The sequence below is a fragment of the Sander vitreus genome, chromosome 18, assembly GCF_031162955.1.
Source record: "Sander vitreus isolate 19-12246 chromosome 18, sanVit1, whole genome shotgun sequence".
NCBI classification, from domain to species: Eukaryota; Metazoa; Chordata; class Actinopteri; order Perciformes; family Percidae; genus Sander; species Sander vitreus.
The window spans coordinates 26,890,075-26,962,163 of record NC_135872.1 but is presented as its reverse complement, the minus strand read 5'-3'; the positions used below and the strand labels follow the sequence as shown (position 1 = coordinate 26,962,163).

Sequence of the window (72,089 nt, the reverse complement as noted above, 5' to 3'; positions counted from 1 at the left end):
AGTCACAGACAAACATTGCATGTCCCCATTGGAAGTTCTCCACAGACCTTTAAGGCAGGGTTGGTAACCATTTCCAATACATAACTTATGGGATCTGACAAAGGAGCGAAAAAGTTCCGTCATCTGTAGCTGCTGTAATCCTGTAAAAACTTCCACCAATCATTGCCTCGCGGTCCACTTGGAAAGAACCAATGAAAGCCTGGAAATCCAGACCCAAATCCGAAAGATTAAGGTCTGGCAATGAGTAATGAAAATGGCCCAACTCGAGGGGCGGCACCAAGCATGCATTTGAAAATCTCACTGCACGCAATTGGATAACTCTACGACCAATCACAACAATACACGGGGTGACGTATCCAGAGACCCATACACTTAGCTACCAGAGGAGCTAACTGGTAGATTAAACTCTTAGCTACCAGCGGAGCTAACTGGTAGATTAAACTCTTGCCGTATCTGGTCGGCAAAACAGCAAAAACTTCTTTCTTGCAAAGGAATGATTTGAGCGCCGTCTTCTATTCCTCTTTTAGATTAAAAAGCCAAATCTAACTCGTTCACTGTAGCGGCCCGAAGCTGTTTCAAACAACTGGTGTTCATCCGTAGCCATCCTGCAATGTTTACTAATGACTTCGATATCGCAGCACTGTTGTCATTTGTTTAGCTCGCCTCTGGCCCGCCTATATCAGATACACTGACGTGATTGGTGCAGCTCAGCTACAACGGCATAGTTAATGAGCATCATTACTCAATGCCAGAGTGACTCGCTGAGCAAATTCCAATTGTGCTCTTGCGAGAACTCAAAGCGCTGTTTGTTTCAAATATTCGGTATAACAATATTAAGTGTTTGCTTACTGGTAAATGAGACATGAAGTAGTTTTGATGAGTGGAATTGCGGTCCTTTCTACGCTCTGCTCTGAAGCAAAGAACAGAGGGGCTCGCAAATGTCTGTGTGTGGGATAAGCCCTGAGGGCAGGGGATGGGTTAGACGGAGCCCCGTGGTATGCTATTTAAATCTTGCTAGTTTTCCAACATTACCAACCCTGCCGTCAACTTTAGCCCAGCTCAGGTCTGACACCTAAGAAAAGGTCTGTCGAGATTCTGAAGCTGGGAACAGACTATAACTGAAACCTGTATACGTGGCTGTAAACTCGTCACCATTTGCCGAAGTTCGTAGTTTTGAATTAAAAGTATGGTACCATCGGGATTTGAGTAGATCGGCAGTTTTTTATACGTTGGGGGCGGGCGTACCGGTGCTCCACCTGGGCAGGTACATAGCACCTAATGCAGTACTCTGCTTGACCTCATGTTTGTAATGAAACTGTTTTCAGTTGCGTGTGTGACACTTAGGGTCAGGGTACACCAGGGAACTCCCCGCTCATTGCACGGACAGCAACATAGACCTGGTATTTAGAGCTAACTAGCCATGAGAAGTTACTGTCACACTCTCTGTGTTTCTGCTGGAAGATAGGGAGTCCACTGGAGCTAGAAGCTCTAACCCTTGAAGAGTCACTGTGTTGGTGCTTGTGTTGTAGCTTGGCTAGTTTCTCTACTACGAGAGGCTGTGTCAGCCCTTAGCTGGGCCATGCTGTTAATCGCAGTGTTCATAGGCGTTCGTATCTTGTTTAGCTCTGAATACAGCATAGTTATTGTACATATTGTGTAATTGTTTTTAATGTCAACAGTCTTCCCTTGGGTCCTTCATTTAGTTAGCTATGCAACTAAAACTAAAACTAAAACTTGACTAACAAAAAAAGATATGTGAATGACTAAATATGACTAAAACTACTCGTTCGCTAGTGAGGGGACAATGGAGCGGGAGATTGGTCAGAGAATCGGCGCAGCGGGGGAGGTATTGCATTCAATTAATCGCACCGTTGTGACGAAGAGAGAGCCGAGTCAGAATCGGGCCACGTTACTGAATTTAGTGTGTCCGAGGGACAAGACCTACAAAGTTGTAGCGTTGATAAAAGTTGATAACGTCATATCAATCATTTTATTATTTACACAATTACTATTGAAAGAACTGCTATTACCTGTACATTCCAATATAAAAATCACTATGTTTTGGACGAAAAAGTGTGCGAGGCTGTTGTCGGATTGGAAGTTGTTCAAGAGGCTCTTTCGCAGTTGTGTCTTCGCCTATATTATTCAGTGTTGCGCGGTGGTTCATGGGATGAGTAGTTCCTTCGCTCTGAAATGAAAATATGTACACAGTCTTGTACCTTTGACTTTTTGGGGATTTTCTGTTAGTTTTTTCACTCAAAATGATATGTTGTATGCTTATGAGTCACGTCGTAGCTGGTTAGCATAAGGCATGGTCTAAAACTCTTTATATACAGATTTTTTCCAGACGTCAATGGGAGAAATGAATGGGAAATTTACTTCCGGAATCTAAGGTCTCTTGGAGGAGGGGCGAGACTGTTGAGGTCTATGGCTCTGGCTCAATGGCTCTGGGTGTGCTGTCATCAATTTGAGCACACTGATTGGAGCACATTCTACATGTCTACTTCACCAATCAGATATCCTGGTCGAATCTACTTGTTGTATATATATATATATATATATATATATATTTTTTTTTAAGGATGCACAAGGACTATAAAGGACATTAAGCTATAACGTTTGTAAATAATATCTTATTAAAAATATCTTAAACTATATTTGTGGTGGTCTTAACAAAGTCTTTAAAAAGCATTACTTTTGTCTTTAAAAATGGTGCAAGGACCCTGGTTAAGCACTTTGCGATTTTTTATCTTAAGGGTGCTATATAAATAAACCTTACTTACTTACTTACTTAAACCTTAGTTATCTGCAGGCCCATGGGTTTACTGCCACAGCAGACAAATAAATCTCTTTCATGTGCGACATGTTTTTCTGCTGGCGCTAAGCTGCTAACACAACCAGCATCTATGTTAGGTTGGCTACAGTTAGGGTCAAAATAATTTGGCTGAATCAAACTTTCAAATCCAAGTAGACACATACAAGTTAATGCATTTCAGTGCAATGGAAAACTTGTGTGTCAAAACTCCCCTCTAACGATCTTGGGATATTCTATGAATAGTGATGGAGATGTTCTTTTTAGATAGTGTTTGGAGTCGCTCCGGGCCTTATAACTTATCCAAAAACATACTGTTTGGTCATGCCTACAAATATTCCAGGAAAACTGAGAATAGTATACTTTAAATATACGATTCTTAATGTCCCACAAAACAACCAGAATATACCTTAATTTCATAACCTCCCATTGACCTGGAATTAACAGGTCAATTTTAGTAACTTTTCCAGGTTGTCAGCCTTGACAGCAGTTCAACTTGCAATCTACCAGCAAGTTTATGAATGCCACTGTATCGTGCAGCAGTGGCAAAAACACACTCAAGAGTTCATGCAGGACCAATCCAAAACTAACACATCACGCAGCAAAGGTTGAATGCTTGCAAGGAGCAATTTTAGTAGCAGGAAATTAATTGATTGAGTGCACATGCAGGGCCAATGCAAAAGTCAGACTAAATGCAGCTCTAACTGCAGAGCCAACTGAAACAACAAGCGTCATGGACCCAGTGTAGTGGCCATCTACGGGCAGCAGAAAAAGAACATCTGACATCACTTTATAAATTTGTTATGATGAACATGTTAGCAAATTGTTGCCTATTTTACACATCCAGCAGACATGGAGCAACATGATCATTCATTTGTGAGCGGTGTTTAAGTCCTCTGTCCAATATTCACTCTTCACTTCAGCTGTTTTTGGTCTCTACCAACTCCTGAGTGAAATGTCTGTCTCTTTAGCTGCTAAATGTTCACCAGCTAGTCTCTAACTGTGGATGCTGTTTGCTGCTGAGCAGGTGTACAGTTGGTTTATCAGAGCTTTTTTATGCCTCTGCGCCTGCGACAGAAAGTGTGAGTTTGGAAAAGGGCAAGTAACCTACCTTTGGCATCAGATCAGACAGGGAAAGTTGATGTTTGTTTGCGCAAAAGTGGAAGCTATCCTCAATCTTCCCCCACCAAAGAGCAGAGGGAAAATTATGACAGGGTTGGGCATGTCGGGACCCGGAGGACAACAGAAGGGTTAAGAAAGGTGCTGCGTTGTGTGGACAGAAGCCTGCATAGTACAGGCACCATTCACCATTCACAAACACATTCATACACTGGTGGCCAAGGTGCCACCTGCTCATCACATAAACACTTGCACACCGATCTTGCCCAAGAACACTTCGAGAAGGGATCGATCCACCCACCTTTCGATTGGTAGACGACCACCTGAGTCACAGCTGCCCATCTCCGAATGCCTGCAACATTGGAGTGGGGCCGGAATTTTTGCAAGCAGATGCAGCCAGACTAGATAGACCAGTAGCTTTCTCTTAGAAGCTAAACAATCATCAGAAGGCTTATTCTACGATAAAGAAGAAAGCTTTGGGTCTTGATTTGGCAGTCAAGCTTTTTGAAGTGTCTCACACAAGTCGAGAGGTTCTGGTATACGCTGACCACAAACCGCTGGCTTCCACATCCAACCTGATCCAGATGATGTGCTTTCTTTCCCACAGTGACTTATGTATCTAGTGCATTAGCCACGACAGTTCTTGGAGCAATGGGCCCCGGGTAGTGGCAGTGACATTAACTGCCCGATTTCCTACAGGATGCTGAGTGAAAGTCTGTGCAGTTCTGTGACAAAAGGTAGTAAGCACACACACACACTGATCAATGAACACATGGCACCTTATTCTAAACATGTTCTTATTGCATCATAACCTGTACTTGGGTAACGTTTATTTTCCTTCAGCCATGCTTCCCTCATGTTCTCTGCACATTGTCTGCTTCCTAGTCCTATCCTTGTTTGCTAAGTCTGCACATTCTTTTCACTACTCATTTGTCGCCTATTTTTTTCTTTCTTATGCAATCGTTATCTCTTTATCTGTTTATATTTCTAATCTTGCTTCATCACTTATCTGATGGCACAGTGAGGCTTTTATCTCTTCCCATTTTCTGCAGCTTTTCTCTTTTTATCCAGACTCTTGGCACTCCGCAATGCTGCTATACTTCTTTTCTCATTTTCAGCAACTGCTCCAGACTCTTTGCACTGTTTTCCTTAACCTTTTCCTTCATTTTCTGCAATTTTGTCTCTTAGTTTCTCTTTCATTTGTTTCTGTCTGTCTCTTTCCTTTCCTAAATCCTCCAGATAAGGCATCTACACGTTGTTGTCTTTGCCCTGCACAGTTTTGTCCGCCTTGCTTGATCACTGAATTACATCCGTAGTGCACTGCCTTCAGTGGTGCATGCCTGTTGCCAGTTGTGTAGCTTGGTGCTCTCATCCCAACTGTCACAAACATGAAAGGCTACAACACGGAGGCTGGACACATGGCATCTGACAAGGGGTGGCGTCCTGCACTCGCATCTGTCATATCCATTCCTGCAGCTAAGCCATCAACAAAGTGTCCCCTTCCAAGTCAATGTAATTAGGGTGTTCTGTGATGGTTAGATATTCTACTGTTGTGCTAGAAAACCTTTCTGCAGAAATGTTTTAACCACGCCGTTTGGCACTCTTCTTCTTGACCCTCATTATGTTTTGTAAATGTTCCCTACACAACCAAAAATGACAAATAACTGTCACAAATCAGTTAGGTAACTACAGCAATATTGACATAACATCCCATCATTTTGAACTTAGTGCCTAAATTTGGCTGCACAAAGTCAGTGTCTTGTACATTTTACAAAAGTCAGAATTCTGTGCTTCTCTACAATTAGAGGTGCAACAACACTTCTGACATAGAATATTTTTACTAATGGGAAAAACTTGCATATTTAATTTCAGATTTCACGCTAAATAAAGCAACCTAAGCATACAGCACATTATTTAATTCGACCCCATTAGAAATGAATGTTTCCTTTCTGTGCTTTGGCCTCTGTTTTTATATTATTTATTGCACTTTTTCACAATATAGACATCATACAAATCTCCATGCGTTGTTATAGATTTGTTGTACTGGCCTGTGATAGTGTATCTGAGATTTTCTTTTACATCTTTGTTATATTGATCATCCTGCAACAAGTTTAGTTGAGTTAATGTCTTTGATAGCAAGTCATCTTATCCTCCGTCACTAAACCAGCCTCTTTCTCAGCAGTAATTCATTTATACTTTATTAATTCCACAAGGAAAATTACAATGTTTTCACTCTGTTGTTATTACACACATACAGATGTAATTGGGTAGTTGGGTTTAGGAAAGGGTCGTGGGTGGGCGTATGGTTCTGTGACACACGGGAGGAAAGAAAAAAACGACTATAGCTAGCGTGACAAGCAATAGTCCCGACCAAGCTGGACGAGAACCCCTCTCTCTTGGGTGAAAGTCCTGTGTCTGGACGAGAACCCCTCTCTCCTGGGTGAAAGTCCTGTGTTTGACCCATCCACCCCCCCAACCAACCTCCTTACGTGGAAATTCGCCCTTACATACTACTCGCTAAATCCTCTCTAACTGCTGCTCTCCCCGATGCGTTACACAAACACGCTGAAAGGCGCCTTTTTCGCTGACAGCCACTGTCCAAACGTCCTTATTTTACGAGTTCGGAATGAGAACGGGTTGGGTCAGAAAGTTACCAACATACAAGACACGTGTATGCAGGGCAACACATTTAACATTTAAAAGATGATCATTCACAGAGGTGGAAAGTAACGAAATATATGTACTCACGTTACTGTTTTGAGTAGTTTTGTTGCATATTTTGTATTTTTCAAGTAGTTTTTAAAATCGGTAATTTAAAATGTACTTGATTACGTTTTGAGTGAAGTATTGTATTTCGCTACATTACAAATCCCATCCATTACTAGGTAAAAAAAACTTTGGCTAATAAAAACCGAAAGGAAGAAAAAGAAATCACTCCTGGAACCACTACAGTGACGAATGATCAGCATCTAGGCTGCCTACCAGGCACCAAGTCTTTCTGTAGGAGATTGATGCTACATTCGGCTATTTTCATAAACGGACATTTCAACCTCTCCATTTTCAAAAATAACATCGTGCACAGCTGTCAGTTTTTAGAAAAGTGTTCGTTTACACGTACCCGTGTATATATTCCATCAAGAGCATTGGAAGTCTTCTGGTAGCTGTGCCAAGAGAAATCTCAATCATTCCCAATCTTGCAGAGACGGAGAGCGTAGGTATATGTAAGGAGATAACATGGACACAGGCTAATTATTGCTAACTAAAATGCTAGTTAACATTAGTAATTAAACTTAAACAGTAAGTCCAAACTGCCTGCCTGCTCTCCCCTACTGCCGCGGCTCTTTTTGTTTTGTTGTGATGTTGAGAAGCAAAGACACAGAAACTTTCTTTCGGGAATATTTATTCAAAGACAAACGGAAACCTACACTGTACAATTACTACCACTTAACAAATAAACTGCTGATGTATTCTCAGCTCTGATAGCCGACAGCTGTCTGCTCTGAGCACATTCACCGTCACACACTCTCTCATGTAGCCTACACACTAAGCACCGAGCTATTCCTTAAAGGAGCTTCCCCGGTAAGGTAACACAAGGAGAGTCTGCGAGAGTTTCTTGTATTTGGTCCGAAAGTCCGAACAATCCAAAAAATGCTTTCACACTTATAAACGAACCGGACCGAGACCACCTCTTTTTATCAGACCAAAAATTGGTCTTTTGATCCGGACCGTGGTCCGGGGGAGGTTTCACCCCCGTAATTTTGGTTCGGATCAAACAAAAAAGTCCGAAAGTCCGGACCAAATGAGGTATGTGTGAGAACGCCCTTAAATTCAAGAGGGCCAACAGTATCATCGTGCAATGCCAGATGTGCCTGCCAAAGGTGACTGAACTGGCAGCCTTCAATAACTCCACATCTAAATCTGCGGAAGCATGTTTTGGTAAGTATTTGTGAATGAGTAATAGCAAATTGCCAGTTAGCAAAACAACATGTTTCGTGGCATTGCTAATTTTTGTCTAGCACTAGCAACGTATGTAGGAAACTGGCTAAATCCTCCCACCCTTTTTACAGTTTTTTAAATGTAACTAAGTAACTTTTACTTAAAGTACATTCTAAATGAACTACTTATTAGTTTACTTTTTCAGATAGATAATTTCAGTTGTAATATTTCATCACAGTATTGGTATTTTTACTTGAATACAATATTTTAGTACTTTTTCCACCTCTGATCATTAAGTAATTAAAGCTAATATAGGTCTACTGAAAGCTCATATTTCCGTACTGTAAAAACAGAGAAAGGAGAATCCTTAACCTCTTCAGCTATATATTCAACTATACAAGAGCAATTCAAGTTACAAAAAAATGTAAAAGGCAAAGTTGGTGGTGAATCTGTTCCATTCAATTCTGCTAAAACTCTGAAAAAAGCAGTTTGAATTGGTACCATACACTTGTATCATAAAAAGTTAGTTTTCCTTCCTGAAGATGTATCTGCGTAAACCTACCTTGAACCAATCCTCCTTTCCTCTGGTCGATTCTTTCTTAACTAGCTATTCTTCAAGTGAATGAAGCGATTGTCAGAAAATATATTCTTGTCTCATTAAACTTTTAGAAAATGGTGAACTGACCCCTGCTTCGTGCCATACTGTTCTCCGAGCTCCTAACTGCTTTCAGAATCAACTCACAGAGGTCAAGCCAGTAGATGTTAGGATGTGAACCACAAAACAATCATGATCGGATTGTTTCATAACGTGGTATACAATGTAATAACACAGTATATGATATTAGCATGAAGTATAATACACTAAAATATAAGGGTTTAGATGGTAGTTTAAGTTTAGGTATGAGAGTGTGAAGCGTCTTTGCAGCCATGCTTCAGCCTGCTTATGTTCTGCCCTGTGTACAGTATGTGCTGTGGAGGGTTTTTAAGAGTTTCGAGTTGCTGCTTTCCAGGCTCTGTTCCCAGAGGAGCAGTTTAACATAGTCACTGTTTCCTCTGTGCACACTTGTTTCCTGTGGGCAACCACTCAGTCAGCCTGCAGCTGACCTTTTAAAATGAAATAAAAATTGGAAAACTTATTTCTAAATGCTGATAAATGAGTGCAGGTGTTGCCATACTGTTTCACGAGGTGCATTTAACCCTCCTGTTGTCCTCGGGTCTAATTTGACCCATTTTCATAAAGTTTCTATATCAGTAATTTGGGTTTCTTTCAACCAAATTGTCAAAAAATAAGTAACGTGGATGGTTCCATACGACGCTCTTCGCATGTAAAATAAATGATCAGTTCACTACTTTCATTGAATTTGGGGGTTTAATTAAATGTTATAGCATTTGAAAAAAAGAATTGCTAAAAAAAAAAAAAGCTTTAAAAGCGTCGTGGGAAAAAACTCACAACGTCAAAAAGCACAGAAATCAATCAGTCAAAAACATTGGGAAAAGTGCTGAAAAAGGCAACCAAAACGTTGAGATTTTGCATTTTTCGGCCTTTATTTGACAGGACTGCTCATGACTGTTTTCTAAGATGGCGCCTGAATGTAAACACATTTCTTTTTAATAAACTGTCTGCACACTTACACTTACTTTCTCAATGCTTCGGTTTACATGTAGGCACCCTCATTATGCTACCGTTTAAGTGTGTTGCTATTTTGAGCTATGTTAGTGGTATAAAATAGAGATTTACCAAGTGCCCCGAAAGCTAGTGTTAGCAGGTAACCAGGTTTAAGCTAGAGAAACATTTGATTAGCATGAAAACATGTCCCAGAGAACGTTCGACTCGTACACATATGTTATTAACCCCTAGGTTCATTTTGCCCTGGAATTTTTATATAATAATAAAAATTCAAAAAAGAAGTTATTCAAGTTAGGGGCAGTGAAGAGGAAAAGAAAATTTTACCGAATAGAATCAGAAAGAAAATAACAGAGTGCAAAGCTGCTTATAAGCCTGGCAGGGACTACACATTATTACAGGTTATTAACCGAAAACGCACACAAGAATAGTTGCTAATGATTCTGTCTTTGCCAATCATTTCAACTGTTTTTATCGTAGATTTGATACAGTTGATTATGTGCCACAGCAGGCTGAGGAAGCTGGAAAAGTCACAAGGTTACCAGTTAGTGACATCAGGATTGGCCTGGATGAGGTTAAGAAACAGTTTTGCATGTTAACACGGGCAAATCTCAGGATCCGGATGGCATTGGCTGTAAGTGTAACAGGGTTTATATTAGTGGTGTAACAGACAAAACCGTACGGATCAACACTCACGATTCGGCTACTGCTCCGTCGTATCAGCGGCAGTTAGTATTACCTGGTAGTTGAATTACCTGAGAATAGGGGGCTTTGAGCCGGGTACAGGGCACGGCGGGCTGCCAGTCGTTTTGGATTAAAACACTCCAACATGCATTTCCGGAGTGGAAATCCTTTGTTTTATGTCCATATATTTATTGTATGAACATATGTGCACTGTGATTTATAGACATATTAATAATAAGAGTTACAAGTGGGTTGTTGTACTTTTTCAAGTGCTAAAATGTTAAAATAGCTAAATAACTTTCTAGCTAGCCTCTGTGCTAAAATAACGTTCTATTCTTTTGTAGTGTGCTGCATGCGAGCTACTGTGAGCCAACTGCATGACTGACCAGTACATACGTACACTGTTTCTATTCAGGTACATATTTTCATATTATTGTATTTGTTATAACTGATGTATGTCTGTTGTTATTTAGTAAGTATAGTTGTAAGAGACATGCCTGAGTGCGCTGCGTGTGAGCTACTGTGAGCCAACTGCATGACTGACCAGTACATACACTGTTTCTATTCAGAAAATAAATGGGCCGATGGCGGCATAAAAGATCAAGGAGCCTCCCGCTCGTCATTCTACACACCACACAGAGTCGAGGCGTTGCCTAAACCAACCAGTCATAGAAGTGCAACTGAGTGTGGTTACATAAGGTCTAGTCTCACATTGCCAGACCTTCCTCCACAGCGCTGCGGAGGAGGGTCTGGCTAGTCCACACAATATTCCGGGATGGGAGAAAAATGTGCTCTGGTTTATTGGCATTTCTTTAAACCAATCACAATCGTCTTGGGCGGTGTGCTAAGTGCCGGACAGAGCAACGGTGCCTCCTCAAAAGCCTCGGGAAGGAACTTGTTTTGGTGGAACATGTGGACGTTCAAAGGTTATTTTAGTCAAGCAAGAGAAAACTCAGATTGGACAGATAGTCTAGCTAGCTGTCTGGATTTACCCTGCAGAGATCTGAGGAGCAGTTAACCATAGTCCTCACAAATCCACCGGAGTTTAAACTGCCAATACAAAGAAAGCGGAAGGGGGACATCCGGTGGAACAATCCCGGAAGTCAAACGTCGTCGATATAGACTACTGCGGTCATGTGCTGAAGCAGTCTGTGATTGGACCTGTGCCCAAAAACAGCAGGCCCAAAGAGATGAATGACCTGCGGCCAGTTGCCCGAAGCTCAGCACCTAGGAAGAAGTTAGTGTTAAAACATCATCAGTTTGCATACCAGCCTGAGTGGGGGGTTGAAGACGCACTGCCGACAATGACCAACGGTGAACACCTTGAACAACCTCATAGTCTTGTGAAGATTTGTCGATTTTAGCAGTGCGTTAAACACCATCTACTGGCGGGCAAGCTGATGGATCTCGGGGTTAAATCCAAGGCTTATTCTATGGATCAATGATTTTCTCCTATAGCATACCCAGCAGGTTAGATTTACTGGGGGTGGGGTTTCTAAAGCCTGACAACTCATCCTTGGGTGGTTTTTAAGAAGAGGTCGGGAACTTCACTAAAATGGTGATCTGACAATTTCCTTGAGGTTAATGTGACTAAAACAAAAGGAAATGTAACAGATTTTAGACGTAGCAAATGAGATATCCCACTCACTAAGGTTAACAATGAACCCATTAAAAGACTTATTGATACTAGACACTTATAAATAGAGATGAATGACCAGCTGAAGTGAATGTGCCACTGTGAAGGTCAACAACAGTGCTTTATGTGTTTCCATGTAAGAAGCAGAAAACAAGGGGTTAAAAAAATTTGACCTTAAGAAAAGCCATGCCAAACCACAAAGAGGTTTAAGTCAGCAGAAGCCTCAGCGGACTATTGGTAGCTAATTTGCCATGTTGTCAAGCTTTTGACGTCAGCTGAAAGGAATAAGTCTAGACTCCATTGATCTGGTATTATTTCCCTGTGGCAGAATGGAATTTTCCAAACCAAATCATGGGTGATTGAAGCCAACAGCTTTTAGTCACGATGGCCAGAGGCTGTTTTACTAAAAAAAAAAAAGGGAGAATTACTTTTCAACCATGACTTGAATTGCAGAAAAGCTTTTTTATTAAAGCAGATTGCAGCCAGGTATTTATTCATTTATATGTGGAGGAGAGTTGGATGGTTAACAAAGGCGTGATATGAAATTTGGTGCATACTTGTTACACTTCATTTAGATCATATTAAAAACATTTCCTCTGTGCTGCATCTGACACATCATGGCACCATCAGTACTAGTCCATCTTATCTTTCATGACTTCAATTATCTGATAGGATTTGGAATCAGATATTTAAAAAAAACTAAAACGCAATTATAGCCGAAGGTTATAACAGGAAATATTATTTTGCTTGTTTTGGATAAATGTTTTCCCTTTTTTCCACGTCTAACCCAGGTCGTGGCAGTGAGTCAGAGGAATGTTGGAGCCGCGCTGAAACATTTGCTGGTCACCAGAACCACTGATGGGCTGCTGTGTCATTTAAAATGCGGCTGCCCACAACAGATCTACTAATAGAAAGAGTTTATAGACTCTGTTTAACCCAAAACTTGTTTCACTTCACTACATAATAACAACGCAAATATCTACACTTCATCCATTTACTTTCTTTTAATAACTACAATGGATGGTAATTGATTGTGGTCCAGCATGGTAACAAGGCAGCAGTACACATAGGCAGACATCAATGTAACATAACACACACTTTCAATTCATAGTATTCACAGTGAATAATTACTAATATTGCAGTTTCTATATGACGTGCTAACAACACTGAGATAAAACTGCTGCTCAGAGTAGTTTCCTGTATCTGTGTCACGTGGGCTCCGCCACTGCCACGTCTCTTTAGGAGACTAGAGACAGGTCCTGAGTGTTTTGATTCCAATGGGAGAAGTGAACTTGAACACAGATTACGAGCGATTATTTTGCCCTGTACTCACCAAAGTATCTATTGGACCCATATCTCCAGAACATTGGCATCTGGCAACACAGATATATACAGTATATGTAGTAGGGGGTCCCTGCTCCCTGGTCTCTCTTTCAGTTAAGGGGTCCTTGGCCTAAACAATGTGAAGTCCCCTGGAATAGACAATATATACACAGGTGCTGACAACGCATTCAATCACTACATCCGTAATGTTGTATACCAAATAATTTAGTTTTACATTAGTGTTGCACTTTAGACTCAAATATGCTATGGTCCAAACCCCCAAAACCTAGCCATGTCTGGAAGTCAAATCCAACCCATTGAGTTATGAAACTTTTCATAAATACTATGCCTTTCCAACACAGTTTGTTGATTGGCCACAACCTTCTTTAAAAGTTTTGACAAAATTGGGAGTTTAGATATAAGCCTATAATTATTGGGCAAAGCAGTATCTAAGTTGTTTTTTCTTTAATATAAGATGGATGGGAATGGGAAGGTATTATTGGTATTTTAGTATGAATAGTATTTTAGTATGAATAGTATTTTAGTATGAATAGTATTTTAGTATGAATAATATGTTAGTTTATTGGTATGCATTTTCAAACACAGCCCAAATTGTCAGTTGTATGGATTAATTTTCATCTTGTGATTGGTCTCTACCAGCCTAATCCATCACCAAGCCGTGAGTTCAGAGCACCTCTGTTAAAAGATGAATGACTCTGACTAACCGATGGGAATGTGTGTGTACTGTGGTTTTTGTTTGAAGTTGTACTTTGAAGAGCCTGGCTGTCACACATGCTGGCACTCCCTCTGCAGTGATGTCGACAACACAGTCCATCCAAAACTAACAGTCCACAGTGAAACTCATAGCACTGACTCCATCTCAGCCGGGCACTGACGACACACTGTAAATAAGTACTACTGTACTCGGCCAATCCGCTTCTTGCTTCTCAGCTGTCATCATCCAGCCCTGTTATTATGTTCAGGAAAAACACTGTTTACAATTCACCCACCTTTCAACCTCCCAGCTCTCAGGTGTTTTATTTTACATATTATTACACTCCCTACCTTTAAAGGTTCCATATTGTAAAAAGTGAAATGAAATGTTTTTTATTATAAAGCAGGTCGAGGTGCTATATAAATACTGTGAAAGTCTCAATTCACAGAGAAATGCATACAGCAGAAATTATATATTCAGAAAATGTGCCTTTAAACGAGCCATTAGGACTACCGTATGGTTGTGATGTCACAACTATAACTACTATAACTATAACTAGAAATTGCGGCTACAGTGCCGTTAACATTCATGGACTTGCACACTGGTAGGACCAGGAAGCGGGCGGCGAACATCACCAAAGACCCCACACATCCTGCACACACTCTATTAAACCTCCTCCCCTTTGGCACAGGCTACATTTCTCTGTGCACAAAAACAACCAGACATAAGAACAGCTTCTTTCCAACTGCCATCACTCTACTGAACTGCGGATAAGTAGGGTCATCCCCACTTTGGCCACTCACCCACTTCTCTACACATTACATACTTATCATTCCAATATGCATCTTGCACACGACTTTGTACTATTACTTTTTGCACTTTACATCCCACTTCGTGTGTACTTGTCTTGATATTATGTCTTATTTGTATATTTGTATTTTTGTATATCATGCTGATATGTGCCTATATGTATATTGTTGTCTCAATTGTACAGTATGTGTCTATATTATTACTATTATTATTATGCTATTTGTCTACTACTACTACTACATGTCTATTTGTTACTACTACATGTCTATTTGTTGAATGTATAGAGAATTAACACCTACCAAAGTCAAATTCCTTGTGTATGTAAGTATACTTGGCCAATACAACAGATTCTGATCATATACTGTGCTTTAATATAGCCAAACACAAAATGTATTATGTTCTACAATAACGGAACCTTCGTAAAATAGTGATGATGGTTCATTCATGCTACCAGTAATTAGCACAGAACCCCCTGTGGGTCAAATCCCTATTTTATTATTGCAATGTCATTCAATAAAAAATAAATACCATTGGTACATAATCTCTGTGTACTGCAGCGGTGTTGTTTCATGGGTGCACAGCTTCACACTGAGGTAGAATGTTAAACTCATCTTTTTTTTAGAGTCAGCGTTGCACGGACGTAGGAAAATGAACACCTGTTTAAGACCTAGAACACAATACCTCTTCTGTTTAAGACCCCACGGAAACGCTGGTACAATAACCCACAGTATCCTTTGTATGCGTATACTTTTAAGTTGGTTGGCTGTCCAAAAGGTGATTCCCAACTGTGACAGAGGTGTAATGGGAGGTGAAGAGAAGAAAACATATACTGTATAATCTGCAACACACTCCCTGTTAAAGGGGAACTCTGCCGGGTTTTTTTTAGCTTAATTTACCTTAACTTAACAGCTTCAGAGTCATTGGAATGGTTATATGACTTTTTTCGGGTTGAATGGTGGTCGTCTCGCTCCCCCCTAGCGCCTGTGAGCGGAAAAACACCCTTGTAACTTTCGGCCGGCCTCAGCATCAGGACGTATGGCGTGATATCAGGTCTCGCTATGTAACAAATTGCTTCACAGCACTGCACACATCCAGGAACCGGCTAGCTATAAGAACAATGTAGCACAACAAGAACTATCGTCATGGCTGAGCCGACAAAAAAGAAGCAGAAAGCTAGGAAAGCATTGTCGGAGGAACAGAGAAAGAGGAAACGGCAGACTGACCGAGCAAGGAGTCAGACACGAGTAAACATCGGAGCTGCGTTTTCAGAATGGCGAGAACTGAGACAAACAGAAGACTTCTAATCCGATGCTGACCTGGCTGTTGCACTTAATAAACTCTGTTTAATTTTTGTATTTCTTGTTATTGTGACCTCAGGATGCTTGCTATAGTCTGTAAAGTTTTTCATTATGATCACTGTCTGTTACGGGCTTATTAGCTAGCTTACTAGCTGTCTACCTCAGTGGAAATGGCTCTTTTTTTTGGCTGTTTTTCTTTGAAAACAAATGCACATGGCCAGAGGGAGAAGACGGGAGGGGGCGAGAGTCGCACACAAGTTTTTACAACAGTGTTGCCAAATACCTATTCCGAAGCTGTTGGGGGAGCTCTATAGAGAAACCTGCGAGCCAAAACTGCATAGGGCCCCTTTAAAAGACAGCATGACTACATGTGACTGAGAAAAAGTTTAAAAACCTCTTTGTAACTTTCAGAGCTGCTTTGGAGGGTCGCTAAGGTGCTAAAAACAGACGGCCCTGGTGTGTGTGTGTGTGTGTGTGTGTGTGTGTGTGTGTGTGTGTGTGTGTTCTTGTTTAACTATATTCGTGGGGTCCAAAAACCGGGAATACAGTATACTTGTGGGGTCCCGACAGCTTTGTGGGGCCAAAATGCTGGACCCCACAACTTTAAAGGGCTGTTTGAGGGTTAATACTTGGTTTTAGGATTAGGGTTAGAATTAGGTTATGGTTAGGTTGAGGGTAAGGGTTAAAGGAGAAAAGAAAAGCCTGGCTGAATACACTCACCAGACGGCAGCTGACTAGCAGCTAACAGCTAATACCGCACTACTGTTTATTTTAGGGGGGAATACACTTCAAGACGTGAAATGACCTGTCCTCTGGAGGACATATCCACACCACCACCGCTCCGTGGATTGTTATTGGGATGATTATTACAGAAGCCTGTCTGAATGCACTCACTGGACGGCAGCTAACGGCTATCAGCTAGCAAGGCAAGCTAGCTACCGGCAGGATCAATACAAGGACCAGGGTAGGTGAATTTAAACAATGTCTGAGCATCTTGTTGACACGTAAGGTCCCTGTTCATGTGGCACAGACATATTAATTGCATTTTGTGTCTGTTAAGAGGCACAAAGGCACTCTAAAACTTGCCCCGACCACTGCCGTTTTAGCTCAGGGGACGCTTGTAGTACGTAGCTGCAGCTTCTCCGTGTTACCTGCACTCATTCGGGTCGGGGTTTTTTCTATCGAAAGTATAGTGATCAAGATTAACGTAAAAATTGGCCGGAATTCTCCTTTAAGGTTAGGCATTTAATTGTGATGGTTAAGGTTAGGGTAAGGGGCTAGGGAATGCATTATGTCAATGACGGGTCCCCACAAAGATAGTGCCACGCACTGTGTGTGTGTGTGTGTGTGTGTGTGTGTGTGTGTGTGTGTGTGTGCGTGTGTGTGTGTGTGTGCGTGTGTGTGCGTGGGTGTGCATGCATGCGTGCGTGCGAGGGAGAGATGTTTGGATGAAAACACCCTCTTCGTGACCAGCAAAAACACCACTTACTTAAGTAAAAACACTTTTACACTGGCTGAAAACAGTCATTTAAAGACAATGACTGTTTACAGTTATGAAACAAATCAACTTAGTCCTGTGAAAGAAATGTTTATTAGTTTTAGTTATATTTTTATTTCATATTTATGCTTATTTCAGTCAGTGCCATTGGGTAAAACTGACATCAGAAATAAGGCTTTTCCAAGGTACACATAATGACAGATTCTTGTTGGCATATGCTGTTAATTCAGTTTACAACAAAAGTCATGTTGTCTGTAAAATGTTTAAAAAAAAAAAAAAAATGTTCTACTCAAATTAACTTAACTAACTGTGTGTCTGCTTGGATTTGAAAGTTTTGTCCCTCCTGAGTTTGTGCATGGTATGTGTGTGTGTGTGTGTGTGTGTGTGTGTGTGTGTGTGTGTGTGTGTGTGTGTGTGTGTGCGTGTGTGCACGCACTTGCTACTGCTTTACAGTTCTGGCACCCGTTTTTCGTGATAAAGTGTGCAGCTTGTCATAAGGCTGATGTATGTTTATTCAATAAGGAAATTCCTACACACTGACTAACACGTTAATCAGGATGACGCTGTTAGCGCTATGAGTATTCAGTGTCAGAGGAAGTTCAGAAGCTGTTTGTCACCTCGTCTTGTTCTGGATGGACAGAGATGTTGACTCCTATTATTCAGTATTTTCATATAAAACAGCATCCTGGCAAATCCAGCCTTTAGTCATTCCTGTCTCCAGACTTTATAGGTACGTGGTGGGGTGGAGAAAACACAGTCTCTATATTTGCAATTGCTAAAATGGGTATAAAGAAGAGGTTTATTGTGCAGCTAACAATGCTATTTTCAAGCTATTACAACATACACACATGTATTGTATGTGGGATGTGTGAGTGAGGGAGAAGTTTTGATAGTATGTGTGTGTGTGTGTGTGTGTGTGTGTGTGTGTGTGTGTGTGTGTGTGTGTGTGTGTGTCTGTCAGTGTGTGTCTGTCAGTGTGTGTCGGTGTCTATACAAGGCAGTTGAAAAGGCAGTAAGCAGTGGAACAGTGCTGTTTTCAATTAGCATGCCAGTCTGAAAGTCATGTTCGGGTGGGAGGACTTTACAAGCAGCCTCACTACATACTAGATGAATGGCGAGATACATACACTAGCCCTGTGTGGGAGGGAGAGCAGCACTTACCTATTTGTGGACTACCTTCTGCTACTATGTAACATATTGTAAAAGTTTTTTTACAGTGTGTGTGTGTGTGTGTGTGTGTGTGTGTGTGTGTGTGTGTGTGTGTGTGTGTGTTCACTCAGCCTGTGTGAAACTTTTTCATTTCTTCCGGGGCCGGGGCATGTGAGGACACACACCACCGAGCCACCAGCGGATCTAAACCAACACTTGATTTACAAAATCACTCTTTTTTTTATGAGAGATTTCTGTTATTTTCTCTCTCAAATAATGATGTTGCCCCCTAAACACATGGTTACTCACCGACCCGTCAGCCTGTTTCACTGGCACAGCCGAGGATTTATTAATGGCTTGCTAAACTTGAGATTGGCCAGTAGGCATGGATACATTCCACTTGTGCTTTATTGGACTCCTATGTGCAAAAACTACAGTTCAGCTCATTTGAACCCGTGTTCTGGGTGATCGGATTAGATAGAGCACAAACACATAAAAATCCAGGTGTAAATACAACCCAGATGCATGAAAGATGCTGTGACCTACCAGACCAAGCCAAAAAAAAGGACCAATTGGTCACATAAATTACAGGATGGAATATATACCTGTTTAAATCCTGTTTTACAAACTATACTGATGTGAAGAAACCTATAAAGCCCAGTTCAGACCAAGGATTTGCGACGAGACGAGTTGAAACTTGCAACTACAGTACTTGCAACGTGTCGGTCTGCAGCATTCTGAAACCTGCCAGTTCAGACCACTGCGATGAGACGGTGTATCATCTCCATGAACGAATCGGCGAAAACATGTTTTATTTCTCTGATTCCCAGCTCAGTTCTAGGCGCTCCCTCTCTTCAGTCACTCTCTAGCTCGCTCCACCGTACGTGCTTGCAGGCGCATGTTGAGCCTCCGTTACCAATTTGTAACAGAAATAAAATGGATAATAGATCATTTCATTGTAGCTGAAATTACAAGATACTCCTCCATTGGCTGTTGAAACAGGAGACGTCGCTTACGTTCTAAAACCAGCCTCTGGAGACTTGACCAGGTGACTTCTCTATTGGCTGTTGAAACAGGTGACGTCTCTTACGTTCTAAAACCAGCCTCTGGAGACTCCACCAGCTGACTTCTCTATTGGCTGTTGAAACAGGAGACATCTCTGACTTTCTAAAACCAGCCTCTGGAGACTCGACCAGCTGACTTCTCTATTGGCTGTTGAAACAGGTGACATCTCTTACGTTCTAAAACCAGCCTCTGGAGACTCGGTCATCTGACTTCTCTATTGGCTGTTCAAACAGGTGACGTCCCCTTACGTTCTAAAACCAGTCTCTGGAGACTCACCCAGCTTACTTCTCTATTGTCTGTTGAAACAGGAGACGTCTCTGACATTCTAAAACCAGCCTCTGGAGACTCGACCAGCTGACTTCTCTATTGGCTGTTGAAACAGGTGACATCTCTTACGTTCTAAAACCAGCCATCATTGCTCTGAAGTAGGCTAAAAAAACCATTAACCTTTATTAGAAATCCATTTGAACTTTATGTTATTTTGTTGCTGTCGATTGTTCGGCTGTGTACAAGATCTGTCTGTCTTAGCACCATTCTCCTATCACCAGATAAGAACACTATTTGCAGGTCTCGCTACATAAAGGAGACGGTACGTTATGAATGCTATTCTGGATGCCACATAAGTTCATTTGGATTTCTGTTATTGGAGTTTTGTAACAGAGAGGTATACGGTGGCCTAGAGAGCTCCACACAAGGCAAATTTAGACACAACACAAACAAATGAAACATTTTCACCTATTTGACAACACATGCGCAGCATTTACAAAACGTCTTCACCAATTTGACGTCACGCGAAAGCATGAATTTGACGACACATGCGCAGCATTTACACAAAACGCTGCAAGAAGCTCACAAGACAACGGACAGCCCTGTCTCCTAAAAATAATGCTGATGGATGGGTCAGACTTTCACCCAGGAGACCACTGTTCATGTCCTTTAATTACGTAGCAAACATACGTATTTTACCCCAAACCATGACCTTTTCCTAAACCTTTTCTTCACAACATGCGCCTGTCGCTGGTACGAGGACGTGTAATCCGGGAGAAAATCCGTTTCCCTTCAAATATAATTGAGCATTCTGTTTAGTTGTGTTGGGGACATAATTTTTTCGGAGACAGGGTTGTAACGGAAACTGTTACATGGTAGCCTGACAAACCAGACCAACATCAAGATGTTGGGTCTGGGAACTCACCATTGACGGAGCTCAATCCGAGGGGCTGGGGATACACGGTTGTCTTTCAAATTCCCTCTGCACGCAATAGGATAGCGCTACAACCAACCAGAGCAATGAAGAAGGTAACAGAGCTAGTTGATAGACTGCACTTGTTGTTGCCATGGAATGGGACTTATAGAAGTCGGCTATCCGTCATTGTGATCGCGTGATTCAGATATTATAATAATAACCAAAAGCCTAACGGTGGGTGTTGTGTCTATTTGCGTGTTTTTTTTTTTTTATAATTTGCAGTGTGTTGATCTTTCAAGGCCACTGTAGCTCTCTTATTGACAGGTCAGATTTGAACCCGGGCTGCCGCAAAGGACTCAGCCTACATGGGGCGCGCGGTCTTAAAGGGTGAGCTAGAGGGCCTGGTTCACTTATGTTTCTGTCAGATGTAAATGCCTCCTTGATCTTTCAATGGCTCTCCACTGACTTCTGCTCCATTACCGTGTTTCCCTTTGAGACTGATAGAAAGCTGCAAAATTTCTTTGCTTTTGAACTTGTTACTGGTCGTTTAGTCCACACAGCATTTTGGGACGGGAAAAAAAATGTGCTCCGGTTTATTGGCATTCTTTTAAACCAATCACAATCGTCTTGGGCGGCGCTAAGTGCCAGACAGAGCTATGGTGCCTCTGCAAAATAGCCTCGAGATGTGTACGTTCTAAAGTAGTTTTAGTCGTGCGAGAGGAAACTCAGATTGGACAGATAGTCTAGCTAGCTGTCTGGATTTACCCTGCAGAGATCTGAGGAGCAGTTAACCATAGTCCTCACAAATCCACCGGAGTTTAAAATGCCAACACAAAGGAAGAGCGCCACCTGAACAATCCCAAAAAATGAAACGTCATCGATATAGACTTGTCGTTTGATATTTGGATCACAGGTTGTGCTTCTAACACTGTTCCGGTCAAAAATGACCGATTAACACATTCCCTGTACCATGACATGGTATTTTTCATCAGATTGCCTCAAGACCTTATGATATCCTTCACAAAAGGCATTTGAACAACTCATTTGAACAATTCATTGTACCTACTTTCTTTGAATTTTGAGTGATTTATTCAACTTGGTCACACTTTTTTTGTTTACGGTCAAATTACCGCCATAGGAAATGAATGGGAAAGAGTATAATTTTCATCCAGGAGATGTAGGACATCTCCATACACACACTCCTACAACTTTCCTGTGCTTTTGTGCCCATTCTACACATGAATCATACTTTCCACAAGAGAGCTAAGAGTAAATTATGGGAGCCCAGTGTTTTCTTGAACTAATGTACTTCTCCCCTAATGTGAACCACACCTGCCAAACAAATCAATGTTGTGTAAATTATAGGAACCCATCTCTTTCACATACTCCTTCTACTACTCCTCTTCACATGTCCTTCATGCGTGTGAACCACCAATGTTCGCACACACAGAAACACACACACACACACACACACTTCATGCATGTGAATGTGAACCACCGATGTTCGCACACACATGCATGCACGCACAATAAGACATGGATACCCGAACCGAGCCCGATGGGTCCCGACGGGTCCCGACGGTACCCGATGGGCCGGGCCGGGTTCGGACAGATATTTAGAAATGATGGTCGGGTTCGGGTCGTGCTCTGTCACATCAGCGCGATAAGGCTTTTTGTTGTAAAATTGTGCTGCGGCTCCTTTAAGAGAGCTCAGTGCCTGTGTAAAGTGGGCAGAAGAGAGATAGAGAAAGAGGAAGCAGACGTGTAGATGCGACCGGAGCAGGGTTGGTGGAATAAGTTTATGTATTGAACACAGTGTGTGCGGTGTCCGAGATAAACCCCAGACTGAAAGCCAAGTTCATTCATTTGCTCACCAGAAACGGGATTTTAACCCCAACGTTATTCATTTTATAACTTCGACCCTGGAGTCTCCCCTGGTTTTCTGACCACGGTCAGACACAAAGCAATCAGGAAAGGTTAACACATAGAACATTTTAAATTAAACAGCTCATAACGTGTGCTTGTTGCCCCGTCTGCGCTGATACGCTCATCTGTTGACATTTCCGAATGCCCTCCTACAGTTGCTTAATAAAAGTGGGCTTTCCACACAAACAAACGTATGTGTCATTAGTGTGAGAAAAAAATGAGATTTTGACTGTGTCGGGCTCGGGTCGGGCTCGGACATAAATATCTTGATGCCTGTCGGGCTCGGGCCAGATTCGGTCAGTCGGACCGGGTTCAGACAGAAAAATTCGGCCCGATCCGGACTCTAACGCACACACAGAAACATACTTTTTGTCATTTTTTATTGCTATTTATGTTAAAATAAAGGCAGTTAAAACTGTCCAGTCAAATTTGACCACGAACAGTAAATTAAGGAGGGTAGCAACGAACAGTGTTTAAAGGTTAATTTGGTAATAAAATGCAATAAGGTCTATTTAAGCATGTATTCATTTTGTACTCATCTTTGGTACCAAAACCGTATTGTTGTGTTGCTTTGGCACATTATTGTCATTACTGTATCACAGTATCTATGCTACAGTAGATAGGAGGAAGAACCCAGCAACCATTATTTTGTCTCCACTGGCTACACTTATGGATGCTCCAAGGCTTCAGGAGACATTCTAAGGACAATGGTACTATTTCTAAGGCTGAGTGGTCCTGGAGAAGCAGGGCATTTGCCACATACCAGAACCACTGGATGTGTAGGCATATGTTTTGAAACCTTCCTGTTGTAACACACTATTGCTCTCAGCAGCTTGCCATCTAAATAATAAAAGCATTATATCCTAAGCCAAACAGGTCTATGCAGTGTTCAAAGCATATTGCCTTTTCATAAAACAGAGCGCTGGGATTGAGAGGAGACCTTGGAGGGGTTTCTGGGTACTTTGCTGTTCAGAGGAAGAGGCAAAACGAGCTTTTCATTCCAACATTGGCACAGTCTCTATCAAAGTGGGGCTTAAAAGAGCCAGTATGGAGGTTGGGCTTCTCAGTGTGCTTTTCACGTTTTCCCAGGCACATCCAAAATAAAAGTCCCGTGGTGCTTTTGTTGCTGATGGTTACACAACTTCAGCAGGACAACCCAGTGTTTTTTCATGGACCTGCACAGTTGAAGGACTTGTGTTAACTCCTGGATGGCATAGATACACTAGAGAAGGTTTCATCAGTGAATTAATAGTCTTCTTTCATGGCAGTGGACAAAAGACCCAACAGCATGAAGCAAAACAAATCTTTCATCATGTGCTATCGCATTTAAACTTGACCAGCAGCTCAAATGGCTTCCTGTCATTTTCACACTTTAAGACATTGTGATGAGCTTTGTCTGAGCTCAGTTCTCCTAATAAACCCTTATGTTGTTTTTAATGCACTGGATGATATTGTGTCCAGTTGAGTGCATGTTTTGTCCAATCCTGTTTACTGCACATAGGTACATGACGGGGAAAAATATTAGAGAAGTCTGTAAATGTGATACATCCCCTCACCGTTAACTACACCCCCTAAACATGTCACACGGTCACACACACATCGCAAGTGTTGGATTCCGTACTGGGTTGTTGCAGTGGATTACATTTCATTGTACAGGTGCAGCTAAACAATTACAGAAACACACAATACACCTGTCTCACAGGTACACATATAGTGACAAGTTATGGTTTTAACTTGCTTTACTGTTATAAAAAGCAGAAGTGACACTGAGGGCCCTTTCTTACACCCGGCCTGTAAGTGTCTTTGCTAGTTTAAGACCGACGCAGTTGTCCATTTCCCGTCCAGCGCCCACCTCGCTTAAATAGCGAATGCACCAGCGCCCATCTGTGTGCCCATGGGCGTGCTGGTCTTACAGGGAGGTGTGTTCAGGTGCATTTCTGGGCGTATTGCTATCTTGAGGTAGTGGAAAGTGATCGCCCCATTGGCCAACAAAAACCTGGTCTAAAGTCAGTAACGCAACATTTCATTGTTATTTTAACAGTGCATTGGTAACACGCGCCTAGGCCCGTGCACACAAACATGCAAAAGATTAGAAATAAAAATATATATGCTCTGCTCTTGCGCTTTCACTTCATGCAGATCATGTTTCCACAGCGCTGCAGAGGAGGGTCTGGCGAGTCCACACAACGTTCCTGGATGGGAGAAAAAACGTGCTCTGGTTTATTGGCATTTCTTTAAACCAATCACAATCGTCTTGAGCGGCGCTAAGCGCCAGACAGAGCCACGGTGTCGCTGAAAAACAGCCTCTGGAAGGAACTTGGGCTTTGGTCGACTGTGTTAGTTGGGTAAGTAGGTTGTTTTAGTCGTGCGAGAGAAAACTCAGATTGGACAGATAGTCTAGCTAGCTGTCTGGATTTACCCTGCAGAGATCTGAGGAGCAGTTAACCATAGTCCTCACAAATCAACCGGAGTTTAAAAGTCCAACACAAAGAAAGCGGGAGGTAACGGGACATCCGGTTGAATTTACAGCGGCACCGGAGCAATCCCGGAAGTGGAACGTCGTGGATATAGACTATATTGTAATACAATTAATTGGTCAAACCCTGATGAACTGCACTGTTGTACTCTCTCTTCAAATAGTTTCCAGAAGAAATTTGAGAAATGGAATTGTGATTTCTAGGAAGAGGTCATTCTTATGTGATATTCTGACATCAATTGAGAGAACAAGGGTTCTAGATAGAATGGCTACTACACTGGAACTCAAACTGATCTAATATGTAGTAACAGACTGGAGAGAATTGTCAAATCCTTTAATATGTAATGTATATTATGGTCTTTTTGACCACAGTCTGACTCTAGGGACCAGAAGACTAAATAATAAACTATTTAGGGCTTTTTTTCAGGTAATATGAGTCATTTACAATCCCCCAAAACAAACAGGAGAACCTTTAAAGTTCTGTCAGAGGATATCAGAGGTAGACTGATATCATCACCACATCTGTCAGGCTTGTGTCTGGCGCCTGTTGAACTTTCCCAGTGTGCATTGCAACCAGACAGCACAGTTCTTTAGATATTGAAAAAATGCAAGTCCAATGGGTGTAATCAGATTCTAGGTTATTTCCCGTATCAATTCCAAGAATCCACCAAAAGCAGCTGTCCTCATTTTCTATTCATCGGGCCTACAGGAGCCCCGCTCTGGTCTTACCTTGTCCTGTTTCTTTGAACCTAAACATTGTGCTCTTTCATCTCAACATGAAAAGCTAAAAGGAAAATACTTAGTCATGATCACACAGCAGAGGAACTGCTCACAGAAGGCTGCCCTCTGACTGACGCAAAGTCATGTCACTCGTTTTATTTTCCCTGAGATGTTATAGCTCATAATGCAGGTATATAGATTCAAATGAAGACTGTTGTCTCATTGCCTGAACTGTAGTGATGACATTTGAAATCAGCAGACTTGAACTAGGGGTGGGAATCCCCAGAGGCCTCACGATACGATATCATCACGATACGTCACGATACGATATTGCAATTTATAACCTTTTTTCCTACTTCAAATTTGTCCCAATTTCTAATTATGTCCTCAAGAGGAAACTTTGTCAACATCTGTTTTATCTAAAAAGATGCATTTCTCTGTTCATCTCACTTCAGTTGTATCGCTGCAAAATGGGATTGTCACGCAGACAAACTGGCCAACACCTATATAATAATAGATCGATACTTGGCGTCTGTGTATCAATACAGTATTGTCACAGAAAATATTGCGATACTATATTGATTTTTTTCCCCCATCCCTAACTTGAACCAACCACTGTCGTACATCATTCAATTTGTTACTGATAATTAGGCCTGTGCCCAGGAGGTATTTTGGGATAACATGCAAACTCAACACAGAAAGCCTGGGACAACGAGGGTTTGAACCCAGTACCTTTTTGCTGTGAGAGCCCAGTGCGAACCATTGGGCTATGGCACTACTATCTGAAGATAAACTGTCTTGGTTAAAGGAAATCAATCTAAAACAAGGTTTATAATCAACTGTTGATGTTTTTTGAAAGGGTTGGGGATGTTGCCAAGCTAAATCGTGACCAACTGCTAGCATGGTGCGATGGTCCTCCATTGCACCGCATGGCATGGTTTACCTTTATGACATGTTGGAGGGGTACTGGTTCACACATACTTCATCTCATTGTGACTTGAAGAATATCTCCCTCCACGTATAAAACTGATCTGCTGACCAATTTTTATAGCATTACAGCCGCTAACAAACGTGCCACTAATTCTGTGACAGCTATATTGCATTTTCCTGTACCTGCCTTACAATAAAAGCCTGCTGCCTGTTCATTGGTGGAATCATGTTTTCTTTGTCCAATGCTTTTGAGGAAACCCTCAATTGGACAAACATTGGTCAACCGTGCAACTGCGCTCAGAATTCTTCTGACTATTTTGGTGACAGTGGCATCAGGATAGTGCAGCTTTGCATTCATCAGTGTCTCAGGACAGGCGGTTTGGACATGCTATTCTTTCCATTGAAACAGATGATGTATTTAACCTGAATTACACATCTTTTCTTACTGCTGAGAAAGCAGGAAAAGTGAATTCATTCCATGTGGCCTATGGTGAGTCCATCTCACCTAACCCTAACCCATCTCATCCTAACCCTAATATGACAGGATTTCTCAATGTGCTGCAATACTAAAATGTGCCAACATGACATGTCAGAAAACGTTCTAAGAGTTGTTTTCTTTGGCTTGAAGGAAAATTTATGAAATGTGACTAGCGTAAGTATTGCTGCTGTGTTTGCGTAATACTTTAAAAGTTGTGCATAATGTTGCTGGGTGTCTAATGTCATTTCAAAGTCAAATCATTAGTTAAAATGTGTTGAACTGAGTGCTGTTGAAGTTGTCATAATGCTGTTGGATGTGCTTAGGCTCTTTTAGCTGCTGTGTAATGCTGTTGTAATGCCGGACCGTAAACACCACACGCACTTTCCCTATTAACCTGGTTTTCCCTTTACCTCTGATATTTTCTTAGAGAAAAACTTCCTGAATTCAGAGAATGACGAATGAACTTCTCCTCCATTCGTCTCTGCAGTGAAACACCATCACCACTTCTGCCTCCTCCTTTCTACACCTCAGACTGTCAGTACAACTCAGAGTCTTGTTATCCGCAGAAATTCTCGGCTGACTCTGCATTTGTTGGGAGCGTTAAAGTTGGACAGGTGACCTAGTGGTAAGATTCGCTGAGTGGTGCAGAAAAGCCACTTACTCCTGAACATGACCAAAACCAAGAGATGGTCATAGACTTCAGGAGAACAAGGACTTCTGCAGATCCTATCGACATTCTGGGAGAGGAGGTGTAGATGGTGGATAAGTACAAATATCTTTGAGCTTACCTTGACAGCAGACTGGACTGGAGATCTAGCACTAAGGCTGTTAACAGGAAATGACAAAGTAGACTCTATTCCCTGAGGAAACCAAGGCCCTGTTTACGCGAATACGCTCGCGGGTGAAAACGACAAAATATTTTTATCAGATGTGCCTTTTGTTTAGACAGCAACGGCATTTTTGGGGGCTTAAAAACGCAAAAAAGTGAAACCACCCTCCAGAGTGGAAATCTTAAAAACGCTCCACCGTCGCGTTCCCATCTAAAGGGTAAAAACGCACTGTGCAAGTGTGTGTGTGTGTGTGTGTGTGTGTGTGTGTGTGTGTGTGTGTGTGTGTGTGTGTGTGTCTGTGTGTGTGTGTGTGTGTGTGTGTGTGTGTGAGTGAGTGCATTGTTTGGAGCAATAACTCCACCTCCTTGTCAAAAATTGTCAGCTTTTGTTGTTCGCTTCAGCCTAAGGTCATTTAAAATGTGCAACAAGATGTTGCAGATCTTTTACCAGTCTCTTGTTGCAAGCTGCAATGTGCCCGGGCAGGGGCATTAGGCAGGCATTAGAGCCTGCGACCATAACAGACTGAACAAACCGATCAGATGGATATGTTCTGGGAACCACCCTGGAGCCGATAAAAAGGTGGTGGTGGAGAAGAGGATGCTGCACAAACTGTTGTGCATCATGGAAAATACCTCACAGCACTTTCAGTAACAGACTGATCCAGCTCCAGGGACCGCAACAGGAGGACCTTCCTGCCAGCTGCCCTCTTCCTGTGCAACCAGTCCCCTCTGTGTCCGGACAGGGGGGTTGGGAGGTGAAGCCTCGGGCTTCCCACTAACACTCTAATCCTGGACTCATACACCTTTCATCTTCTTATAATTATGGCTGTCTGTCTGTCAAGCAGGGGCGATTCCAGGATTTTATAAGTGGGGTGGCACAAAGGGGACCAATAATCTGAAAATCTGCCTAGAAATATAGGAAATATTGGATAGGATAGAAAAACACAATGTCATTTTGCTAAATAAAACACATTACATTCATTATTAATTTCACTTATTTTTATTTTCAACAAATTGTGTATCCAAATACAATACACATTTTCTATGGACTCTTAAGGCAAAAAAATGTGGATGGTCATCATGGAAATATTAATAGGTCATGTGACAAGGGCAGGGAAGATGTTTTTTCACAGAACCGTATAAAAATAAAATGCAATACACTTAACAATGAACTTGCCTCAAAAGAAAACCTTGCTGTACACAGTTTTCAGATAATAGACAACAGAATAGAAATAAAGTCCATCCATCCATCCATCTTCATCCGCTTATCCGGGTCGGGTCGCGGGGGTAGCAGCTCCAGCAGGGGACCCCAAACTTCCCTTTCCCGGGCCACATTAACCAGCTCCGACTGGGGGATCCCGAGGCGTTCCCAGGCCAGGTTAGAGATATAATCCCTCCACCTAGTCCTGGGTCTCCCCCGAGGCCTCCTCCCAGCTGGACGTGCCTGGAACACCTCCCTAGGGAGGCGCCCAGGGGCATCCTTACCAGATGCCCGAACCACCTCAACTGGCTCCTTTCGACGCAAAGGAGCAGCGGCTCTACTCCGAGCTCCTCACGGATAACTGAGCTTCTCACCCTATCTCTAAGGGAGACGCCAGCTACCCTCCTGAGGAAACCCATTTCGGCCGCTTGTACCCTGGATCTTGTTCTTTCGGTCATGACCCAGCCTTCATGACCATAGGTGAGGGTAGGAACAAAAACTGACCGGTAGATTGAGAGCTTTGCCTTCTGGCTCAGCTCTTTTTCGTCACAACGGTGCGATAAATTGAATGTAATACCGCACCTGCTGTGCCGATTCTCCGACCAATCTCCCGCTCCATTGTCCCCTCACTCGCGAACAAGACCCCAAGGTACTTGAACTCCTTCACTTGGGGTAAGGACTCATTCCCTACCTGGAGAAGGCACTCCATCGGTTTCCTGCTGAGAACCATGGCCTCCGATTTAGAGGTGCTGATCCTCATCCCAGCCGCTTCACACTCGGCTGCGAACCGATCCAGTGAGTGCTGAAGGTCACAGGCCGATGATGCCATCAGGACCACATCATCTGCAAAAAGCAGCGATGAGATCCCCAGCCCACCGAACTGCAACCCCTCTCCACCCCGACTACGCCTCGATATCCTGTCCATAAATACTACAAACAGGATTGGTGACAAAGCGCAGCCCTGGCGGAGGCCAACTCTCACCTGAAACGAGTCCGACTTACTGCCGAGAACCCGGACACAGCTCTCGCTTTGGTCGTACAGAGATTGGATGGCCCTGAGAAGGGACCCCCTCACCCTGTACTCCCCGCAGCACCTCCCACAGTATCTCCCGGGGCACCCGGTCATACGCCTTCTCCAGATCCACAAAACACATGTAGACTGGTTGGGCATACTCCCAGGCTCCCTCCAGGATCCTTGCGAGAGTAAAGATCTGGTCCGTTGTTCCACGACCAGGACGGAATCCGCATTGTTCCTCTTCAACCTGAGATTCGACTATCGACCGAACCCTCCCTTTCCAGCACCTTGGAGTAGACTTTACCGGGAGGCTGAGAAGTGTGATACCCTCTGTAATTGGCACACACCCTCTGGTCCCCCTTTTTAAAAAGGGGAACCACCACCCCGGTCTGCCACTCCTTAGGCACCGTCCCAGACTTCCACGCATTTATTTATTATTTATTTATAGAAATAAAGTGCAACACACAATTGATTTCTTACAGCAACAAGTGCTCTACAGTGAGTTCAATATGGTTCTACTTCTAAACTGCCCTCAAAATGTCAACAAAGTACACAGTTGTCATACAATGTGTGTTTAAAGTATATATCCATTTACCAAATGGAAAGGCAGCAATTGGCAGAACAGGCAGCAAAGTGACCCATAAATGTGCATATAAAATAGAAAAATGTGCATTGCAGCCCCTACACAAACACAAATAGAGGTATAGTTTGCCAAAGACATTGAACATTGTTGCATTTGAAACCGCTGTACCAGTCATATGGAACATACTTCTCATGCTTTTTTTCTGCAGGCCTGCTGATGAGTAGTGTGATGCCCAATCTTACATTCTTGGGGGCTTTTAGAGCTTTTGATGAAACAGTAGGGGAGAGAGGCTGGCGGTCTGGGCTAAGATGTTGGGGGAGGTAATTAGTGCAGAAATCCCACAGAAATATCTCTCATTAAACTCGAGTCAGACCGCCGTCCCAGCTTCCATCTGGAGGCCTTTCCCTCACTTTCTTTTATTGGCAAATGTTGGAGCTTTTATGACACTTTTTTATAGTCTCCATCAGAAACCTATCGGGCTATATTAATTCAAACATACATTAAAAAGCCTTTTTCAGATTCACAGTTTAGACCCCCAGGACATATACGGTACTTGAACAGTAGTTCATAAAAACAGCACACATACATTGGTATGCATTTTTCAGTTAGTTACTTCTAACATTCTTATCCATGTACAGTTTATGTTTAACGAACCAAATGTTTTAGTAATGCAGAACTATACAAGCATAGAGTAAAAATGCATAAAGTAAAACCTATGTAGGGTTTATGTTCAATGCTATGTTGTTGAAATGGGAACATTACAGTATGATAGCAACATGTATAAATCATTGATAAAGTATTCATAGTGAAAATGCAACATCGTAATAACCAAAATATTTAAAAAGTATTAAAGAAATCAAGTAACTGTCACATCCAGGGTCACACACTGCAGACCTTTTTTAACAGTGGCACATGCTGTGTCCTGTCAAAAACATTAACTTTCATATTATGGGATTGTGGCTACTAAAGGAATGCCCCCTTACAGTAATAACACGTAGTTCACCTACGTGATCCAATAATGTGGTGATCTGACTCTGCATAAGATTGAATCAGGAATTCCAGCTTCAGTCAAGTCATGCCTAATCAGTTACTCCTCACATCGTCAGTGTGGCCTTCCCTCTACCCTCTGTTCACTGGCAAAGGGGGAGGTCCTGCTGCACACACCAGTATCCAACTGTCCCATGTGTTATGTCACACACGCCTCTACCTGGCTCCATCAACTAGTGAAACAGAAAAAGATGTACTGTCAAAGCGTTTACAATCAGATTTACATGCAAACATTAAAAGTTCAAACATAACGAACCCTAATCCCCTTACTGAAATGTCATTAATGTAGTTTTGTTGCTGTTCATACAATGTATGGCTGATATAATATTACAGTTACAGTATCTCACCTTATATGAATACAAAAGCTCTACATTTGGAGTTTAATAACATTATATACACCTTGCAGTATGACTTAATATAAGACAGTAAAGCAAATTGCTCATGAATGGAGGCCCTCTTCATGAAGTGTTCAAGAGCCCAAATGACTGCTGGATCTCTCAGGAGATGAGGGGGGGGGGGTTTAAGCTTTTTGCTGGAGTGATTTGCATATGCCAACACAACTTCTCAACCCTCCTTATGTTTCTGCATCAAGGCTGCTCCCAGGCCAGGGTTACAACCCAAACTCTGAATGAAGAAATGGTGTGAATTCAGGAAACCTCAGACATGGTAGACCTGGTCCTGGACAAAACGGCAAAGATATTGTTTGACTTGTTTTATGGTGTTTGGCATTTTAAACCTTTCAACATAGCTTCGACTTTGTCGGAATCTGGTTTAATAAAGGTGTGATGCAGTAGCCGAGGAAGGTGAGGTCGCTTAAGCAGAACCGACATTTGTTGAGCTTCAGAGACAGGCCAGCAGCCTTGAGTCTCTTGAATACTTTCTCCAAATCAGCCCAATGTTGCTCAAAGGTGCAGGCAACAATGTCGGCCAAATACAAAGCACATTTTGTAGATGAGACCAGCAAGCACTGTGTTCATGAGTCTCTGAAATGTTTCTGGTGTGTTGCCAAGCCCAAAGAGGAATATGTGGAACTGAAACAGACCGTGAGGTGTGATATGTAGGTTTTTTTGGTCTGGACTGTTCTGCAACTGCCACGCCAGTCATCTCGAGCCAAGTCCAATGATAATGAAACATGCTCTGACAAGAAAGTCCAGTGACTCATCATTGCGAGGAGTACCTGTTGACCTGGTTCAAACCTCTAGAGTCCACACAGAACCTTGGATAAGCACTGTGCCTGTTTACAATCATGACTGGAGCAGCCCATGATGGTTCAAAGATGACCATAACACTATAGTGTTGTTCAAGCGCAGTAGCAAAGGAATTGTCAAAAAACTCCCAAATATGTACTTCCCAAATAGCAATACCTGTTAACCAAGACTGACCTGTATCTGACCTGATTGGGTTTCCATTCCTAAACTTCTAAAATAATTGTCAGTTCTGTTCCACACCCACCTACAACACACACACACATCCATACCATAAAAGCCCCACACACACTAATCCCTGCAGTCGGCGGCCTCTTTGTTTTCAGCGTAATCTAACTTCTTTACAGGTGACTGAGCAACCCCTGCCTGGAGATTAACTAATTTCTTTAACAACTTTGAGCAGGGTGTCACATTTACTACTGTCTCTGCCTTCAGACATGACTGGAAATCCAGGGAACTGAGCTCATATATACTCTGTGTGTGTGTGTGTGTGTGTGTGTGTGTGTGTGTGTGTGTGTGTGTGTGTGTGTGTGTGTGTGTGTGTGTGTGCCTGCATATGTGTGTGTGTGTGTGTGTGTGTGTGTGTGTGTGTGTGTGTGTGTGTGTGTGTGTGTGTGTGTGTAGTGGAAACCTATGTTGTCATGTGGTTTTTGGATGGGCCACTATCAGCTGAGATCATTTTAGAAGAGATTATTTTCAAAGAGCAGAGACGAGACACTCCACCTCTTGATCATCAATCAAGGAGTCATGACATGACATGAATATAAGAATAAGAGAGTCTCAGTATTCAGAGTAACTCGTATTTATTGAACATGTTTATTATTTGCGTATTATTGGTGCGGCCAGAAAGGACTTTGGCTCAGATAGGGGGATGCAAAAGAACATTCTTCTGAAAATATGGTAAGATAATCTTTAGAACCATCAGCCATGCTGACCATTGTCAGTAAGGTGGGGGAAGGGATTGGGCCCACAATTGGCTTGATTCTCGTGTGGTGTGTACCCCGCATTAGAATGTCCATTGTTATTTTAGTTTTAGTTTATTTAGGTGAGCTCCCCTTATTGACCACAAAGGTAAAATATGTTAGTAAATTTGAATATAACAGGAGGGTTAATGTAGAAACTCACAATATGACTATTTTGTAATGAAAAGTCATATAAACTGATAAGACACAATCTTCTGAACTGAGAAATCCAGAGAGAGTTGTGTGGCGCTGATAGTCTTAATTAGCTTTGTAGCAACTAATTTGGCAATGGCTTGAATGTAACGGACGTTCATTAATATCAAAAACGCATTAAAGCTTAAACTCCGGCCAGACAGCTAGCTAGACTATCTGTCCAATCTGAATTTTCTGTTGCACGACTAAAACAACTTTTGGACGTACACATGTTCCACCAAAACAAGTTCCTTCCCGAGGCTATTTTGCAGAGGCGCCATCATTGTGTCCAGCACTTAGCGCCACCCGAGACAATTCTGATTGATTTAATGAAATGCCAATAAACCAGAGCACGTTTTTCTCCCATCCCGGAATGATGTGTGGACTAGCCAGACCCTCCTCCCCAGCACTGTGGAGGAAGGTCTGGCAATGCAAGACTAAAATCAATGTAATGTCCGCCCATTAGGTATGGATCTGTCTCCAGTTTCAGTCTATGCTGAGCTTACCACATTCTGACAGTGAGTGATATCAATCTTCTTATCTCATTCTCAAAAAGAAAGCAAATAAGTCTATTTCTGATCCTTGTTTTTTTTGAGGAACGGGATGACGGTGGAGGACTTGAAGCAGGCTGGTATGTGGCATGTCTCCAGCAAGGTGTTAAAGATGTCTGTGAACACCGGAGACAGCTGATCAAATAAGCGTATTTACCCCAATGTTGAACCATTCTTTATATTCAACAGCATAAACTGATGAATAGACAATAGTGAGGCAGATAATAGACAGAAGTGGAGCACCCTTAAGCCTATGGTTTTGAAATTACATGTTAAACTGTGATATTAAAGGTTTGTGTGGCCACATACTTTTGGCCATGAGGTGTATCTCAATTTTAGAATTGAAATGATCTACAAGCTCATTGGCTGAGACCTAAGAGAGGGCGGGTGTGGAAGGGAAAAGCTGAATAAATATTACCACTTGTTTGCACAGAGATAGTACTGTCAAAGAAACGGGAATGATCAGAGAGAGCAACATCAGTCACCATGACCTTGTTCAGACCCTTGGAAATAATCACATCCAGAGTGTGACCCTTATTGTGTGTGGGCTCCGTCACATACTGAGTCAGTCCATAGTTATCAAGAACACAACACAGTTCTTTAGTTACTGTGTCCCGGGGGTTGTCAACATGACAGTCAATATAGATTATAGATAGCAGTTCAGTAAAGTCATCAAAGTAGGTTAGACAGTATTTAAGTGGCCTGTAGATAATTTAAAACATGAATTTAGCTGAAGAGCCACATATTCAAATGAAACAAAATGTCCATAAGATAGGGTGAGAGAGAATAGAATTGGAGAGAGTCATTAATCTCTTAACGTACCCCTGGCCCGCCAGCCTTTTTTCTTTTAGAGGCTGTATAGGGCTCAGGGTTTTAGATCAATTTGTTATTGTTTTTTTTAATATGCAGACATACAGAACAAAGAAACACAAACTGAACAAGAACAAAAACCCTCGCCCACCCCCCACTCTCTGCGGTCTCGAGGAAAATAAAACCTTGCCTAATCACTCTCCTCTAGTTCTTGTGACGCTGAGGTCATTAGGTCTGATATATGTGCTGCTGCACTTTTCCATAGGTTGATAGTTGATGATTTAGCTTTGTTAATCCTTGCTGTAGAGAGCTCAAGCATAACTATGTCTAGAAAATACACCAGCCACTGTTTTATACAAAGCGAGTGAGGGGGGAGCCAGCACTGAGCTATCATTTTCTTGGTTGCAGTTGAGCCGGCTAGCCAAATTTTCTCCCGAGCAGGTGTAATTTAGAGTCGTCATTAAGTAACAAAACAATCGGGTCAGTAGGGATTCGACATCCTATCACATCAGATATAATTGATGATGTTTTATTCCAGAACTCATGCACCTGTTCACACTCCCAGACCATATGCAAGAAAGTTCCAGTTTGTTCAGGTTGACAGAATAGTGTGCAATAGGGAGTGGGAATGACTTTAGAGACGTATCTCTTCTGGGGAGTCCAATATGTCCTGTGACATATGTTGAAATGGATGTACTGGTGATTTGCGTTCTTGGAACAGCGGAAAATGTTGTCCCAAACTGTCTCCCAATTAATTATGTTCCCCTCAGGGCTCAGCTGTCGCTCCCATTTCTTTACTATTGGGAGTTCTCCTATGGATACTTGCATCAGTTTAGCATAAATCTTGGATACTAATCCTCTCACAGGAAAATCAACCAACCATTTAATGATTGGGTGCGCCTCAAGACTGTTTCCCCATGGCACTCCATAACATTTTAGGGCTGACCTTAAGCAAAGATAAAAGAAGAAGGGTGTCCTGGGGACCTCAAAACTAGCTCTCAGGTCTTCAAAACTTAACATACCTCTCTCATTGAATAGCTGGTCTAAAGCATAAATTCCTCTGTCACTCCACTGGTTACAAGTAAAGGGTTTGTTACCAGAGATTTGTGCCATATTGGGGTATTCAAATGCCACTTATTGTTATAGCATAGGTGCTCCTCCACCTGTTTAAAGTTGGTAGGGCTCAGTTTTAAAGCTAGAATGAGGATATTGGTAACATGAAACTAAAAGATGTAAAGAAACCATTGACATGCTAGCCGGTCGGGAAAGGGGCTAAATAATGCGGAAAGTTAGGCTAAAGTTTGGCATGGGAAAAACTGGTATGGCCATTTTAAAGGAGTCCCTTGACATCTCAAAACCATAGACTTTTCCCCACGCAGTTTAGATGTTATTTTTGCCTATTTTAAAATGGTGTGTTTCTACATACTGGGGTCCCTAAACAGTGTGGGAATTGCATACATTGAGTATGACTGGACTCTTGTGGATTCATGTGTGATGATGTTAGTTCCCATGGTAGCCATTTCATTGTAGTGAGACTATTTTTTTGACCTTTAGGATAATCACAGCCTCATGAAACTTTACAACCACAAACTAGAGACCTTGGACACTCAGAGGATGTATATCCTTTCCTAGATATATTGAAAATAAGGTGGTTTCTCTGCAGTTTCAAGAACAGAAGTGCTCGCCAGCCATGGTTAGCATTGCTAAGCCTCTCACATTCACACAGCCCTAAAGCATACCCTGCTTTATCTTCAATACCTCAGACCTTATCTTGTTACAATCCCTCCATTTTTCCATCTGTGTGCATCCATGCCCCAAAAATGCTTGTAACTAACTTAGCTCTGGGGAGCTTGTTCCCCAGAAACCTTATGTTTTTTTCGCCCCACAGTTTTCCTTGGATTAGGGTGGCACCTAAATCATGGTTGCAGCCTTCGCCGTGGTCCTGCTCTGCGCCCTACTATGCTCTGCTATCTCATGGCACCATCTCAAAAATTTAATCCCAATTTTAATTTCATGTGAATCTTTGACAGTCAGGGTTATTTTAGGTTTTATTTTCCAAACTATATTGTGAAAGAGCTTTGGTACCCACTTGATAAGTGAAGGCACTTTTGCTCAACTTTTTTAAGTCTTAACATACAAGGAAGAGCACCTTAATGTCTATGCACAAATGTAAATTGTAACTGTATTTCTGCAAGATTTGCACATACACTGGTCACCATCAGATATCTTCAACATTATAACAATACAGTGACATTAACCTTTAACCTTTCCTGTAGCCACTTTACTTTTCACACATAAAGCATCATTGAATTATCAAACCTATCAAACCATGAAGACTAATTAGTGTTGAATGTGTCCGCTCCATCTTACTAGAATGAAAACATAACAAAGAGTTTAAATGTTAGCCAGCACTGAGAAAGCTGAAGTGGTGAACTCTTCACTAACCTAAATACATGCCGTGTGAGGATCTACTGCCATTACATATTTGTGAGTAAGTGCTGCTTCTATTTTTAAACAGGTCTGTAGGTCCCTCTCTTTCATTTAAGAACCTATTTTGGTCAGCTCACTTTCTTGCTTTGTTGAAGTTTGAATTCAAGTAGTCAGATGGAAAGATTTGCAGCTGTGGACAACATTACGTAATCGAAAGTGTTGATTTACTTAATCAGGAGCTTGAAGGATGTCTTCTTAGTGAAGGAATCACAAAGATCCATCTGGATCACTCTTACTGTTCACATGCTAATACGTTTAAGTCTATTCCTAGATTGATGAATCACAATGTTATTGTGTTACATTAAATGTAGTCTGGATCAAAGGAAGTACATTTGCACACCTTCCACTCTCTGTGCATTGCCGTTCTAAAAATCCCTTTGCTGCAGGAAACAACAACTAACTTCGAGCTAGCAAGCTACACACTGAAAACGGCAAGTTTTTAAGGAAATTTAGATTGTGCAACAAGGCAGGCCTGCTTGTTTTTTTTTCAGTGAATGATTGTAAAGATTTTAAAAGAATATGTGTATTGCATTAACTATCTAACTGGGACATTTTGGGACCGATTGGTGGGGATTGCTGTGGACGAAGTACACATGGAGATACACTAGTACCCAGGAACCCAATGCTGACTGGAAACGGGAGACAAACAGCAGCGTACTGTATTAAAGTGTAATGTTTTGGTGATCCATCCATCCAATGCCATCTCCTGCCTACATGGACTTTGTCGCTCTGCAACAACGTCACATGACTTCCTCATTTGCACCCGTTATAATTACTACGCCCGCTAGAAGTTGCTATCACATGAACATAACCAGATATTGTTTTGGGGTACATGCTGAAATGACTGATGCCAATGACAGGACAGTTTCAATAAATGATGTAATGCGTATTCTGGGCAGACTTCCTGCCAGAATGTAAAAACTAATCACTCACTACTATATACTGTAAGTAATTGATGAGTCTTTTTGTTATTCTTCCCCACAGTACTGTACTTCACATCACAGACTGTATGTGCGTTTCAATTCTCTAAAATCAGTTCCTCATGAACAACAAAAGTATATCAAAATGACCCACATGACCATTACTGAAATGTTCTCTAATCCATTTGAACCTAACCACCTCTTGGTTATGGTTAGAGAAAGATGGTGGTCATGGTGACTGATGTTACCATAATCAGGGAAAGGAATGCAAAATAATGGCTTCCGAATATGGTACCTAACCAAATTTCTGTAGTCTGCCTGTCTGCACTGTAATTGCACAAGAAAGAAAGCAACAAACGATTCATAGCGCATGTGACTCATTACTGTAACTGGCATTTATATTGTTAGAGTTTCCTTTTAATATCCACAGAGAGAAAGGTTTGACTGCTGTTTAAATACATACACTTAACATATTTTTTATTGTATGAAATAAAGGTACAGTAGCTAGTTTGTTTGGAAAAGCTTACTGAGGCAAATAAATAAGATGTATGCTGCAGGTAAACTTTGTATTAGTTGGATATAACCAGCATGGTGGAGATGAACAGTTGTGCACCCCTGGTTCATAATAAATGCATTAAAGTAAAGCTCCTGGGCTCCTAGGATTTAAACCTTTGTACAGGAGGAGACTCAACTGAATATCAACAAACTCAGACAATAATGTGAAACGCACCAGTTTACTCCTTTACTCGGCCTGTGAAAAAACTTGTATAATGTCTTTTGTCAAGTTTTAGAAAGTAACTCTGATGGTGCCGATAGTATGATGGCCAACCACGGCAAATGCGCACCAATGGCCCAAAACACTGATGTGATGTCATCAGCTTGGGTTCGAGGATTCAATTCAATTCAATTGTATTTATAGTTATTTCATGACACTTTAGAGATTAGGGTTAGACCACACTCTATAATTTACAAAGACCCAACCATTTCCCACGAGCAAGCATTTGCCGTCACGGAAACCTCGGACAGACCCAGGCTCTGTGTGGGCCACATCTGTCGCTGCCTGTTTGAACACAGACACTGATATAGATATGCAGATATAGAGAAATATGATTCATAATTATTATAGCAGTTGGAATGATGAACAGTGGCAGTTATAGTAACAATAAAGATAGTGGAACTATGACTAGAAACAACAGTTGTAGCAGTTCAGGGCAAAGTGGGGCGATGCGGGGCGTAGTGGGGCGTTGCAGGGCGTAGCGGGGCGTTTCGGAGGGTAGTGGAGCACAGCAGGGTGTCGAACCATAAGACCACAGCAGCTACAACCATGATTCAGTTAGAAACACTTAAAGCTTAGTGTTATTTATTTATCATTACATATAGAAATCCGTTCAGGGAATTACTGATGAGTTCTACAAACACACTGGGCTGTGAACTGAGATCACCTGAACAGAGATTCTGATCTGTGTATGTTTGTACAACATTAACCTATGTTGTCTTTCTATTCCTACAGCTGAATAGAAAGTCTGAATCCCTGCAGTCCTTTACAAAATCAGGATTTGGTGTCCTTTTTGTCTTACATCAAAAATAATTTATAGGACTGCAGTGTTTAGTGGAAATGTCAGCTCTTTTAATTTTATATTTGAACATATGTTCTTTTCAGGAGGGTAAACTGCACAGTTAGAGAGATGGCAGGCTCAGCATGATGCCTATTACGCCCAAACGACTTCTTTACTGTGGCTTGAGAATAAATGTGGGACAAATTATACCATCAAATGACACGTACCAATTACAAAGTTACAAAGTAAAAATCTGTTCACATAGTTATAATCCAATGCCAATGAGCTGGGTCCTATAATTGATGCCAGTTTGACTCAATCACAGATTGTTTTAATTGGTAGCATGTTTATGCTGTATGTGTGTTTGCGTGTGTGTGTGTGTGTGTGTGTGTGTGTGTGTGTGTGTGTGTGTGGGTTGTTCTGGTCTCGATAAATGCTGAGGTTATGGTGACACTCAGATACTTCCATGTCAGATGACTGAGGGAGTTAATTGGAGGGTAAGTGGGGGAAGGATATGGGAGGGGAGGACTGAAGGTGGGGGTGGGGGTTATTTCCTGCAAAAAAAAAACATGTATTTTGTAAAGGAACATTTGTAGGGTTGGAAGCTGTAACAGTGAAACTTGTGAGAGACATACAGACAATTCAGTTTAGTTGAAAAGCTTTCGCTGCTGTGAGCAACCACCGCGAGACTCTGTCAGCCGACTAGGAGACCGTCCACACCACACAAAAATGCTTTAACCACTTGCTGTGCATTCAGATCGTGAACAGAACTGCATTGAGTTGATCCTGTAAGGATTACTGTCATAGTTTATCGGATGCCAAAACAACGCACAGCAGTTTATAATGAGATTTTACACTAAAGTACACTAAAGTTATCAAAGTGACTTTCATTCATTACATCCTTTATGGTGATCTTACCAGGAATGTGCGCTTACACGTAGTTGTTTGGCCGATATAGTGCATTGCTGGGCGTGAAAGAGTTCAAATTTGTCTTTAATAACTGAATAAATGAGCCAGATATTAATCTTGGTGCCACTATCTTGTTGTCTTAACAGGTTATCTAAAGTTGTAAATGGTCAGCCAAATTAACTAAACCAAAGGCTAATGTTAGACATGCCCTAGTCTAATTTTGACTCATTGGCGCCAGTAAATACCAGACATCCACTTAAAGTTGCCACCAAGTAATGTAAGGTGTTTAACATAGGCTCATTTATGCTGAACAACTTGGAGTGAACATAATGTTTGCAAGGCCAGCAGAAAACCTACTAGCATTAGGTGTACTATATGAAAATGTTCATGCTTTTTTTATATGGCAACTTAAGAGATACAAATGTCTACCAAAAGAAAATAAAGATTGTCAGGGCAGTTTGACTTGAAGTCATACTGAGAAACAGAATAATAGAAAAAGTTACAGAGAATCGTTCTGTTCAGGATTCATAGATCTCCAATTGCCATAGTTACTGTGTTCGTAATGGGTTGTGTTACACTGTAAGGTGTTATTTTGTCTACATGCACACACTCTACATTAACAATTGGTCCAAAACAACACGTGAGCTTGACTAAGTTCTGAGGCGATCTACAAAAACATGTCTTTCACAACCGTGAGCTTCAGGTTGGAATACACAAGGCCCTTCAAGCTGGCACTGATGAAATGTACACAGTATATTATACACATCATATCTGTAATTAATTGATCATCTGTCACAATTGATGAGGTGGAAAATGGGTGGAGGGATGGTTTCATTTAGTTCTTACGCTGAAAATGATTTTAATCTGAGTGTCAGAGGTTTTTCTACTGCTGGATCCCCAGTATTATCTTTCACAGGTCAAAGTGACATGTTAGTATTCTTTGTGGCCGCAAAGTACTAAAGTAGTCTTGGTCATACAGTAAATGCCAGGCTGGGTGTGTTTGTGGCCAGGTCAGGTCTGAGCTGGTAGCTTGGGTATGCCAGTGGGCCTGACAGGCCTCCTCCAGGCTCTCTCTAATAGGTGCTAATTGCATTCCATCCTCGCTGGTCAGTAGCCAGAGGGAATGTGGCTGTTATTACGGTGGAGTCCTGGAGCCACGGGCCATCAGCACATTCTTCTGGACTCAGTCAAAACACGCCTCCTGCAACCACAAAGGTGTGAGGCAGGCTGCTAGGAGAGCAGCCCATAGGCAAGGCTTTCTGAGCAATGTACGAGTGGAGATGCATGTGTGGGTTCAGGAACATGTGAAATGTAAATGGACCGCATTTATATAGCGCTTTTCTAGTCTTGAGTCTCACGGCGCTTTACGCCACATGCACTATTCACCCCATTCACACACACATTCATATACTGGTGGCCGAGGCTACCATACAGTTAACCGAGGATCATTTCTTCTTCAGTTGATGCTATGTTAAAACTCTGGATTTCAACGTTTCTAATTTCCCAAATAGACCACACAATTATCATTTTTATGATACACTTCTCTTACAACCAAACTCCAAACACTTGATTTCCCACTTTATCGCTGCCTTTGAGACACCAGCGGGTACCAGTCATCTCAGGGAGGCATGGGCAAAAGAACTGGGAGTTCCACTGTCAGAGGAATTATGGATTGAGGGCCTGTCCAGTATACAGAAGTGTTCTCTAGATATCGGTTAATTCAATTTAAAGTCATACATAGACAGCATTATTCCAAAACTAAACTAAACTAAACTTAGGATATTTGAATCAGTGTCTCCTATGTGTGATAGATGTGGCGGAGCCGAAGGTTCACTTTCACAATTTATTCTGGTACTTCCCAGTACTGGACAACTTTTGGAGTGACATATTTAATTGGTTCTCTAAGCAATATAAAATAAACATTCAACCAGACTGTAACCTGGCAATCTTTGGCTCCTCTGAAAAGACATCGACCCTCCCTTCCCACTGTAAGCAGGCACTTAAAACAGTTTGTGTTTCTAGGATGGAACAGATTCGCCTTAGCAGAGGGGATGCACCAAACTATTATGAGAAAGCGTGGAAACCATTCTTGGCTTTACTTGATGAGACCTAAATGACCAAAATATGAAACAGGCTTCTATGTATTTTTTCGGCACTGACTAAGGGTTTGATTCTCCTCTCTGAGTGTGTGTGTAATTGTTCTTTTTGTTTTGTTTTGTTTTCTATTCATACTCCTGACGGTATCATGAGACAGGAAGCACTGGACTACTATGGTTATTGTATATACTCTCATATAGCCTCTGTCTTTCTTTTATTACTTCATTTACTTCATGTAACAATGTCAGATGCTGTATACCCATCAGGTTTTTTCTATTTTTTTGTAAAAGTTTAAAAAAAGTTAAAATAAAATATAAAAAAATAAATAAAAAAAACCTCTGGATTTCATGATCATCCGATGCCTACCATACACTAGAAGACTTTGAAGACTTAGATTTTGAAAAGACAATCACTTCACATTTAACGTTAAAGACTAGGATCTTGCAGGGTCACACATTGCAAGAATACAACTAGATTAATTTAGAAAAATGTAACCAAGCTAGCTAGCTACCGCTAGCATTAGCTGGTAACTTATGGGAAAGTTTGCAGATTTTCTGTTGTAGGGTACATGCAGATGAACGATGGCAGTACCCGGAGGTCCGCGTTTATCCACCGGTAAAACTCCCGTTGGATTGCGCGCTTCAGAAGGGTTGAAAATCAACAACTTTCCCTCTTTAGTATAGAAACCATAAACAACACCGGCTCTAGCCATTTGCTGCTTCCTGTTTGGTGCTGGAGCGAGCGTAACCATTGGTTGTTGACAATGTCCACGTGATTTACTTCACTACCAAGACTTAAAACTTACGATAATATCAAACACGGTTGGTTTTGTCAGAACGTCAAGACGGGAAAAAGACTTACTTTTTGACCATCTCACACCAAAAGATTGAGATGACGGGAGCGCGCCCAACTCTAGCAAGACTCTCATGATTTCATTTGGATATCGGAAATTAGTCCAAAACAGTGGAATTGTTTGACAAGTTGTTTGGTGTAAGGTCGGCATTAGTCTTAAATTGCTTTTGACAAAAGTGCAGTGCCCGTTCAAAACGTGCCTTTTGGAAACAAGCCAAATGCTTGGCCTCTGGTATTACTGCCTTGCAGCTTTCTCTAGAACCATTGTACCCTGAAATAACTTACAAAAGGCCTTAAAAATAACTCAACTGTTCTCCTGGAATAGGACCTCATTTCCAAGTTAGCCGGTATGTTATTTATCAGTGGAGACCATTTTCAACACTTCCAGTCCTTCCAGTTGCAGAGTTCGCTGGTTTTGGTGCAAAAAAACATGCTAACACGCGCAAACTCAAGCCAGAGGAAGCGCTGCTCAGAGCTCAGATATGTTCTAGATATGTTACGATGCTAAAATTACAGTTTATTTACATGAAGTCTGGTGGGTTTAGCGAACGCAATTTTGCAGACTTTTTATCTTTAAAAAAAGGATCTTACTCTAACTGAAATGTTGTCAGACACTTAGAATATTAATCTGAGCCTGTCAGCGGCAAAACGAGCACTTTTATGAACGTAAATACAAGCTGGACAATTGACGTCCATTAACTTACATTGTAGCTTGTTTCGCCGTTGCCGACTGCGATCTTGTTTAATACTGGACCAATGTAAAAGGAAAATATTTCCTTAATAGTTCTATTTGTATCCGATACTCAATGAGCTGTTGCAGAAACAAGCCCAGCGTGAAGCAATAAAGCAAAAGCTGTCAGATCAGCTGTCCTCTGAGGTGTAGTGGAGTACAAGTATGAAGTAGCAGCAGGGGTGATTCTAGGATCACACCTTTAGAGGGGCTCAGCCCCTAATGAGAATGTGACATGGATATGGCGCATGCAAAAGTGTTAATCTGCGCCATGAAATTACCAACTTCTTCACAACCGCACTCCTGCTCTCCCTCTGACTCAGCCAACCACAACCACCTCAACCACAATCTAAGCTTTCCAATGATATTAGTGCCAGGTTTGCGAGAAAATTAACATTGAACTTACATGAAATGTTATCATATTTGCATTCTGCATACATCTTTGCACACCATTACTCTCTGTGAAATATCTCACAAACTCTTCACTCAACAATGCATCGGTACAACAAGCGGTTCCTGGGTAATCTGGTTTTGAAATTGCAACATAATTTCTACATGATCTCCAGCTTTGGGCCAAAATTATAATGTATTCTCATGTAAACTATTTATGTCAGCACAGACATTTTTGTAAATTGCTTAGCCAGTGTATCCCACCATAATGGTTATTATATTGCCAGATTCCAGACAATCCCACTTACAAATATAAATATATATTTATACTGGTATGCTTCCTAGTGACATTAATGCAAAAATATGAAGAAAAAACTATTCAACCTGTGTGTGCATGGTTATAATCCTGAAGTGCAAAATAGTTCAGGCTACAGCACAAATATTTCCATCCATGGATAAGAATAATCAAGTCATACCTCTGAATTTCTCTTCAAAGTGCACCAGATTGATGCATTTAAACGTTAAAATAGACTAAATGTTCTTACAGGGGAGCATGCCCATGGACCCCCCTAGGGGGGCTTGTGCCCCAGTGCAGCTCTAGGTCTTGTGATGCCCCTGGGGCAGTGTCCCCGTTTTAAGTTTTACAAAGATAAAAACATTACCTTTTTTGGAGGTATTTACGCTTCTGAGCCGAAAATGTCCCCGGCTTTTGTCTCAGAAATCTGGTCACCTTATCTAAAGGACTACAAGTCACTGACAACGAATGCAGTTCCATCCGTCTTTCCAGATGCACCAACAGCTACTGATGAACAGTTAATAACTTTCGGTAGGCTACTCTAGCTAATAAAGCTAGCCCCATTCATAACGTTAGCCTATCTGCTACTAATAGATTGAGACTGACAACGTTAGTGGAACGTTACTGTTCAATGCGTTGTGGAGAGTGACAACGTTAGCTAACGGTATAACTACACTCTTGGTAGATACCTGGCTGGGCTAACCGCTAACTTTAGGTAATTGCTGACAGAAACGTCATGTAAGCTCGGACAGTTTACATGCAAATTGCTAGCCCGTGTACCATGTACCGGTAACATTATGTGAGTTATAGCCTGGCAGAGTGGAATTAGTTGGAGCTCACAGCGGCAGGTAAATAAACTTGCATGATTGTCATGTAAACCGGCTTCCTCTGTAGCGTAGGTAATATCACTCCGCCGCTGCTGTAGCCTATGCTACCAACTACAGGGAACAAAGTATAACTATTGCAATGCAATGCAAGGGTAGTTTTAATTCTAACATTATTCTGTCAACAGATATTTACATCGATAGTCTGGCATTATAATTTATTTGCCTCGGGTGTACTGTGGAGTGTGTAAGACTGTTTTTAATGGCAGGCTAGCAGATACTGTTGACTTGCGCTAGCCTAGCACCAGCGAACTCTGCAACTGGAAGGACTGGATGAAAAGTGTTGAAAACGGTCTCCACTGATAAATAACACACTGGCTAACTTGGAAATGAGGTCCTATGTCCAAAATTCTGAACCACCCCTTTAAAGGTGCAGTAGACTTGTAAAAATAATTTGTCATATTTGCTGAAACTGACCCTATGTTCCAGTAGAACTACATGAAGCAGGTAATAAAAAAAGAAATCCGGCTCCTCTGGCTCCACCTACAGCCTGTAGTAGTGGTAGTTGAGTTGCTGGAGAGTAGGGTGCTTTGAGCCTGGTACTGGCACCGCGAGTTGCCGGTCGTTTCTGCAGGCGGCAGTTGGTGGAAGAGTTACGCCGAGAATGGTGGGCCTTTTGCCGGGTACAGGGCACCGGTCGTTTCTGTTACATTACGGTTAAGTTTAGGCGACGAAATGTAAGCATTAAGCAGCAAGAACAGCTTTCCTCAGTGAATAGAGCAGATCAGGGAGAACATTTGCATCTGACACCAGAGGTTACTATCTCCTCCCATATATAACCACCTGTTAGCATGTTTTAGATTTAGATTTTAAGATGAAAATAAGAAAATACATTCATTCATTATTGATTTCAAGTTATTCATTTATATTTGATTTCTCAGTCTCAGGACTGGTTCCAGTGAATCACAGAGCAGAGTAAACAGTGTGACAACAGAGCGAGGAGAGGCATAGGAAGGAAGGATTTTGTGGAAAAACAGAGATCAGTCTTGTTAGTCAGTCTCGGGTTCTGTTAGCTTTTCCATTGGCTGGCCCACTAGTCATTGTGTGAGAGCATGCTGAAGACTGGAACACTGCCAGCTGAAGACAGCGGAGGACACACTATATTAAAGTTAAACACCAGCTCCCACACAGTATGGATGGTCCTGTGAAATGTTAATACAGTGTTAATACTGCTCTCCCACCTCAATAGTCATTACACAACTCTATAGTCAGTGGGATACTCAGAGGGCCTCTCATTGTGTGTGTATGTGTGTGTGTGTGTGTGTGTGTGTGTGTGTGTGTGTGTGTGTGTGTGTGTGTGTGTGTATGTGTATGACGAAGTTATATTAGCGTATAGAAGAGTTTAGATGAACCCGGATCTGGAGTCCCTCTGTCAAAACACTGAAGGGAAGTAGACTATGTTGGTGCCTCTCCCTCTCTCTCTCTCTCTCTCTCTCTCTCTCTCTCTCTCTCCCTCTCTCTCTCTCTCTCTCTCTCTCTCTCTCTCTCTCTCTCTCTCTCTCTCTCTCTCTCTCTCTCTCTCTCTCTCTCTCCCAAAAGCTCATTGTGAGGCATCGACCAGAGAGGAAGAAAATTAACTCTCTTATCCTTCCTGCCTCTCCTCAACTGATTTGTCTGCTTCCCAGTATTGTTGCGCGCACACACACACACACACACACACACACACACACACACACACACACACACACACACTGAATACGAGAGCAGCGGTCATAGTTTATTTAAAGGGTTGTTTAGTGGAACTAACGCACAGGGCTGATGTTAGACTGCCCTTGTGTCACATCCTGTTTGCCTGCCAGGGGCTGGTGGACTCTGAATCTTCACTTCCCAATACTGCTATTAAGGATATGTCTAATAATGTGGACACTTGTAATAAGCAGCAGGCTTTGACATTAGGCATGGCCTAGTCTCACATTGCCAGACCTTCCTCCACAGCGCTGGCTAGTCCACAAAACATTACGGGATAGTAGAAAAATGTGCTCTTGTTTATCGGCAATCACAATCGTCTTGGGCAGCGCTAGGCACCTAGCGCTGCCCAAGACGATACGCAAAACAGCCTCGGGAAGGAACTTGGTTTGGTGGAACATGTGCACGTAGGGAGGCAAGCTCTGGATTTATAATAGCTGTCGAGTGTGTGATGAGAATTTCACTCAAAAAAAGATAAATATGATTTGATTGTCGTTTCTAGCAAGGGGGACGGTTCCCGAATTGACCGGAGTTTAGAATGCCAACAGGAAGAAAGCGGAAAGTGAGGGACATCTGGCCGAAAACAAGGGACATCCGGCAGAACCTCCAGCGGCATCGGAACAATCCAAGTAAATGAAACACTGTCGATATAGACCATGGCCAACGTCAGCTCCAACAAAACAGCCACACACCGCCGGGTGGAGACAGCTACTATGAAAAAACGTACATATAGGCTGCTCTGCTTGGCCATAAGCACATAGCACGTCGTTTTATTTTGAGTAATACACAGTTTCAGACAAATATAAAACGTTTTACTTTAAAACAAACTAGTCCTTGTGTGTGTTGAGTGTTGCGAGCTCATCTCTCTCTGACTCGCTCATCTTTCAATCTTTCCCACACTGGGTGTTACAAAAATACACATCTACGCCCTTTCCGTGGAAGTGTAATCACCTTAAAGTTGGTTATTTTTTTGTGTTGATTGTTAACTAAAAAAAAAAAAAAATGCAGAAAAGACAGATGAAAGTGAAGGGAGGGAGGGAGGGAGGGAGGGCGTGTAGGATGTAGACGCATGGGTGGTGGGGGATGGGGGGGGGGAGTCAAGATAGACTGTGAACTAAGAGACTTTGAAAAAAAAAGTGCTGTATGTTTACAAAGAGCTTGTCTTTTCAATTTAAAAAGCGATAAGTCTTTGTTTTTCATTCTGTTAATGCCTTTTTCTGTATTGTTTTTATAAGATTACATTTGGTCCACTAAAAATGTACTTTGGCTACCAAATGTAGAGGCTTTGCGCGCCCGTGGAGCCAGTGTTATGTAAAAATGATTAGCCCCTATCTCTGGGTCGACATTCAAACCATGTTTGAGACATGACAAAGCTGTGTTGCGGTCATGATGATGCAGTCAAAACTTTTTTTTTTGTTTTTGTTTTTTTGCTGGGAACTGGAACTGTGGTCCCATCCATGTGCACTGATTTGGCTTCAGGAAATAACAGGCCATGCTGTCTAACCTTGATAGCACTGTTCAAGGCGAGCATTCACATCAGCCCTTCTAATGTAGCTCTCTGACGATATACTGTGCAGTGCAATTCAAGATGTATGTTCACAATACGAACATTTAAAGTCTGAAACAACTTTTTGCGGGATGCCAGTCAGCCTCCTCGTATTGCACCGCTATCTCTTTTCATACAGGAAATCTTGTTACAAAGTCAGCTTTGAGTACACTGAATACAAACACACAAAAGCATGTCACCTTCCTAGTGCCTACCATATAAGGAATCCTGCCATCATTAAAGAAAAATGTTGATGTCAACATTACCTTTTCATACATTTCCAACAATGATGTGCCAGATAAGACTGGAAGTTGTTTATGTATATGTGATTCTTTTTTTTTTTATTAGTTTCTTCATCTTAAGTATTACAATCTGTAACTTCTACAATCCAGCAGAATGTGATCTCGTCCTCATAGGACCATGTAATAAAAAGTGTACTTTTTGTTTGTAGTTATTAAACTATGTTTTTTATCTGTGTGCATATTTGGAATTAGCTGAGGATTGCATAAATGCCGGGTGGCTGCACGGTGTTTAACAGACTGGGGATAGATTAAGCGGCTACTCTGGAGGCCAAACATTCTGTTCAGGGGTGAGAAGAGTCCTTTAAAATGTGGATGTATCTGTGTAAGCATTTCTCGACATAGATGTCTGGAATGGAGTGGCGAGAAACGCCGGTGATCTTCTCAGCTGTCGTCTCTATTTGTTGTCTTATGGTCTAATGTACTGTGTACAGCGGGTGAGAACGCTTTTAACAATGCCCCAATAGAAAGTGGTGAGGATGGGAGGGTGGGAGGCTTGCATGCATCAGTCTCCTCGGGAAATGCATTCTCTGCTGAGCCCTCTTGGTCAGATTGGTGGTATTCAAGGATCAAGAGAGATGCATTGGTGATGTACACACCCATGACATTGGTACTACTGACCTTCTCCACTGGAACAGCTGATCAGGAGGGAGTGGGGAGTGGTCAGACTGAACTACTGAGGTTCACAGTTAGTGTCTTCAGTCTTATCTGTTTTTATCTAAATTTGAATGACAGGATGTGAGTTGGATTTGGCCCACAGGCTGTAAAAATAAGCTTACGGGTCTGAAAAGTGAATCCAATGCCAGTGCCTTAAACCTGCATTCTATCTAATTCCCATCAGCGGCCCGAAGTAATCTCGGAAGTGGAATGTCGTGTAAATAGACTAGCTCACAACTACCCACTCAAAGCCCTTCGTGATAACGTGAGTCATTTTAGCAGTTTGAGAAGAGAAAAACATATGATCAGAGTGGTCAACGTAGGTGTTCTCTCCTCTGGTCGGACAGTCAACATGTTTTTGAAATTAGGTATAGACTGTGCTACCTATTAGGTGTGTGTGGTTGAAACCCCCAGCAATAACATAATAGAACTGTCAGGGTGGGCTGTCTTGAGCTCACTGATGGCACTGTGGAGCTCCCCTAGCACTGGGAGGGATATACACAGCCACCGCTACAGCCGCAGGAATCCCCTTGGCAGGAATGGCCGACATCTCACAAGTAAAAACTCTACTGCTGCGAACGATGCAACTACCAAAGCTTTAGTACACCAGGTTCTATTGATGTAGACACACAGTCCTCCTCCACGGGTCTTACGTAACATTTCTGTCCCCACAGAAGGATGTAAGATTGTCCAGCTGGATAGATGCGTACGGAATGTTGTCATGAATCCATGTGTCTGTAAGAATAACAACACAGCAGTCTCTCATATCTCTGTGTTTACTTGCAAACAGGTCGTCCAGTTTGTTTTCCAGAGATTGGACATTGGACAGTAGACTCAAGGGGCTAGTCAGCCTGTTGAAGCCTTCAGCTTTCAGCCCTCGTACTGCGCACCACTTTCTGTGCTTCCTTCCTTGGGGCGGCTGCAGCAGGTAATGGTAAGGTGGGAGGAGGAGGAAGGCGCATCTACTTCAGTTTGGCTGTGAATAACAGTCTCTGCTGTTGATCTTCTTCTCTACATCTCAGTACCTGCTGTTTCAGTGGGGCGCAGCAGCATGGAGCCAGAGCTCATTGGTGATTGCACTGTTATCCAAGCCAAAGTGAAAGGATTCACCTTACTGTTATTGCTGTCGTGCCAGAGGCCACTCTGAAAGCTGCTGGGAAGGAGATAACAAAGATCTCAGGCGGGGGCAGATGGCTCTCTCCATCAACAAACAATCTCTGATCTCTGTTTGAGCAGATGTGTCAAGTCAAATAAATGGAAGGGAGAGTCCATTAAATCCAGATCTTCTCTGTGAGTGAGAGAGCAGCGAACAGATGCCAAACTGCAAAATATGAAACATGTTTTTTGTAATGCGTGATTGGTTTTAACAACAGAAGTACGTAACTCAAGTGCTATACCAAAGTACATTTTTGTAGTAGCTTGGTGTTCCCTTTTTCCCAACTGGATAAATCAGTTTTATTTATATAGTATACTTTTTTTTCATAATACATTGTACCTGCCAAAGTGATTGCTAAGATCTGGGAACACAGTGAAGTCTGACAGGTCTAGAAACATGGTCATTAACCGTTTATCCAGATTATTTAAACTGAAAGTGAGCACACCTGAAATGTTGCTAATAATCCGTCATGGCAGAGAAAAACTGTTTGTGCACACCTATAATAAGTACAGTGGGTCAAAGTGGAAGCATCGAAGTGGATCTGTGAACTGTGATGGATGTTTTGCGTCTTTGTTTTCTCCTGCAAATAAGTTTGTCTAACCAAGAAGTTTATGTCCAAACCTGCTTGTGTTTCTTGAGCTGTCAGACCTTTTTTTTGTGATTTCCAGATCTTGGCATTTTATGACAATATGATCCAAGTCGTAATAATAAAAGAATGATCCATTAAGAATCAAGGTAACTGTGTTCTGTGGGAGTAGATGTATCATTTCCCACTTCAGCAACACGTGTGTTCATAAGACCTAAGTATGGAACATGGCTCATATGATACCGGGTGGTTGTATAAGGAGGACAGATGGTCTTTGTCTAAAGAAACGTTTTTTTTTGGACTTTGACATGAAAAGTAACATTAGTATCAATAGGGCTGGTTACCAAATTTGATACTTTTTAGGCACTGACTGAATTGCCTCCTTAGTATCGAAAAATGCCTCATCATTCATTACCTAAGGAGTGAGTCTCATCGGCGTCAGTGAGCCAATAAGCATGCAGCATGCTTCTACCGAGATCTAATAATGCTGCTCATTGGCTGTCCTACATTACACAGGCAGGAACAACACAACGTTACGCACAGACGTAGTAGGAGCTGAAAAAATATGAATACAAATATTTGTGCCCTAATGTGTAATGTTGTAATTTCACTTTTTGGGAAATGGATTTTACAAAACTGATCTCTAAAAAAGTATGTCACATTAGTGGTATCAGGCCGGTATGGCCATTTTTTTTTGTTGCAGCCTTTGACTCTTTCCCTGCTATTGTATTAAGTTGCTGTGAGCTGGCAGAACATAATGTAATCTCAGAGATTATTCCTTCAGAGCGCTGTGCAATGCGAGAACATCTCAGAGTTGAACCGGGCAGACACAGGTCTGGGTCACTGGTTTGGGGTCACTGGTTTGGGGTCACTGGTTTGGGGTCCTTCTCTAAGTAACTTTGGGGTACAGTTTGGTTTTGATGAATTCTACAAGCAGCAATACCGCAGGCCAAGCAATCGGCCCTTCCAAACAGGCACATTTTCAACGGGCACTGTACTAGTACTCTATAATTAACAAAAAGACCCAACTATTACCCACAAGCAAGCATTTTGTGCGACAGTGGCGAGGAAAAACTTCCTTTTAGGCAGAAACCTGGGACAGACCCAGACTCTTTGTGAGCGGCATCTGTCACAGGGCGTAGCAGGGCGATGCGGGGCATAGCAGGGCGTAGCGGGGTCTAAAGTGAAAATTCTGTCACATAAATATGTTGTTGCGTATCATTGCACATTTTTAAGTGAGATTTCTTAGTGGGTATACTGCGTATACCTGCATATCACGTAGACTACACCACTGCTGCAATGCAAGTCAATACAATAGCCTTGCAATGAATACTAATGCATAATGGGATAGTTTCTGCTGGCATGAATGAGCGAGTGAAAACAGATCAGAGTAAGTCTGATCTCTTGCCTCCAAAATTCCAGGGAACAAGTCAGTAGGATACATCCAGTGAGGGGACATGAATGTCTGCAAAAAATTCCATTGTAATCAATCCAGTAGTTGTTGAGATATTTCAGTCTGGAACAAAGTGGTAGACAAACCAACAGATGGACAGACAGACATTGCCATCCTTAAGGCCGTGCCGCCAGCTTAAAGAACAATCCTTTTAGGTATGATTGCATATTAATCAAAGGCTAATCTTCCTCTGCAGTGATGAGAAAGCTGAGAGTTGGCCTGTTTGAAGTGGAGATAAAAATCTGAGTTGTGTGTATGACAAACGGAAGCAGATGGCCGTGCTGTGAGCTTGCAGTGAACTGTGGTGTGCAAACATCCCTAATCAAGTTTAGAAAATGTTTCTAGATCTTACAGGAGGAGCCATGTGGTCACACATGTATGCACACAAACGCATGCGAACGCTAGCCACGTCTCTCGAGACTGTCTACTTTTAGTTTGGTGTCGTGATACTTACTCACACCAATAGACACAATCCCAGAAAGTGTATGTGTGAGTGTATGTGGTCTGTGAATCCTGTTTAATTATCTGCAGCATGAAGGGAACAGTGACTGCAGAACAGTGTCTTTTTTATATCCAGTGGAGGTACTTTTGGATTGAGGTTGTAGTTAATCCAAATCCAAATATAAAGATTTAACAATTCCATTACACCTACAGAGTTTCTGTATTTCATTGTCTGTCCAAGTGGATTCATCATCAGTCACTCAGTCTACTCAGCCTTCAGGATAAAAGATGAAGGGAACAGAGCAAAAATCAGAGAGGCCGACAAAGGGAAGGAACTTATGACCACGATTATATATCAGATATCCTGAGATAAATGTCATGATCAAGAAAATACAATGTAAAAATAAAGTTATCTCAATTAAATTAAATAATAATTGTTAGTACTTGTGCCCATCATTTGTATTAGTTATCATAACACATAAGACAACTACGACACAACTACCAAACAGGACCCAGCAGCTCTGCTTGGCTATCCCCTGCTGTAAGGGAAGAGCGTGGCTAAAGCGGACCTAGCTGGGCCCATGTAAAACCTTATTATAATCTTGGTAAATATCTCAGTTGAGGAGTGGCTAATGCGGGGTCAGCCCTATGTTCCCACAGCCCTATGTTCCCACAGCCCTATGTTCCTACAGCCCAATGTTCCTACAGCCCAATGGTTCCACAGCCCTATGTTCCCACAGCCCTATGTTCCCACAGCCCAATGGTCCCACAGCCCAATGTTCCCACAGCCCTATGTTCCCACAGCCCAATGGTCCCACAGCCCAATGTTCCCACAGCCCTATGTTCCCACAGCCCAATGGTCCCACAGCACTATGTTCCCACAGCCCAATGGTCCCACAGCCCTATGTTCCCACAGCCCAATGGTCCCACAGCCCTATGATCCCACTGCCCTATGTTCCCACAGCCCAATGGTCCCACAGCCCAATGTTCCCACAGCCCTATGTTCCCACAGCCCAATGGTCCCACAGCCCTATATTCCCACAGCCCTATCTTCCCACAGCCCTATGTTCCCACAGCCCAATGGTCCCACAGCCCTATGTTCCCACAGCCCAATGGTCCCACAGCCCTATGTTCCCACAGCCCAATGGTCCCACAGCCCTATGTTCCCACAGCCCAATGGTCCCACAGCCCTATGTTCCCACAGCCCTATGTTCCCACAGCCCAATGGTCCCACAGCACTATGTTCCCACAGCCCAATGGTCCCACAGCCCTATGTTCCCACAGCCCAATGGTCCCACAGCCCTATGATCCCACTGCCCTATGTTCCCACAGCCCAATGGTCCCACAGCCCAATGTTCCCACAGCCCTATGTTCCCACAGCCCAATGGTCCCACAGCCCTATATTCCCACAGCCCTATCTTCCCACAGCCCTATGTTCCCACAGCCCAATGGTCCCACAGCCCTATGTTCCCACAGCCCAATGGTCCCACAGCCCTATGTTCCCACAGCCCTATGTTCCCACAGCCCTATGTTCCCACAGCCCTATGTTCCCACAGCCCAATGGTCCCACAGCCCTATATTCCCACAGCCCAATGGTCCCACAGCCCTATATTCCCACAGCCCTATCTTCCCACAGCCCTATGTTCCCACAGCCTAATGGTCCCACAGCCCTATGTTCCCACAGCCCAATGGTCCCACAGCCCTATGTTCCCACAGCCCAATGGTCCCACAGCCCTATGTTCCCACAGCCCTATGTTCCCACAGCCCAATGTTCCCACAGCCCTATGGTCACACAGCCCAACGGTCCCACAGCCCTATGCTCCTACAGCCCAATGGTCCCACGGCCCTATATTCGCACATTTCTAAGAATTTATTTTTTTTTACTGAAAATTAGGCCCTATGTTCCCACATTTCTAAGATCTTTCTTAAAATTAGGCCCTATGTTAGGGTTAGGGTTAGATTTACATTCCATCTGTAGTCCATTGCTACTGGATAAACGGCTGGGTGTAATTGGCTACCAGATTGGGAGAAAGGGGGATAAAATCTGATACACATTTATGAAAAAGGAAAATGTCAAGTTTCCCATTTGGGATAATAAAGTGACTGAACTGAACTGATGAGGGAACATAGGGCCTAATTTTCAGTGAAAAAAAACAAATTCTTAGAAATGTGAGAACATAGGGCTGTGGGAACATAGGCACACTCCTGCTAATGCTTGTAAGGAGGCCCAAACACAAACGGCAAATACCCACATTAGGCTTCTGCAATACAACTGGTTGATGTGCACACATACATAATATAGTATTAACCCAGAAATATAATAGCAAATTCCTTGATCTATGTTTTAAATGTGGACAATCCAAAGGAACATTTTTACATTGTGTGTGGGAATATAACAATATGAAAAAGTTCTGGGAAGAGGTCAAATTAATGATAGAAGAGATTTTTTGTGTACAACTGACAATGGAACCCAAATTATTCTTCCTATTTATCCCAAAGAACACAAGTTAAATAAGAAAGAGCAGTTTCGTGTAAATCTGTCTGTTACAAGCAAAACAGATTATAGCACTATTATGGAACAATGTACACAGACCAAGTATTGGTAAATGTTTAAAGTAACTGTCAGTATGTGTATTCTTAGAAAAAATTAAGTATTCTTTAAAAAGGAAAACCAGAGTTTTAAAAAAAACATTAAAATGTGGAAAGTGTGCTGGATCGGGGGGGGGGTGTGAATCAGGATGATTGATGGGCTCCTATATTGGGGGTAGGATTAATGCCAAGCGCACCTCGCCTTTGACTTGTGACTAAGGAGGACTGAAGTAGGACACTAGTTATCAGAGGAACAGTTGTTAGTTAATTATAGATTTATCTCAAAAATGAGATATAGTGAAGCAGACTTACTAAACCTAAAATGAGTATTATCAATTTGCGTTTGATGCTGTCTACAGCATGCAGAGATACATTCAAACTGGAAAGTGTCAGCAGACCTGGTGAAAGACTGTCACCAGGTTTCTTTGAAACAGATGTGACTAATGTGTCTGTGCCTATGTGTTTGAAGCAAAAACGTGTGCGAGGGCGTCACTCTAAAACAGAGTCCAGTGTTAGCATAGTGTCATGTCCATCCTGGTATTATTGTCAGTGTTGAGCGAGGGGATGGAGGGGAGCTTGGGAACCGCTGACTAGCTTTGTTCTCTGCCATTGTTTGTCTTCAGGATGTCCTTCAGGAATGTTACACAGGAGGTCAAAGGAGCAGCTCCGTATTACCGTCTGGAGGCGAGCCAGCGGGGTCCAACTCCTCTGATGTCCCTGGAAGTTACAACAAAACAGGCAACTTTTGTGATGCTGGGATACAAACTGTTTATGTACTGTGTGTGTGTGTGTTGTTGGTTGCCTATTGCTTTATTTATTGACAGTATGTATTTTAGGTAAGGGTTAGATGAATTTGATTGAATTTCTAAAATATATTATTTTACATAGATAGATTTGACTTTTTTGTCAGCTTTACAATATTGTACCTTTCGTCCAGAAAGAGGCAAGCACTCTGCCAAGAAGCTGATTTTGGCTGCTTGAATCCGTGAGTCTTTCCATCGCTATCCAAAGCTTATAACCATAATGAAGGGTTGGAATCTAGATCCACTGGCACATCAATAGCGTTACCTTTAGGATTCACACCATGGTAAAGACTACACTAATCAATGTAGAACTAATGTTGAATCATACCCTGAGATACCTGAACTCCTTTCACTTGGGGCAGCAACTCATTCCCAACCTTGATTGACCGTTTTTACGGCCTCAGACTCAAAGGTGTTGACTCTCACACTCAGCCCAATCTCTGATGAGTAGGGTGACTAGCTAGCTACTGGAATCCCTACCCCCCTTACCCCCCACCTCTGATGAGTGGGGAAAATAACTAGCTACTGTAAACTCTACATGGTTTTAAATATGCTACGGTACCCCCACTGGGAATTGTAGTAAAACTAGTATATATGTAGCAATGCTACCTGCAACACTGATTCCATGACCATGATACAGCTGTTGAATTGTGTTTACTGTGGCCATTTCCCAAAGCCTGATGCTGCAACCGATGTTATCCTTCAATGGGCGCCTTCAGTGGTTATCAGCCAAAGATATGGGTTAGAAGCAGGTTCAGAAGGCCGTTATCATCTATTCACATGGCAACGGTCTCCCTTGGCGTCACTTTTTAGTGCTCTGGGAGTTCTGTTGTCAATTAAAAGAAAACAAACGTTACTTTGTTAGTTTTAGGAAAAGATCTTGGTTTGGGTTTAAATATGTGCTGGCACACACACGCACACGGTGGTGTGACGTTCATCTGCATGTAGCCTACCCTGCCCGTGCTGCTATGCCCATGTATCAAAACAGTTGAAACGGGTGGCAGCAACAACATCCGCCCTGTACTGAGGAAGGTAATCATCTGATTGATGGGCAATAGCAGAGGTAAAAGCCTGTGTCATGGCATTTTGAAAGGGCAATGGCCAATGGGGAAACACCAACACTCATGTAATCACACTCACTCCGACCAGTGGTGGAACTTTATCACTCAGTTACTCAGCGACAGAGTTTAGCATCCATAACGCTGGCCCTCACCCTGCGGGTCCCAGCCAAAAAGTCAAAGTTGACATTTGGTGTCACACGGGACACCAACACAAGTCTACGGGGTGAGTCCTGTTTCTTTGGGTTGATGGGCTATTAACGCGTCATTAGTCTCCATCTCTATAGCATTGCGTTTCAATCTCTATAGCAACAAAGGACACACACATATGCAGCCCCCACAGCCTGGTCTCACAGAATTCCGTGAAATGATCACGAACTGTTAAAACCGCATTACGTGGTGGTGGCACGGAATGTGTGAAATTTCCATGTGGCCACCATGGAAAACGGTGCCAATGTAAAGTCAATGAGAAGATGACGTAGCATTAAGAGCGACTATGGTAGCGAGTAGTATGAAAGCCCGAAAATCTGCATAGGGAGGTTGGTTGGGGTGGTGGATGGGTCAAACAGACCAGGGATCGTGTCCTGCGTGTCACGTTTCCTAAACCCATCCGTCGCTTTCTTCTTTTACTAAACCCGACCGCCCCGTTCTTCTTTTCCTAAACCCAACTGTCCCGTTGTTGTCCCGCATGTCATGGAAACATAAGCCCACCCACGACCTTTTCCTTAACTCAAGGGGCCGTGTTCATTTCACGGAATTCTGCGAGATCAGGTTGGCCCCCACAAACCAAACACAGCCAGGTAGCCTATCTAACAGCTGGAACCAACACAACACTGATATACTCCTAGCAGTAGAAATTGTGCTATTTTGCTACTGTATCTGTTTTTAGAAAATATATTTTTTACGCTGCTACCCGATGCAGTAATAGTCTGGTGACAGTCATTTGTGCTGTGTACAGTTCAGTACACACAAAAGCTGTGTTCGAAACCATTCCCTCATTCAATCACTCACTATTCTATAAACTACATATACTACACCCTGCTATGCTCTGCAGTGCCCTGCTATGTCCTGCTACGCCCTGCTATGCTCTGCTGTGCCCTGCTATGCTCTGTAACCCCCTGCAGTGCCCTGCTATGCCATGAACTAATACAACTACTATCTCTGGTCATTGTTCCATTATGTTTATTGTGAATATTATTGCCATGTTCATCACACCGCCAACCGGCACCGTCAGACACCGCCTACCAAGAGCCTGGGTCTGTCCAAGGTTTCGCCCTAAATGGAAGTTTTTCTCACCACCGAGGTTTCTTCCTAAAAGGGAGTTTTTCGTTGCCACTGTCGCACTAAATGCTTGCTCTTGGGGTAATTACTGGAATTGTTGGGTCTATCTGTAAAGTGTCTTGAGATAACTCTTGAGATAACGTTATGATTTGATACTATAAATAAAATTGAATTGAATTGAATTGAATATTCCCTATGTAGTGTTTATAGTGAACTATATAGTGAACGACCAAACGAGATTTCGGACACATCATTGCGTCAGTAGTTGCGCCGGTTATTTGTGTGACGGAGGCGGGCGCGACAAACATTCGCTGCATGAGTCATCCTTAAACTCAAAACTCATGGCATTAAGTTTAATTATGGCTCTTGGATAACAACAGTTTTTCAGCCTATTTGTTCGTGTTTTAAATGTCCTAAAACGTCTGCCCAAGGGCAGCAGTTCAAACATGGAGTGTCCGGGGTGAGATGGATCTTTGAGTATGCTCTCGGCTTTTTTAAGGCAGCGAGAGCTATAAAGATCATCCAAGGTGGAAAGAGGGCAGTCAATGATCTTCTGGGCGGTGGTGATGACCCTCTAGAAAAAAAAAAGAAAAGAACTGAAGCATGAAAACATACACAAGATTGGTACTGAGAAAAACCAAACAGAGAGCAATACTGCAAAACAGGAAACGGTGAACAAATGACAGGGAAACAAACAAAAAAGGGAATCAATTAACAAAATAAAACAGGATAAACCACAAGTGAAAACCACAACCATGACAAACACGAGCAGTAAGACGATCAAACAGGTTGGAGTAAACCTCCAGGTCAGACAAACTTATTTGGAGGAGAAAACAAATGTCAACCGTAAAAATATCATGCATATACATATATCATCCAACTGTACATTCGTTGATATTCCTCCAATTTACCTCCAAATTGCAATCCCTACTGTCTACATTTTAATATATTCACTGATTTTGTGTACATATTGTAAGTTAGAGCTGCAATACTTAGTCCTGCACTTTCCTGTTTATATATATATATATATATATATATATATCGCTATATTCTTGCACTCTGGTTAGATGCTAACTGCATTTCATTAGCTCTGTACTTGTACTCTGCTTAATGACAATAAAAATGTAATCTGAATCTGATGCATGGCCAGTTTTTACTCTGCAGTCTTTATAGCCCTTTAACTGTCAAGGTGCTGTCGGGCAGCTAATGGAAATATTGTTCCCGACACATGCATTTAATATGACAGTGTGCTAGATCTGATTTACTCTAAAGACAAACAACAATCCATGGACAAGGTTCAAGGTTAGTCAAATCTGTCACCAATAGACCCTGCAAAGAGTTTTACTACAACAGAGATTGTTGGATTTTTATGGATTTCCTGAGTGAATTGGTCTCCCAGACAATAGGCTCCCCCATAGAGTTTAGAGTTCAAATTACAACCAGTGATGGTTGGAAACATCTGTCCTTAGTGTGGTTTCCTCTGCTCTATGTTCCCTGCTAATGAAGCATGTCTACACTGTTATTTGTACACTGATGGAGCAAGGAGGGCACAATTTGATCCTTTGGAAGTGTGTGTGTGTGTGTGTGTGTGTGTGTGTGTGTGTGTGTGTGTGTGTGTGTGTGTGTGTGTGTGTGTGTGCAAAGGGAGTTTGGAAGGCAATTACATGAAGAAGCAACCCGTGACGGCATTTACTGTTCTCATAAGCAAGGCATAGAGGAGTACTGAGTGTTACCGGGCAGCCTGAAGAATGTCAACACACACACATGTAGGCATGCTAAATTTTGTGAACATGCACTTCCATCACTTTTCGTGTATGCAGTTGTGTGTCCGGGCTAGACGGTCTTCTTTCTCGTCTATCTTTATTTTTCAGCCTGCAGTGAGACGGTGTGATCAGCTCTCTGCTATATCATCATCCAGCCTGAGAGCAGTAATTATCTCAGTACAAACATCAAAACCCTCATTTAGTGTCTGGCTGGCTGCTGAGATTACACTGTAAATAATGATATTTCTCATTTGATATCCTCGCTCGCTCACGTTGTGGCCAAATCTCAATTCTTCAGTTCTAAGTGGCACTTAAATCATTGAGATAATTACTATCATCTTATGCAGGCTGTAAGCTGAGTTTCAGAGCTGGGACTACAATAGCAGACACTAGAACAAAGCTGACGTTCTGTTTTTCACGTCACCGCTGAAACAGATTTAAAACAGTTTGGAAAGAACCACATACTGACATTTTTGTCAAGATTTCATCATTTTATTTACAGTAATATAGCAAAATAAGTAACAGTGTTATTTAATAATTTAAAGTAAAGAGAGACTGACATCCTAACTATGCACAATATCTCGTTTACTATACCGACTATACCGTGACTGCATCATAATTAGGTTTGGGTATTGTTTGGGTGTTTTTTCTGATACTGGTACTAAAATGATTTAAAAATGGTGCCGGTGCCTAAACAGTTCCTGAACCAAAAAAGATGAAGAGCACAAAACGAGAGTCGCTGACATTAAAGAATGGCTTGTCTATTGTAAGGCCATATGGTCAAATTATGGTTAAATTATATATAATATATTTAAAATGTAATAATAAGTCTGATAATAACATGTAATAACAATAACTTATTTCACCAGTCATTTGCTGTAAAACGACAAAAAGAAGAATCACTAGATGGCAGAAGGGTACTTTACAAAAACATTGAATGCACCATAAGGTGCAATTGAGCGCACCATTAAGTCCAGTTGGTGTTGTTTCTCCGACAACTCCGACTCAGGCTGTGGCTATGGTGCAGCTAGTCTACTCTGTGTCTTTAGCTGCAGACTGTTGGAATCCTTTCCAATGAAATACAGACACATCAGCATCAGCATTTTAAACATGTTTAAGCCAGCTATTAACTAACGGTAGGGTAACGTTACCTGCTGCCGAATGTAGCGTTAGCTAGTCTAAAGCAATATTGGTAAACGATTTGATATCAGATAATCAAATTGATCTATTCTGTCTTACCGAAACATGGCTGGGCCATGAAGAATATGTTAGTCTAAATGAAGCCACTCCTCCCAGTCATAATAATACTCAAATTCCTAGAGGCTCAGGCCAAGGAGGGGGAGTTGCAGCCATATTTGACTCAAGCCTGTTAATTAATCGTAAATCTAAACTAAATTATAACTCGTTTGAAAGCCTTGTTCTTAATCTTCAACATCCAACATGGATGTTGACAGCAATAGCCTTAGTACTGCTTTCAACTCACTACTAGATTTAATTGGTTTCAGTCAGAGTGTGCATAAGGCCACGCACTGTTTGAACCACATCCTCGACCTTGTGCTGGCATATGACATCGAAATTGATTTAAGAGTTTGATTTAATAGTATTTCCGCAGAATCCTTTATTATCAGACCATTTTTTACTTTTTTTCTTACTACCCGGCTATACGAAATTAAATAAAAGCTTTTACGCTAGATGCCTATCTGACAGTGCTATAGCTAAATTTAAGGAAGATATTCCAACAGCATTTAACTCAATGTCGTGCTTTAATATAACAGAGGACCTTTATGTTAACTTTAGTCCCTCCCAAATTGATAATTTTGTAGACGGTGCTATGGCCTCGCTACGGACTACTTTAGACTCTGTTGCTCCTCTCAAAAAGAAGATGACGAAGCAAAGGAAACTAGCACCTTGGTATAACTCCCAAACTCGCAAATTAAAACAAATCTCACGAAAACTTGAAAGTAAATGGCGTTCCACCAAACTGGAAGAATCTCGTTTAGATTGGCAAGACAGTCTGAAAAATTATAGGAGGGCCCTCAGAAATGCCAGATCAGACTATTACTCATTACTAATAGAAGAAAATAAGAACAACCCAAGGTTTCTTTTCAGCACTGTAGCCAGGCTGACAGATAGTCACAGCTCTATTGAGCCATCTATTCCTCTAGCTCTGAGCTCTCTAACTTCATGAGCTTCTTTAATGATAAAATTATAACAATTAGAGATAAAATTCATCACCTTTTGCCCTCAACTTCTAATGGTTCACCTTTAAACGTAGGAGTGCTAGAAAGACCTGAGATATACTTAGACTGCTTTTATCCTATAGACCTTCAACAATTAATGTTAAAGGTCTCTTCAGCTAAGCCATCTACCTGTCTCTTAGACCCCATCCCAACAAGGCTACTTAAAGAAGCGTTACCCGTGGTTAACACTTCATTACTAGATATGATCAATATGTCTTTATTAACAGGTTATGTACCGCAGTTATTTAAAGTAGCCGTGATAAAACCTATTCTGAAAAAACCCACCCTCGATCCTGAGGTCTTGACCAACTATAGACCTATATTTAACCTTCCCTTTCTCTCCAAGATCCTTGAGAAGGTAATCAGTCTATTTGAGGACTTTCAGTCAGGATTTAGAATGCATCATAGCACAGAGACGGCACTGGTGTAAATTACTAATGACCTTCTAACTGCTGCTAACAAAGGACTTGTCTCTATACTTGTCTTATTAGATCTTAGTGCTGCATTCGACACTATTGACCATACCATCTTGTTACAGAGACTGGAACATTTAGTTGGCATTAAAGGTATCACACTAAGCTGGTTTAAGTCCTATTTCTCTGATCGATCTCAATTTGTTAATAGTAACGATAAATCCTCCAAGTACGCTAAAGTTAGCCATGGCATTCCTCAAGGCTCAGTGCTTGGACCAATTCTATTCTCCTTATATATGCTTCCTCTAGGCAATATTATTAGGAAACACTCAATTAACTTTCACTGCTATGCAGACGACACCCAGTTATACTGGTCAATCAAGCCAGACGAAACCAGTCAGTTAGCTAAACTTCTTTAAAAATATAAAAACCTGGATGACCTACAATTTTCTGATGTTAAACTCAAACAAAACTGAAGTGATTGTGTTGGGCCCCAAACACCTCCGAACTTCATTATCTAAAGATCTAGCTACCCTGGATGGCATTGCCCTGGCCTCCAGCACTACTGTCAGAAATCTAGGAGTTATTTTTGATCAGGATATATCCTTTAACGCTCATCTAAAACAAACCTCAAGAACAGCCTTTTTTCATCTTCGTAACATTGCCAAAATTAGCAACTTCCTGTCACAAAACGATGCTGAAAAACTAGTCACTGCATTCGTTACTTCCAGGCTGGACTACTGTAATTCCTTACTATCAGGTTGCTCAAATAAGTCCCTTAAGACTCTCCAGCTGATCCAGAATGCTGCAGCGCGTGTTTTGACAAGAACTAAGAAAAGAGATCATATTTCTCCTGTATTAGCTTCTCTGCATTGGCTTCCTGTAAAATCCAGGATTGAATTTAAAATCCTTCTCCTGACCTACAAAGCTCTAAATGGTCAAGCACCATCATATCTAGAAGAGCTCTTAGTACCTTATTGCCCCACTAGAGCACTGCGCTCCCAGAATTCAGAGCTACTTGTGGTTCCTAGAGTCTCTAAAAGTAGAATGGGAGCCAGAGCCTTCAGCTATCAGGCTCCTCTCCTGTGGAAAAAGCTCCCGGTCTGGGTTCGGGGGGCAGACACCGTCACCACATTTAAGAATAAACTGAAAACACTCCTCTTTGATAAAGCTTATAGTTAGGGAGTGAGTAGAGTAGAGGGAGGCAAGCCAGTACGGCCCAATCCGGTTGGGGAGAGTTCTAGCCCGACCAGGCTCCGCTCCTTAACCTGTCTCTCTTAGTTATGCTGTTATAGTTCTAGACTGCCGGGGAAGTTCCTTCCTTCCTGTGACACACTGAGCTGCTCTTTCATCTCTCTTTCCATTTGTTTCCATTTGTGTGCATCCTTGTCCCAGAAAAGCTTGTTACTAACCTAGCTCTGGGGAGTTTACTCCCCGGAGTCCTTATGTTTCTTTTTTCGCCCAGAATATTCCCTTGGATTAGGGTGGCACCAAGATCTTGGTTGCAGCTGTCACTGTGGTCCTACGCTCTGCGATGCCCTGCAGTGTCCGGCTGCGTCCTGCTACGGCCACCGAAATGAGGCACCGAAATCCACGTTGTCATTCCGCCAGTAAGATACCGGCTGTTTAGGGTTGCAGTACCCAACCCTAATCACACAATATGTGATTGTAATTGCTTTAGTTAACTTGTGCTTGTTCCAATGCTACAGTGACATCCAGATGATCCAGATTCAAAGATCCAGCTGTTCAAAGGCAAAGCTACTATTTAAAGAGCATGCTGCCCAGAACACATGTACATAAAGAATACTTACAAGCTATAAAGCATGGTACTCCACTCTGACCCATGCAGTTATAAAAAAAAGTCTACTTTGGGTAATAACCCATGATCGTGTAGTATCCCTTAAAAGTAATCTTAATATAATCCCTGGACGTAGTCTATCTCAGGGCTGACAGGACTAAACAGCTTTACCATAACATTAGTATAATTGCATGATTGCAATACTTTTGGTTACTAACTAGATAACTAATAGCAGCTCTAACATTCTCCATGTTTATCCACAGAGTCAAAATGATTTGTGTTTAATCTGAATTGTGAATGAGTCAAAAAAACACAAAGCTAAAGACTAAGAGGCTCTTTCCTCTTCTTTTCTATTCCAATGTCATTTTTGTTCACTCAGGGGAAAAATGAGAAGCCTTTGTAAATATTTGTCCTATGCAGCTGCACCATCAAAGTTATTATTAGTCTTATATAATCCAGCCTGAGCTAAAACACAAGGAGGGGAACCAATAAGCACCAACCATTCACTCACAGTCAGTGAAAATGTCAAATATGTCTGTATGCTAACTTGCTGAATTCTGTTTATAATGCTATAATGCTAATCCATAATTTCTATTTTCTGTTAGAGCTGCATGAACAGAAACATGAATTAGTTTGGTAATATGTGTAATTTAGTTGCGACAGCAACAATAATTGATGAATAATGTCACTGTCGAGCCATAATTGCACATGCGGATGCTCTGGTTATATTTTGTGCAACCTGTGGCAGGTTAATAAGTAAGGTATGAAATAAAACCTGAAAAAAAGGTTTTGCAGAAACAGATTTTGATTTTCATCTTGCAATTTCCTAGAGGGGTCATGAACGCTAGGTTAGCAACCTCTGTTTTAAAGTGGTTACTGACAGCCACTGGATTAACTAGCAGGGCTGTCTGTAGGAAACCCGATGGGCTTTGTTGGTTCCCACGATAACAATCATTTGAAAGTGTGAGCGAGTGCATTAATAATAGAGCTGACACCCAAAAAAGCATCTGTTTTATGACCTTAAGAAACAGACATTTATAACATGGCTGAACTCTCTCCACCCTCATCCACAGCAGCTACCACCACACCTAGAGTTCAGGACCCCTCTCACAAGCCCCCCTGAACACTCCTGATACAACAATAATAGGAGGTGTTCACTCCAAACACATGGAACAATGATCTGCCACTGGCAGATATTTACATTTCCCGGTAAGCTGCTCTGATGCCCCACAGTCACCTGGCTCTGGAATAACACTGAGGAGCATGCACTAACACCATAATGTTGTCCCCCTGCACACGCACAGACACACACCCACACACCAAATTTAAATATCTTTTGTAAAATCTAGGCAATCCTGTTCCCATGCACGTGGGGCATTAAATCTGTGTCAGAGTGCAGGCACCAGCTGTGGCCTCAGAAAGTAAAACGTACTATGAATTAGAGCTGATGGTGTTGCCTGAGACTAGGTGTCTGAGTGTTCGTCATAATTAAGCATCCATGATTCTGGGTGCATAACATGCAGGCACGTATTCAATTTCATTGTTTTTGAGCCGCAGATGGTGACTCAGAGGGAACTGTTTCCTCCCGATAATTGAGCCAGACAGAGCACTAACAAACATCAAGACGCAAGTTGATCACCGTCAGTAAATGGTTATAGTCACTGCTCTACAAAACACAACAGAGGGCGACAGCTATGTATGGCTCGGGCTGTCACAGGTAAATGAAGATCACAGTGTTTTGGTTGCAGTTAGACTACTGTGAAAGAACATATTGGTAGTCTGGAATCAACAGAAGTACATTTCCAGGACAAAGCCCAACCATGTCCGCTCTGTGTGTTGCCGTTCTCCAAATCCCTTCGCTACGGAAAACAACAACAACCTTTGAGCTAGCAAGCTACACGCTGAAAATAGCAGGCCTGCTTGGTTCTTTTGGGGAATTATTGTAAAGATTTACAAAGAACATGTTTACCGCAGTACCTCTAACTGTGACATTTCGGGACAGATTGGCAGGATTGCTATGGACAAAGTACTCCGGTGATACACTGGTAAGAGCAAATTACCTTTAACCATGTATCCAGCTAATTTAAATAACTTGTGTTACTGTATTGTGTGAACAGTTAACTGAAGTTAATATTTTATGTGACGTTTTCTTTTGTGGGGTGCAAATGTTTCACCAAAACAAGTTCCTTTCCGAGACTATTTTGCAGAGATATCGTTGCTGCATCCAGAGTTTTTTCTCCTAGAATGTATCTGTGGTCAGACAGAGCCAGAGCGTTCTTCACAGCGCTGTGGAGAGAGGTATGACAATGTGAGACTAGTATATTAATAACATGACAAACAGTAAACAGCTACAGTCAGGTTTCATTTCACTTAGTCTATATCCTTGAGGTTCCACTTCCATGATTGCTCCGTTGCCGCTGGAAAATCCGCCGGATTTCACTCATTTAGGCCGGATAGCCGTTGCCTTGGCTTCCTTTGTGTTGGCATTTCAAACTCCGGTGGATTTCTGAGGACTATGTTAACTGCTCCCCAGATCTCTGCATGTTTAAATCCAGACAGCTAGCTAGACTATCTGTCCAATCTGAGTTTTCTGTTGCACGACCAAAACTACTTTTGAACGTTCACATGTTCCACCAAAACAAGTTCCTTCCCGAGGCTATTTTGCAGAGGCGCCGTGGCTTTTCTCCGGTGCTTAGCACCGCCGAAGAGGATTGTGATTGGTTTAAAGAAATGCACGTTTTCCTCCCATCCCCGAATGCTGTGTGGAGTAGCCAGACCCTCCTCCAGCGCGCTTTGGAGAAGGGTCTGGCAAAGCGAGACTACATTTCAGTGAATGTGCATCATATTATACTCTAACGTTGTCACGTTTAACTTTACCGCAGTTCTGCTTTCTGTTGTGATGCAGAATAAAGGAGTGACTGTACAGGACATTACCTGTTTGATTGTGATTAAGCAAAATAAAGAAGATTTATTAAGATAAATCACACAAGGCGAGCCTGAGAGTACGAAACAAAATCCCTCTATTGCTCTCCCAAAATAGCCCTCAGCAAAAAAAAAAATTACAATACATTCCTCCTTTTTTAACTCCTCCCCATATAACCAGTAATATTTCTCCCTGATAAAGAAGAAGAAAGGCAGCAACAACTACAATGCCTGCCCCAAATGCCTGGCACTGCCTCTAACATCACTCGTACATGCACACATCATTCTCTGTGAGTCTTGAGTGTGCTTTAGGACACAATTTCAATCCTGCAGGATGAAGGCAGACTCTTCTAGTACAATAGAGGCATCTGCAGAACGTGGATGGAGTTTGATATTTTAGAAATGGCCTTGCACCTAGTTATTAAGGTTTGGGAGTAAACATCCATAGTTCAGATAGCAGGCCTGACATGTCGCTGGAGGTTGTGTAAATTGGGAAGCTAATTAAATCTAAGCTTTCCAACATTTTAGTCCTTGTAATGAGAGCAGCTTTATGAAGAAAGACACAAACTAGAGCACATATTCTATTATGACCCTCATCTTGACCAAGGCAGAGCATATTTTACCCAGTATCTAATAATTAATGTAATTCTGTCTGACTGAGGATTTTTCTTTTCCAATGATCAATTTGTTTATTCAGCTGCCTTTGCTAACACTCACCATTGTTAAAAAAAAAAAAACAATTACCCAGTCCAGAGAAATACGAACCACACATTCTGATAAAATCATTTTTGGCAGCCTCCAATGTGACGTATTCAAAGTACTGTGTTCACACAATAATTAAATATTGTTTTAAAATGATAAAAACAACGTGTCATCTATTATGTTAGCTTTTAACCAGTTAGCAGCTCTGTGTTTTCTGATAACCGAATGAGTGAAAATGTTGTAATGTCACTAAAGGTTCCTAGGAATTATCTGTAATTGTGTTCTGAACGTTATCTGATCAGATTGTCTGTACATACAGCTGTGTTTGTGTGTGTGTGTGTGTGTGTGTGCGCGCATAGGCTTCATTTACACTGGGGACATGTCCCCATCACTTTTGGAAATGGTTGCTTTTGTCCCCATCACCTTCCTGTATTTCCTTCTAAGGACACAGGCAGAGCTAATACAGAGATCAGGGTTTCACCTCTTCTTACCTGCTCTCATGTAGAACTTGCTCAGTTGTGTATTGGCACACGCAATTTCTACTGTTGAAACGAATGCCTTCTCTACCTTGGGAACAGCAGTGGACCACTACGCACCTGTTCCAGAGCTTTAGCTAAGGGTCCAATAGTCCTGGACCCCTGTTTCGAATGTCATCACTCCATTGATTGGGTGTTCTCAGTGTTGAGCCTCATAGATCAGTTAGAAGGGGCTTGCTACACCTAAACAATTATTGTCTTCACATGGGAATTGTTGACAACAGTAAAGTGTTATCCTTTGGCTTTATTTTTACATGACAGTACTGTAGGACTATCCGTCCTGGTGTTACACCCACTTTTAAAGTACAGTAGTTGTAGTTAAACTCAGTTAAACAGCAGCAGTTTTCCAGTCATGATTACATCTACTCAGACGTACATAATTAATGACGCTGGTCTCCCGGGTGAAAGTCCGGTGTTTGTTTGAGCCTCCCACCACCCCAACCGTTCGTTCTTTATACTACTCCCTACCTTTGTCGCTCTTCACATTACCTCATTGTACGTTCAAGCAGTTGCTCTGAGCATCTAATATTGATGCAGATGGGTGATCCAACTTATTAATGGATGGTAGAGACCAACTGAGCCAACTAGAAGGTTAAGTATTGCTCTACGGCCTCATATCTATGGTGGTGATAACGGTGGTTTTGGGATTTGTAATCCTTACCCCCAATAAGTTTGTCACTGATGTTCTTAGAGCTGGATCGGAACATATCCCCAGCGCGAAAGAGAGAAAGTTGGCGTGTTGCAGAGATAGTGGGTAACTTTGGTTTAGATTGTGATGGACTAGTCTCGCTTTGCCAGACCTTCCTCCACAGCGCTGCAAGGGTCTGGCTGGTCCACACAGCACTCCGGGATGGGAGAATAACATGCTCTGGTTTATTGGCATTTCTTTAAACCAATCACAATCGTCTTGGGCGGTGCTAAGCGCCGAGGTGAGCCACGGTGCCGACGCAAAATAACCTCGGGAAGGAACTTGTTTTGGTGGAACAGGTGTATGTTCAAAGAGTGTTTTAGCCGTCCAACAGAAAACTCTTTTGACTTTTTGACTTCTAAGGCCCTGAACACCCATACATGTGTTTTCAGTTAAGGTGGCTGATTGGGCTGATCTTCCCAAGACTGTGTGGCTGTGGTTAGACTGATTGAGTGACATCTTCATGAGTCCCCTGTTAGTGCTGTTGCACCTGTTAGGGCGGGACAAATGACAGCTGTATAATTCCTATTGGTAGAAATAATTTGTGACCTAATAAGTTCCCATCAAAGGTG

At 42.1% G+C, this 72,089-nt stretch overlaps 1 pseudogene; it reads left to right on the top strand.

Moving 5' to 3' along the window:
• The first annotated feature begins 32,977 nt into the window (after positions 1-32,977).
• On the top strand, positions 32,978-66,053 carry LOC144533124 (uncharacterized; annotated as a pseudogene).
• Positions 66,054-72,089: the final 6,036 nt, after the last annotated feature.